We start from the raw sequence: 72,089 nt of genomic DNA, 5'->3' as shown, positions 1-72,089 counted from the left end.
TTTAAAAAATTTCCTCATTATTGGTTTTGTTTTATTTATTGTGAAATTTTTTTCTGAATGTTGACAGTTTTTTAATTTTTCTTTTTGCATATTTGCTACAATATATTTCATTGTTGTTGAACGATTGAAATCATTTTTATTGTTTCATCAAATATTTAATTGCATGATTTTCTTCTATTGTTAAAAGGCGAAGAAAGATTTTGTTTATTATCTCAGCAGGTTATATCTTTATTAATAATTAGTTGTCTTTGGCGACCAGCCGGAGCGCCAGTATTAATGCTCGCTAAAATTTTCAATTAAATATTTTATGTATCTTGGCTTCATAACAGCTTTTTCTGTAAAATATTTTTAAGCTTCTAATTTTAATAGTCATATAATTCATTTATCCTATTATTTAGGCCTTAAGCCGTTTTGCTCATTGCACGGTGTATCTCTTTCTAATTATCTGCCAGCGCCCGTAAAACTTCAACTTTAAATTAAAGTGGAAATGATTAAACTGCAATTAATATAAAGACACTTTTACTGAAACCAAGCATGTCTTTTTTAAAAATATTTTAACTGAAAACAGATTCATTTGATATTGAAATCTTATGTGTACTACAGAATAATTTTCATAATTTATGTAATATCTCAGTGAACAAATATTTTTCTGATTCATCGTAAAATTCAGTTCTTAGTTACTTAAAAAAAACTTAAATGGCGTCAAACATGAAATTTTATTTTGTTTCGGTCTATAAATATACTTGAACAAATTAAGAAGTTTTAATTTTTTTTTCTTTATTCCTAAGGAATCATATTCTGCAAAATATTTTTGACACTCCAACTTTTAAATAAATAAATAAACATTTCTATCTTATATGAGCAAATCTAACCAATTTATGAAATTTGAATATTACAATTTTAGAAAAATCAACAATCAACATTTTTATAATCTTAGCCTTGAGAAACTCTTACAAATGATCTTAAAGAAGATCGATAAAATGGTAAAATCGATAAAATGGTAAAATCGATAAAATGGTCTGAAATCGTACCCTTTTTTTTATAAAATAGTGATATTCATAAATCAGTCAGCTTTAGTGATTGATTCAGTTAATTGGAATGCAACTCTTTTTATTTAATTTATGTAAACCAAAAGTATTTAAACCAAATTATTACAAGATGCAATGGTAACGAGTAATATCTGTTCTTCCCTTCTTAAAATCATAAACCGTTCTGAAATTATTTGTTCTATTATTGATTCAAAAATGCTGCCATTTGATCAACTGTTCCATATAGATCATCCGTTTTCCATCAGTTCCATTTTAGATTTGTGTACTATCTCAATGTAGCCCCTATAGCATGAAGGAGGAATTTATGCGCGTAGATTTGCATAGAAACTTTGACTTGGGGTCTCATAGTCCAAAGAATGTAAGAAACAAAATTTTTATTATTTTATTTTAAAGCGATTGTGAGGATCTAATTCTAACGATACATTAATCCGTTAAGGTGACTCGATGGGACCGAAGAATATTGCCAGAAAAAGCACGTTGGATTTTTTTAATTCTTTACTTCCGAAATACCCAAAAAGAAAACGTAGACGAAAAAAGTTTCGACTTTGATGAATCTTCACATTTTAGTCCTCTCTAAGCCAAAAAGACACCTTTGGAATTATGTCTATGTGTGAACACGATACCTCAAAAACATACCAGCCAGCTAAAAAGACAGCACGGTAAAATTTAATACTTGGTCTTTGAGTAAATTTATAGATTACTTTTAAATTTTGGATAAAATCCTTTGAAGTGAAGTCTATCTGTTTCTATGTTTGTGAACACGATAGTTAAAAAATGCAAAAGGGAGAAGAAATTTGGTAGATAATTTCATCATCCAAAATGTTGATGTTTATTAAATTTTGGACCAAATTCGTCAAAGGGACGACCATATGTGTGCTGTTTGCTAACACGATAGTTCAAAACTGCAATGGCTTAAGTAAATGAAATTTATTATACATTTTGGCGACCAAAATTATAGATCTGTGTTCAAATCTAGATTCAATCATTTGAAAAGAAGAATTTGGAAATTTATGATCGGTTTTCTTCTATGTACTAGAAACACAACACTAGAAAGCTATGGAGAGGCGCTTTTAAATGTTTTGTGGTTCCTGTCATTATCCTTACGTTGCGTTCAGGAGATGCAGTCGTTTATAAAGAGATAATATTTTCCTTGAACGCATGAAAAATTTACATACGAAAAGGCTTCATCTTCTCGATTATCTTGTTCCTGATCTTCGCATTCATACGGCCATTCTCTTCGCCAGACTCATTGATTTCTCGACTTCTGTTTTTTACGATTTTCATCGAATAAACGTTACCTGCGACCCTATGTTTTATGGTAAATTTTCATCTCCTTAATGCCTATTTTCCCCGCCCTGACAACACACTCAGCAAACATTGATACCGATGTTGCAGTGATGTTTTCTGGTATTCATTTTAGTTTTTTTTTTCTTTAATATCGTAAAAAATCCTTAGTTTTCACACTATACGCTTATGTCAAATTAAAAATTCCTTACATTTTCAAGCTTTTATTTATCTTCAAATTTTAATATTTTTGCAGATAAGGATTCTAAGCTGCTTTTTCGTTTTCAGTAATTTACGACCCGCTGGAGCATCAAATAAGCATGTTACCTACTTGAAAAAAAAAAAAAAAAACTTTCAAGAATGTGCTTTCATTTAAAAAAATGCATAGTTGATGTATCATTTGTAATTGTTTTATTAGTTTTGAGCAGTGTCCAACAATTTTTGGGCTGCCTATATTTTTGTGATTTTCACCTACTAAACGTTGTTTGGGACCCTATGTTGTGCGGCGTTTTTTTGTGGCAATTTTAAATTTGACCTACTGGTTTATATTAATGCAATTTTAATCCGTCCGTTTTCTCAGCGTGGCTCGGATGAAATTTTCATTCTTTTATTGATGGAAAAATAGCGGCTTAACTATTTGCTGCAAATGTTTTATTAAAACCTTGCTCATATTTTTTATCTTTGTAAATAAAATGGTATTTATAATAAAATAAAATTCTATTTAATATTAAAATTTAATGAAATTCCAGAGCATCTATAAACTGAAACTTTTTAAATAACTTATTTCAATGTAAACGATTATTTTTTTTAAATATTATAATGCACAAAATTTTTCTATCGTTTGCAACTTTATTTTTAATTAAAATGAGGCAATATAGTCTCTAAAAAAATTATAGATTGTTCCACGCGATTTTTAAAAACCGCAGAAAGGTAATTTTCCATTTAAATTATTAATTACTTTAAAACAATTATTCAAAATTTAATGAAATATAATGAATGGCAACTAAAATATTTGTGAATGTGTTGATAACATAGAATATGAAGGCTATGACTTTTGACCATTCTTTTCAATCTCTGTCGACCGTTTGAAAGGAAGTTGCCAAATTTTGAATTAAATCAAAATAATATTCAGGCTAAAGAAACATTTTTGGATATCAATAATATAAAATAATTCTTATTTAAATCACTCTCTCTCTTATATTTTGGGTGTTTTAAATTCCATTTACTTAATAGATATTTTGCGTCACTATGCCGTTTTTTTTTTCTGACGCAATATTGCATATCAATAAAGAAAAATATTTAATAAAATTTAATTATTTTATTAATTGCCTTAAGTTTTCTTTGAAATCTTCTTTATGCTTTATAGTATATTCAAGAAAAATTTAAAGAAAATCTACTTTTAAGTCTGGATTTATATAGGCAGAAAAGTTTGCATTTCAACTTAATTTACATAAATTTTGAAACTTGACAGAAGGTTATCCGACATTTTTATCAAACTAGGTGCAGTTACGATTTCGGCTTCCTCGTATGACAGTAGAATGTAAGAATTAATTTTATTATTTAGTGAATATTAGCACGTATCTTCCTATAATTTATCAGAATATTAAAAACCATGGAAATAAATTTACTAACCTTATTTTTATATAGGTATTGCCAAAATTATTGACACAGTTATTCGACATTTGCATAATACTGATTTAATCTTAATTAATTATTCAATCATGAAGCGTTTTTTTTTTTATGGAACGACAGTTTTTAAAAATGATTCTTAATTAATATTCAAACATTTGATATTTGAACTGATCTTTAATTTTTGAACAAAATTAGTTAAAAAGAGAGATATGGTGCAAGATGGACAGATTCATTCACGCGAAAGAAATTTAAACACGTTCCCATTTTTTCTTCTTCTTCGCATTCCATGTTCAAAACGTGATCCTTGAAATCGGAAATATAACTGCAATTTCCATTCAAATCGAGGAATTACCTGCCATTTGGTTTTTTTGAGGAACACTGTTCTCAACGACCGCATTGCAGAAATCACGATTCTTTTTCACCAGTGGTAATTCCGACTGACACATGTAGCTTCAGTTTAGGCTCAAGGCTGCCTTCAATTCTCTGTGAACCCATTTTTTTCAACCGTAAAAATGCTTTTATTTCAAGAGGGCAAATGCACTCTTTCGGGGATGTTTACCTTCTTAGAAGCTAGTATGAGAAACATTTCTGCATAGGGAAGCGACATGCGATATTTAAGCCTTCACTTAATATTAGTAATCGGCTTTTTAGAATTTTTGATGCTTTTTGATCAACGACGGGCTTCATTTGTTGTAAGTATTTTTAATAAACTCGGAAGAATTCTTGATTTATAGCATAGTCATAATCAGAATTGCGTTTTCTCTGCAAGTCTTGCATCAAAGATGCAAGACTTTATAAATTTTTGGAGAAACTATCTTCATTGAGAAAATTACATTTATAATATTTTCTGCTGTGGATTTTCCATTTCAGATAGGTTTTGTTAACAATAACTTGTATTTTTCACTCTATTATCAATTTCTTTGATAGTCACACTGTGCTGAAATGGAAATGAGGGCCATGGAACCTACACGTATACGTTTCTTGTTAGTTGAATCATATATCCGTAATCTATTCCTTCCACTAAGTAGAATGTATAGAAACTCTAATGAAAAAACTGTTGTTTTCATCATTATTAATTCTTACTGTTATTATTTCTTAGTAGGTGGTTAGTAGTAATATATGAAAATTACAAATTTCAATTTATCACAGAGTTAATGTTTAGCCGATGGTATATTTTAGAGAACTTTCTCAGAATATACTTTTGCTAAAAAAAAGACTATTTGTTTTTATGTTTGTCAATTGTTTTCTTGTTTGGTCACTTTTATAAATTGTTTAATTTAGTTATATTACTTTAGAAGTAATATTGGGGTTATTTTGGAAAGGACGTCGCAATTTTGAAGCGTGGTCAAATGGCGAGGGTGACACTTAAGAATGGTACCTCTCTCTCTCTTAGACTTATCTCGCCACTTCAAAAAGAACAGTCACTTCTTCGAAAAAGACAAAATTTCAACATATTCTTACGCATTTTGGGATTAATCAGAACATGATAATAAATGAATGAAGCTTCTAAATATTATCTAAGTTTGTATATGAACTACTCTATTATATTAATGCTAATAACTTTTTACCTCTCAATTTGAATTGCTCAGATATGTTGTGAGATATCCTTGAGTCATTTCTATGCTATATTTCAACATATAATATCATCGGTCATCGAATATTATAGAGCATTGTTCAAGATCTCAAGGCATTCTAAAACGCTCTTCCCCCCAAATGTCTTTTATAATGAACGATTCATTGTAGATATTTGTGAGGATTAGATAAATTCATTCAGAAAAAAATCGCAAATTAAATTAAAAATATATTCTATATTTAAAATTTTATTATTTATATGAAGAAATAATATTGTACGGATTCTAATTTAGCTTAATTTTCTGATCTCTAATTGTTTATAAATTTCATAATATTGCAGAAAAGCATTTACAAAAATACAAAGAGCAGACATGAAATATGTAACGAAAAAAAATATCTTTCTTAATATCATCCGTGGATGTATGTAAGTTTATACTTCTATATCTGCTGTTCTTCGTTTCCTGGCAAACTCGCTACTTCCCCTAGCAGACTTTTATTTGTTCAATTCTCGCCCAATGGCGTCAATAAACTTACCCACACATAAAGCTGTTATTTCTTACTTTTGAACTGGTTGTTATCTGAACAAATATTTGTTGTTAAAACGTAAAACTTTTTAATGGAAGTGTTCGTTGCTTGATTTGATCTAGTTGCGAACTGTTCGCCCAATATGTTTTCCGTATATTTCCATACCGACCCATATCACTGGTTGATATACAGTCACTTATGAATAAATTTACACTTACGACTGAAAACTAATTACAGATAAGCCACGCGAATTCTTGAGAGATTTATGGATTACTTCTTTATTTAAATTATTCTTGTTTAATTTTTGAAACACATTTTCTTTTGCAGCTGGTCCGCCCATGTACGACCAACACGGATTGTACAGATGATGAATGTTGTCTGCAGAAACCATGGACGAATAGGTTCTTCTGCTCTAAAAGGGTTAGGAAAGGTAACAAGTTTCAAAAAGAAGATATGATTTATTTTATTTTTATATTTCGAAAACTGGAAGCAAAGAAATTATTATTTTTACATTTTGAAGAACAATATAATTATCAAATTTTACAAAAGACCATAAACATTTCTTTTTTTTTTCTCTTGTAAACTGCCTTGGAGTCAAATCTTTAAAATTTCTCTTCAAAAATTTAACAAAGAGAAAGAAATCTGTATAAGCACCACTTTTTTATTGCTCTAAGAATGATTTTATGAATACAATGTTTTAAAATGATTTAATGTTAGTTTTTGATCATAAAAAAATTTGTAAATTTGTGTATTGATTAAATTATTATATTATATTTTTTGTTCTATAAATATAAAATACAAAAAAAGCTAACATTCTGCTGTTAAATTAAGTTGAATTTTAATAGTTAATTTCATTAACTAAAGTTCTTGAAAACATAGTAGTTTCAATATGATTGACCATCAATTTCATTTTAATCGAAAAATAGACCTTTACCCCAAGTATATTATTTGATTTAACTATTTGAAACTATGCATAAGTATCGAATTTTTTTTCCTTCCTTCTTTTTTTTTCAAAGAATTTTATAAAGCGTGTTGCCATGATTAGATTTTTAAAAAGGAATTTTTGAAATAATGGTTAAAAGTCAGAGTTCTAATAATGTATATTAGACTCAATATCCAGAAAGAATTATTTTATCATATTAGCTTTATTTTTATTTTAGTTGTGCTTTTTAAAAAAATTTGTTCATTTTTTAGCTTGCTCTTCTATACTTTTTTTTTCTAAACAATGAAATTAATGAATTTTAATTAAAAAAATGTATAGAACCGTGTTGTGTTTTCAGGTAAGGTCTGCTGGGCTAAGCAGCATAATGCTACGGTAAACTGGGACAAATATCGCATTATGTGCCCCTGCCTTCACAAACACGAATGTGTGTTTAAAGAGCCAATTATAGTTTTAGTAAGTATAAATTTATTCTATTTCCTAAAAACCCTTATTATTATCAAGTATTGTATATAGCTATCAAATAAAATAACAGCTGATTAAAAATAATTGGAAAGCGCGACCTGAAACGGTTGGTAATTTAAGGGTTAAGTGCTTGTAGTTAAACTCACTGTTTTTTATGTTAGAATGCAGTCATTTTTTTTTTCCTGAAATCTAAAATGCTAGGTTTCAAATTAGTTAGTAATTTAGTGTTCCTCTCTCGAAAGATTCTTAAAAATTTTTACTTCAAGGTATTTAACTGTAATTTAGACATCTGCGTCTGTTGATGTCTTAAATACAGTGAGAAACTAATCGTTATCTGAGAAATTAATAGTGCTGTAAAAAAAATTTCTCCACTGAATATAAATGAAATAAAATTGAAAAAGAAATAAATATCCGTTGATTTTGATTTCTGCGTAGTTTAAAATTTTTAAATTTAGCCATTTGAATTATCAAAAGATTACAGAGGATTACTTTCCAAGGATTACAGATTATCTTCTTTTGATGGGAGAATTCTAACAATATATATATATATATATATATATATATATATATATATATATATATTAAACTGATGTGATTATATCTAGGAAATATGAAATCAGACCTGAAATCATAAAATAACAAACAAGAAATAGCGAAAGAAAAAAAAGAAAAATTAAGGAAGCGAATTTAAATTTGGCCTTGGATAAAAGGAACAGTTGGGGAAGCACCAAAACTAGACATGCAGAAATTTTTGTTGAGTCACTGTTAAATTCAGTGTGAGGAAAGCAGCGTTTTAGTTTCCGATCTGTCACTGAGTGATGCGTAGTGAGCGAGCGAATTTTTATGCTGTTGTAGGCAAATTGCAGTTCAACTCCAGTTTATGTGTCTCCCCATTTTGGTTCCTTTATTTTGTGTACTTTTTTTTTCTTTCTTTTTGTTATATTCGTTACTCATCGAACTTTCAGTACGGAACAATAACTTAATAAGATAAAAAAAATGAAAAAGTAAGATTTTTGATTAATATAAGGAGGCTCAGTTCAGCTCTGCAATCTTACTGAATGAGTTACCTCTGGATATCAGATTCTTCTCTAGATGAGCATGGATTCTGAGTTATATCTGATCTAACTACGGTTAACTTAATATAATTAAATATTTTATGCACAATAATTAATACAAAATCGATTTTCTCTTCATACAGAATTCTTAATTTGCTGTAACTAACCTAACCTAATTCTTAATTTGCTGTAACTAAAGAAGAGTAAAAGTAAACGTGACATAACGTCCCAACACTCGTTTAATCGATAATAATCACAAAAATATGTATTCAGGTTGTGAGTAAAGAAGAGAGGAGATAAAAATTAGTTGATTATTGATTAGTTGTTTCATGAGCTGTTCTATGAAATTTGACGCACCGAAATGAGATGCTAGACCTCTTTGATCAGACGAGATGATTTTCTTTCACGTTTGTCAGATCTTTTTGTCTTCGTGCTTTTTGAAATATTTTAATCACTTGTTTCTGAAATACATGTGAAAATACCATTGGAATCGTTGATAATGATGACAGTTGTCATTATTCACACAGATAGTATCCCTGAGTGTGCCAGGAAATATTTTTATGCCTTTCAGTACAATATATCCGCATACCTTTCAGTACAATATATCCTAGACAGTACAATATATCCGCATACCTTTCAGTACAATATATCCTAGACAGTACAATATATCCGCATACCTTTCAGTACAATATATCCTAGATAGTACAATATATCCGCATCTTTTGGTTGGAACAAAACCTGTTGTAAAGATAATTTCACATCATCGTTTCCTCCATTGCATTATGATGCACAAACAACGGTGTAGTAACCGTTTCGGCTAGAGAGTATAAATACCCTAGTGCCGAATCTTAAGGATCGCCATGATAACAAAACGTAAGGCAATTTATGTCACTTTTTAAAGTAAATTATCATGAAGTTCCGGGCGCTAAGTATATTTTCTAAGCGATTGATGATGATAGGAGAAACAAAATCATATTATGCCTGTCTAATAGCATTTTCTCTACGCCGCTGTCCGCTAGTTGTAAATGTGATGTAAATGCTTTGCCAATTTTTTTTGTAGTTATCATTATATTTCTGTCATCTCTACAATACTTTGTAATCTACTCTAAATAATTTTGATGTAATTTTCGACACCATTTTCGATCCTAGTTTTGATTTTCCCGAATGTCTACATACAAAACATAGAATTAGTCACAAAATTAGTTTAATACTCTATGTGCATCTTTATCCATATTAATGGTTTTTTTTTCAGTATCGCTTTTGGGAAAACTAACAACAAATATTTACTTTGAAATATTTACTAATATATAAGTTTATCAAATTTATCGTCTAAATTTTCTGCATTCAGTCTTCATAAAAATTAGTATAGTAAGTTGTGAGTATTTCTGTTATTTTCTATGAAATATTATTTGATATATTGACAGACACATGATATTTTGATGTAAGATTTTCCAAAATTTTTATGTCAACTTATTACGCATCATTTAAATTATATTAGATGATCTTTAATAGATTGGATGAAGAATTTAAGATATCTATGCAGAACACTGAGAAACAAGTGAAAGTTTTCTCCCCGAAACTTTCTCTCACAGATTACTCCAATATTTACATAAAAAATTAATACAAGTATTGCATATATGCGCAAATCCACCACGGCTAATGGACCCTGGAAAGTAGTGGAAGAAGAATGGAAATCAGAAATCCTGGTAATTTTACAAAAGACTCTTCTACCATATAAATAACGATGCAGATTTATAATCCAGAAAATAAGCTAAAAGATCGAATGTTTAAAAAGCATCCTTTTCATTTGAAGCAATAATGAAATTTCCATAGATTCGTTCTAAAAATTTGTAAATATATCCTGTACTATCTTATACGAACTATTTCGTGTTAATGCAGTGCAATCTGTGAATTACTTACGCTTTTATGCTTCCAATATGCGTGCGTGTGTGTGTATGTGTGTTGAAATAAAAATGAATTAAAATTTAATTTCTCTTTATATTCTGAATTTATTTAAAATTTTATAAAATAAAGATATTATAGCATTTGTATTCTACTTTTAACTCGATTATCCAATCTTCTTTAATGTGAAATATGCTTTTGCGCTTAATCTTGAATTACTGTGTAGTAAACTAGAAATGGACGCCAAAATTGTAGTTTAACAAACGCTTCTTTAATTTAGAAATAGTTTTCAAGTTAACTATTTGCAATATTTCAATGAATTTTTTTTTCAGATTAATCATTTTTAGTCTTTTTTCTTTTTGTGCTCAGAAATCCCCATAATACTTTCATCGAACTCCAAAATAAATAATTAAAAAAAAATCTAATTCTTTTTTTGGAAATTCTCACTTTTTTGTAATTTTATTCTTACTTCACTTCCTTTTTACAAACTTTCCCTGAACTTTATTTGGCCACTTGCTCATGTACTAGAGTACTAAAATGTTATGTAGCTACAGTAAAATATTTTAAAATTTCCGGAACTCAATAATTAACTTAATTTTACTAAATTTTGATTTGTTATCAGAGACGTGATTTGATAATGAATTTTAAAAAAATGATTGCATTTTTTTTATAATTATAGCTAGTAATTATGAAATATATTAAAAACTAGAAAGTAGAAAATTATAAAAAGTTAAAAAAATTGAAAATTCCCCTTATTATAAAAGGTAAAAATAATCTTTTTGTAAAAAAATCTGGAGGTTAAAAAATTACAAATGTTCTAGGTCCAGAAAACAATTCGATAAAAGTTTTAAACCACAACTGGATAAAATAAGTCATCAAAATAAAAATAAGAAGAGAAAATTCTTCAAAATGCGTTAAAAATTAAATTATATTATGAATGTGATAAGAGCCTTTATAACGGCTCTTCACATTTCCACGATTTTTACTTTGGTCTCCAGATTTTGGAAAAAAATATTATTAACATTTTAACTTAATTAAAAAATAATTACAAACTATTAATTTTCTACTTTTTAGCACCATAATAAAAGCTTTCTTTTTAAAGGTGTTTCTTATTTTTGTTATTTTTAATATAATATTTTACTAAAAATTTAATATTTGCTTCATTTTTAAATTTCTTTGACACTATTTTGCAAATTCCGTGCTACTCAAATATTTATCTGTTGTGTTTTTCATCTCCCATATTCTTTTATTTATATTTGTATTTTTCAACAACTATCTAACCGTGACTCTTGTTTCTGAAGAAACCACCACAAAAAAAATTTCACCATATCAACTTCATGATTTGAATATAATGGTATTTCAGAATCATTATAAATATCTTCGAAACAGAAACCGCAACTAGTTATCTGCTGAAATTGAATCTGTATTACGTCAACACTTGCTCATTTAAGACATTTGTATGCGCAGTCGTGTTAGAATTCGTCATTACGCAACGACTGGACATCAACCGTTTTCTATAATTTTCATGGAAATTGATTCTTTGCGTCTGGGGATTTGCTTATAATTTCTATAACTACCATTGTGTATATTGAATGTGTTTGTTTTTTCTTCAGAAACCGGTGCTTGCAGCTGCGACTTGCCAACCCAAAATGGATGATATGGATATGATGAAGATGTAACATATCCAATACGCAAGAAGAAATTGAAAGAACAAGTACCTGACCTGATGTGGACGAAATATTCTTCTTTCATATAAAAGAAAAAAAACTATGTATTTTCAATGCTGAGTGGAGAGATTTATGTTTTATTTTTTTAATTAATTTCTATGGAATTTGAATAGATTATTTTAAAGCTTCGAAAATAAAGAATATAATTTCATATTTTAGTAAACTGTTAATGATTTTCTCATTGATGGAAATGCTTCCTATAAATCAGAATTTTAATTGTATTTTAAATTTTGTAAAGAAGTTTCAAAACTAGTTCCGAAATTTCAAGAGTTAATTTATAATGAGGCTGTAATTGTGAGAAAATTCTTAAAAAAAGTATAGAATTCTTTCTCTTTCTCTAAAGAATAGTCACTAATATTTTTTTTTCTTTTTTCCCACAAAATTCAGCAAAAATAACTCATTTATCCTCATTCTCGAATACAAAGTTTTGAGCAATAACTGAGCAAAATAATTCCAAAATTTCCAATGATGCCATTAATAACTAAATAAATTTGCATATTTAAATCATTTTCAAATAAAATGTTGCACATTAAATCATTTGCAATATAAATGGTATAAATAAATCCTTTATAATAATTCATTCACTCCATTTTATGAATTTTAAATAAGTAAACTTGTTTATGATGCAAACGATAAATAATATTTAATATCTATCAGGCTTCTTAGAGTTAGGTAATGTATTTGAAATTAGGTAATGTATTAAAAAATTCATTATGCTTTAATAGCATTATCTATTTTTAAATTAATCTTTATTTCTACTCAATATAATGCTGTTTTTAAATATCTAATTGTTTAAGTACGTAATTCATTAATAAAAAAAAAATCGTATTTTTTTTCTGCATTTTTGCCCCGTTTATATTTGTTTTGTTTAAATTTTGCTATCTAGACAGGAAATAAAACTTTTATATATAACATATTTTACATATTACAAAAATCTCACAATTAAATGCAAATTCCGTTACATATGTAATATATTGAACGATCTTTTTCTTTTAAATATGTGATGTTTATATATGCCTCATAATAATTTATCTATTTAACTTGTCCCTACTTCTTTAACCACAATTGGGAAAAACACAATTCAGTGATTAAGTTAGTATTGAAATAAACGGGAAATAATGTTTAAAATTTACATAACATAACTTCGTCTTACATTAATGTGTTAGAAACTGTATATTTAATATACTATACTGGGTGCTGATAAAATACTGTACAAACAAGTTTTATTTCACAGTAAATTGTATTATGAACTTGTATACATACATATATATGTTTAGTCACAAATTCAGAATATGTCTTCTTTGCATATTTACGCTTTCTCTCCAATGTTTCACTGTAGACCGAAATTCTTTGTTAATGATGATGTAATACAAGCCTGCAACAATAATTATGTGTTTCTTAAAAATATTTAAAACTATCTGCCTCTGGCGACCACCTGGTTCGTCAGGATAAATGGTCGATAAACTTCTTAATTAAATATTTTATGCAATTTTGTCTTAAGGACTTCTTTAGTAAAATATTTTTAAGCTTCAAATTTTGATAGACATATAATTCATGTTATTTTTGAAGACCTCAGCCATTCTGTTCATTTTACTATACATTTCTCTTGTTTTCTTTGAATACTAAAATTAAAAAAAAAAAAAAAAACATTTTGTTATTTCTAACCTTTTACCAATATAACCTAATTTCTAAACTTAAATACTGTAAAGTTTGTCATTTCTCTTCATGTTAATAGTATTTTAAATATAAATATAATTTTTTTTTTCAGATTCTTCTCAGAACTAAATAAATATATTGCTTGCTTTCTTGAAATCTGTTTTGCTAATTATGATATACTGTAAATGACAAGATAATAATTCGCATAGTGAAACGAAAATGAAAAAATATCTGTAAATTTAAAATAAACTATAAAAATTCTATCAATAACTTTGATGTTCTTCCAGAATTCTTATTTTTCGTATTATCGTTCGTGCGGCTTTTAATATTTGCTCAGAATTCATACAATTCTTGTTGGAAAATGTGCTTAACATATTTTTTTAAAAAAAGAGTTTAATATAGAAAAATTATTTATACAACAAAAAATGCTATCCTTAAAAAGATAATTTTTTGCATATTCAGTTGATGCAAAGAAATTTTTACATAATAATAGTTTCAAAAATTATGTGTAAAAACTGTTTAATTTCTAATTAAAATTTTCAAAAAAAAAATCACATTTCCACTTTCTAAAGTATATATATTCCAAGGCTGATAGTTCTAAGTCAAACGAGCAGGCTTGTAGAGCGTCAACGAACAGATATACATACACACTAACAAGCTTTAATCTTTATTATTAGTAGAGATAGTCCGTGGCCAGCTGATTTCGGCGACCAGTGGTTTGCCGGGATTAGTGATTGATTAAGATTAATGATCAATTAAATGTTTTCTGTAACTTGGTCTTAATAGTTTTATCATCAAAATTTATCTTTTATATTTCAAATATGACAAGCATATAGTTAATATTATTTTAGAAGCCTGACACCTTTCACTTCAATGGAGTATGCATTCCTCTAATTTTCGGTCTATATTCTTATACTTAAAATCATATCCGTAGGGGGCGGCACTTCAAAAATGGGGATGAGAAGTTTCTGGCATGGTGGTTGACTCTCTTGGACGTGCCTAATACAGGAGGGGTTGGGTTTTATCGAGGCCGGTGATGATCCTTAGGATTTAAATATAGTTCTCGACAGTGCTGCCCTGGTGTTCCGTTCAATTAGATTATCCGAATCCCTTTGGATGGGAGGAGTAGCTTTCATAGTTATGAAACTGTATCACAGTAAAAATCAGCAGTATTTAAATAGACATGACACATTTTTTATTTAAAATTGATTGGTTATTTGATTTAAATTGATTAAATTTCCCCCAAAAAATACAGGGTGCAAATTTCCACTCTCCAAAGTATATATGGGAATCGGTGCAGGTAAAACCGCCTGGTGTATAAAGCATTAACACAACACACACGCTCATCTTTATTAGTAATAGAGATTAGTTACCTCAGGTGATCAATATAACTGATCGGGTATATTGGTTATATTTGATATCAGATATATTATTTAGATACAACTTAATATCCATGCTTCCATCAGTCTGACATTAACACATTCTTATTTTAATTATCTTATTTAGGTTATATTTATTATGAGTGTGAACCTTTCTAATGGTGAGAAATCCCATGTCATCATATCAATATTAAAAATGTAAATGTGTGGTTCATTTATCTGATAAATTTCGCGGTATTGTCATCGTTTAATCCCCGTCAACTACAGAGTCTACAAACACTTCTTTAACTTTCAACAACGAAAAAAAACTCACGCGATCAGGTAATTGATGAAAAAATATGATTTAATGACAGGGCAACAATGTAATCGATTGTTAAAAATTGGGTAAAAAAATATTTTTTAAAAATTGCCAAAATTCAACAAAAATTCCCATGATTATTAAATTGGTATCTTTAAAAAAATTTGTTTTTAAATTTTGAAACAGAGTAAAAAAATTTTGTACGGTAATATTTTCGGAAGTTATAGGGGAAAGAGAGCAGTAAGACTAAGAGTGATTGTTTATTCGAATATTATTCAAGATTATTTAATATTAATTAATTACCACCAAATTATTGTGGAGGGCTCTAAAATATCTTAATAAAGCATCTTTAGTAAAAGAATTCAAAAACTGTAAGAAGTAAAATTGTAAGTGTTTTGCTTTTTTAAACATACATACAGAGGGAGAAGGAGAAAAAATAAATCAAACAGAGTCGCAATTAAAGTGGCTAATCAGTTATAAAACATTATTATTAGAGGTACAATATCCTCTTGAATTTGAAATAACGAGTTTAGGAATTGGAATCCACAATGGCCGATATTTCCTATTTCCAAATAGAGTCACAGTTATAAAATGCCAAACAATTTCAGCCCATCACATTCCATCACTATACATTAATCTAATATACAGTTCATCTTCTAAGTACTTCCTGCCTAGATATGATTTAAGACTCATCGTTTAATCGACTGCTTTGGGTAATTCACTCACTACTTTAAAATGCGATTTCCTCTGCTATTACACATTATAAAATGCGATGTTTTGAGTGTTTCATCAATATATTATCTAACGTTACTTAGATAGTAAAAAGACTAAAAATACTGAAGATAACATTGAATTAAATCGTGTAGTATCGCGCATGGCATTTAGCAGATATATAAGAGAGATAATCATTTGAATATCATTTATATAATGGGTTGACTATTAAAGCATACGGTGGCACAATTATATGAAAGAAGGCATTTGCATGGATCGAAAAGAGACTATATATTTTTAGCTTTAATTCATTTAATCCAGCTGGTATAAAAGAATAAAACTAAAAAGTAATAAAAATGCATAACTTAAACTTTATTAAAAAAAAATTATCTTTTTATAATTAGTGATAATGAACTGCGAAAATAAATCTGAACATTTGTCAGTAATCGGTCACTTATGGCGGATAGAAATTACTAAAATACATGTCTCATTCTTCTCAAAATTTTTACATACGGAAAAAGAACAAATCGAAATGTACTAAATGAAATTTCCTTCTGAACACAAACTATTGGCTATGGTAGCTAAGATATTTGTCCCATAATTTTATCAACTCTCATAACTCGATAGTGAGAGTTTAGCGTTACGTATTATTGCAACAGTGGATGAAGATTGAAATTGCTTACAAACAGAGGCGGCGGCAGAGATTTGCCGACAGGGAGGCAAGACTAATCCGACAGGAGGGTAAGCATATCTCTCCATTGGTCCTTCAAAATAACTCATAATAATTAATTTTACATTTAATTGTAGAAAATAAAGTATTATTTAGCTTCTTTTTTATTCAGATACTGACCCTTTCTTTCATTGTTAACAATTTGCAAAGATATTTGTAAAAAAAAAAAAAAATGTTGTTCTCAGTTTCTTTTACTGATTGTCAAAATATCGCTAATATTTGAGCTTATTTTTTATGAGACTCTTGAGATTTAATTGCATTGAGATCTAATTTTAGATAAAAATATGATTATATTTTATTCTAGGTTGTAGTAGGAACATAGATAGGAACATAAATTGCGCCAGAATGGTATGTCATTCTAAATGAACAAATGCATGTTCTTATCGTGGAATCTATATAAAATGAATGTTGAAAGAAAAAGTTTTATAAAAGAAATTTTTTTAGAAATCTAGAATAATAAATAAAAAATATTCGATGTTTTTTCCAAAAATAGATTTTTCGGCGTAGTTCCCTACCTAAAATATTTGTTAATTAAGGATTGCAACAACGAGCAGAGGTGTTTTGAATCCGAAAAGAATAAGTGCGCGTGCTCAACAATAGACAATCAACAACGTGCTTACAATAGATCGAACACGAACAATATAGAATGCTGAAAAGATACAATGTTGTTGTTTCTTAAGAAGGCTGGAGAAAATATTTTCTAAATTTATGTATAAACTTACTATTTTATGTAAGATATGAAAAATATTCTTATGAAAAATAGACTGTTTAAACGTTAGATCTCCCATGTATTTATTTTTCAATATACATTTAGGTTAAAAAACCAATTCATTTTATTAAAAAACAATTAGATCTTCAATATGAATTCCCCTATCTTCATTTTTAGGCACGCGTTCTATGTTTAAGTACATTTTTAATTCGAAGTTATTGCAAACTAACATTCCACCCAAAAAACGTGAGTTTTATCCCCTCAGTTGCATGCATTGGGTTTTCTTAACCCCTTCATATACAATGGCGAATCTGACTCGCTTATGGGATTATTGAATTTTAAATCTGAAATTAAGTGAAATTATTAAGTAATTTAAAATGTAAAAATCCCTTGAAAATGCATCATTACCTCAAATTCCCTTACATTATTCTAGGGATAAAAATAGTATTTGTCCGAAATAAGATCTGCCATCCTATTAGGAAGTTAAGTAAGTTCGTATGTCAAGGGGTTAATGTGTTATTTATGAATATTCTAAAAATAACTATTTTAATCATATTTTTATAAAGACCTTTTTATTCAAAGTCTATTAAAAATTTAGAAGCATCTGAAATTATATAGTTTTTGCAGCGAATAGTAATTGAAAGAAAAAAATAATATATAAACGATACGTTCCCGATTATATAGTCATAATATTGAATGGAGAGCCTGAAGATAGATTGTAATTTATTTATTTAACAAATTGCATACTTGGGTAAACTCTTTTAGTGTAGCTAAAAAGCTATCAAACCATAAATATTTATTTATTTTTGTCGTCAACTGCAATCGAATTTTTATTTAGTGTAATAATTGTAACCTGATAAATTATACTGCAAAAGAAAACAGATATTTTACTGTTAAATAAATTTAATTTACAATTATACAATTTACTTACTTCAGTGATTTATAATGAATTCACATAATGTGGCTACAGCAAAATAACTCTTTTTAGCATGCATATTAACAAAAGTGTCAAAAGAAAAGAGTGTTTTATTAAATTTAGTTTAGCCATTAACTAGATTTTAGTCACACTATTCTCATAGTGAAATGAATAAAATAAATTTATCAATTCGTTACTGAGGAAGTAATAATTATATAAATAAGATGACGATAAGTTTTAGAACTTGAATTTGAATGATGAATTATGGAAAACCACTCTATCGTCTTATTCATGAATAATATAAAAGCATCAATTTCTCTAATAATTCCACTGGAGGTAATCGAAGTGATGAAAACAATTTTCTTCCGTAATCTATGATAAAATTTTATCCGAAGGACAAAGATTAGCCAGGAAAAATGTAACGTCGTATTCATTGGACAGCTTATTGATTATTCTACTAAATTTAGTATAAATTAAATGCTGAGTGAACATTATGGCATTTAAATAAAATAACTGAGAATTTGAACCCATCGACAACCATTCACATTGAATTCTTAGTCGACCGATAAAAATGTTTTGACAAAATGGGACATATCTTATGTCTTATTCACATGTCGTCTTGTCGGTTAAATTGCCAAAAGTAGTGCAAATTAAAAGCTTGATGAACGACATTTGAATCAAATGTCTGAAAATCTGTGGATATATTCTTCGACATTCATCACATTCAATTCATAGTCGTTCGCCTAAAAATTACCGGCAGAATGTGATATCTTATTTACTTGTCTGATATATTGCTAAATCTAGTGTAAATTATAAGCTAAATGAACGACATTTCAATCAAATGTCTGAACACCTGCAGATTTAAAGTCTTGGGCATTCACTGCATTGAGTTCATAGTCGATCGACCAAAAATTGGCAGCAAATTGAGAATATCACCTTGTCGATATCTTATTCACTTGTTACCTTGTCGATTGTATTACCGAAAGTAGTACAAATTATAAGCTTAATGAACAACATTTGAATCAGATGTCTGAAAATCTGCGAACTTAACATCTTCGACATCCATTGCATTCAGTTCTTAGTTCTGTCTATCAAAAATTATCCTCAAAATACGGTATATTATTGTCCTACCGCCGTATTGATTATTTTGCCGAATATAGTCAAATTACTTTAACCGTTACTTGAGATACTTCGACTGTTTACAATATACTAACTAAGGTGGATTTTAAATAATCATATTCGATAATGCGCTACTCTCTACAACGGTCCTAAAATGGTGCCGATGAAACTCTCAATCTCTCACAGACGAGGGGGGGGGGACAAAAGGCTGCCGACAGGTGGGCAATTGGCCCCTTTCTACCACCGCCTCTGCTTACAAAATATCCAAAATTTGTTGAATGAGAGGGCCAGAACTAACATCTTGGAGGTTCAATCAATAAAATACTATGCTAAAAAAATTCTTCACATTTCTAGTTTCTCAGATCTTATTTTTACAATTATTAAATGTGCAGAATTACTAATCAAATTTAGATTAAATTGAATTACTATAGAAATATATAAAAAAGTTCTTTAATCTTTCATTCCCATTTTTAAAAAATGCAAATTTTAATTCCTTAGAATCCACATTCTCTTTTATTAAAAAAATATCAAATGAATTTCTAATCGCAAAGAAGTATAAACCATCCAGAATCCAAAATATTCCTATATGAGAGAAAATCGAGTAAAAATCAGGACTCTATATTTTTATTTAAAAAATGAGTTAGACCTGAAAACATTCGAAAATATTTGTATGAAATTATTTTCAGGTGGGATTTACTTTTGGTTGGGAATAATTATTTACTCTTATTAGAATTTTTTTCTACAAATTAAATCACACTACCGCTTATATGAAAGATTTTTCATGCGACCTAAATATTCAAAGGGAAAGGAAATATATTACCGAAGCGGAACAATTTTTCATGCATTACGAAACAAGTGAAAAACAATAATGCTTAATTTACTCATTTTTTATATGAAAAACGACTTTCATTATAATAGTAAATTTTTCGTTATGATAGTAAATTTAAGAAGATGAAGGATGTAAAACTCTGTTGTAACAATGAAACTGTTTCTTAGTTAGCTTTATTTAAACCTCTATGACCTTTCTGAGTGGCAACTCTATTGTAAACTACTGATTTAGTTATAACTAACATGAAACCTTTCACCTGCGTCTTTCATCTGACACTTTCTATTATATTTATAAGAATTTGGAGGAATTTATGAAGGTTTTTTTCTAAAGAATAAGAAATTTAATTCTTTAATGTCATCTGAAGAAGAAATATTGAATGGAAAAAATAAGAACTCGACTGTACATTTGATAAGTATAAAAGGTTCTCATTCGAGTAACAGAGAATTACTTAGGATTATATTAAAATAATTCCCAACAGAGAAAAAATGGTGACAAAAATGTTACTCAGAGGTTTACTTTTGGTGATCTTAGCTGGATACGCAGTAAGTTTAAATTTCATATTTTCAAGATAGTCAGATTTAGCTATCATTTAAATATTTTTAATTTTTATCCGAAATCTGCCTATTTCGAGAAGCTTTTATTCAACTTAATATATTTAAATTTTGAATGAAATTTTGTAATTATTCTTTTGTTTATTTCTTGATGTATTAGAGTTTTGAAATTTTGTATAATAGGGTGCATATACCTGATGAAAATGCAATATTATAATATTTTTAGAACTTAATTATCAACTGATCCATCGATTTTAATCAAATTTTGATTCTTGATTGATTGGAAAGTACTTATGAGAATTTTTCGAGAATCCTGCTTTTTTCAGCAAAGCCGAAGTTTTTTTTTTTTTTTTTTTTTTAAATAAAAAAACGTATATATTGACCTGGAATTTTTACCAATTATTCTTTTCTATATAATACCTACTTAAATGGAGTTCCAGAAATTTAGCTCAAGTTAAACAAAGAAATTATTATTATTATTACTACAAATTTGTACTTTTTTAAAAAATTTACCCTTGATTTCAGTAAGCTATCAATACTTTCTATAGTTTATTTTATAGATCTTTTAATTCTTGCAACTCCTGAACTCAAAATTTTCCTCTCAGGTCAATAGTTTTTCATATATTGTCACTCCCTCACCACTTTAACATTTATGTATTGCCATCATTGCCACCCCACTCCCTTAGTTTTTATTTATTGCCATTGTGGGCTACACCTCACCCCCTTATCTGGTAACATATTCGGGTGCTAACTGAAACACTCGTTTTGCACAGTTAGCTCAATAGTTTAAGTCAATAAAATTACAGTTCGTATTTTTTCCAAAATAAATAAATAAATAAAAAATAAAAAGTATAATTCGACAGGACTGTAAATGTTTCAGTTATACAAAGCAGTGTTGAATTTAGGCATTTTGCTGCTCTAAGTCATGCACGTCATGAGGTGCTCTTTTAATGACTAATTAGTTTAGTTCCACATTTTTAATTTAATCAACACGCAAATAATTTTTATTTTAATAATTTTGGGAAAACATATGTGTAATATATATTTATTTACTTTTTAATATGTATATAAAGTAATTAATTATGCCTTAACTAAAGATTTTAAAAATTCAGTGTACACACACTTACTATAATCGTAGCATTTTATAATTCACAAAATTTTTATTTCTTACAAATTTAATTATTGTATAGCTAGGTTTATAACAGTTTTTTTTTTTTTTTTTTTTTAAACCAGAAATTGGCTTCTTTTAGTTCAGCAGCCCTAGGTAGCTGTCTAGTCTGTCAAATTGGAAAACCGCCATTCATATTTCGCAGATTTAATTTGTTTATCAATTAAAAACCTGTAAATCGTTTCATTGCTCCATATTTTTTTATTATTCTAAGTGTGGTGATTGTATTTAAAGTGCATATGAAAGCTTGCGACTACATCTGGAGTCAGAGAAAAATGAATTAACCTCATTTATTGTAATGAAATCAAAAATATGTAAAGTACTTGCATTGAAGAGAAACGCTTATATAAATAGCAATTACATTAATCATTTTAAAGAGTTTTGTAAAAAAATAATTGCAATTTTAACAATAGATCTAAAATTTTTTATTAGTATTTTTGAATTCATTTGAATCTGATAAACAAGTCATTTTGGAAACATGGCTATTTTTATTTTAATTTATATTCTGTTTATGATGTGAGATTTCAAAGCTGCATTCTTTCTTACAATTTTTAATTATCATAGATGGGCGGTTGCAACTCGCAAGCAGATTGCCCAAGACATTACTGCTGCGCGAAGAAGGCTTTTGTGGAAGGTGAATTCAATTGCGTGCCCAATCGGAAGAAAAGTAAGTTACTCGTCATGTGCGTACATTCTTTCATTCTGGCATAATGGTTTCATTAGCATAAGAACTGTTTCAAATTTATCGAATAGAGTCTTTTTTTCTCATGTGAAGTATTTGCTTAAACAAATACTCTTTTTTTACTTTCTCATATGCGATGTATAGAGAAAGTCTTGTAATCGTCAAAAAATTCGAACACGAGATTTTGACGAATCTCTTCGTTTCATACATCCTGAATTTGAAAAACATATTTTTGACATCTGTTAATGAGCACAGAAACAACTCAAAAACGCTTTGAGCTAGACGGATGCAATTTGGCTTCGAATCTTTAAATTTGTAGATTTCTCTCAAATATGTAGCGAAATTCATTAAGTGCAAGTTTATCTGTCCAACTGTTCGAATATAAGTTATCTAACTACAAAACGAACAGAGTCAGGTGAATTCCATTCGTTACAATGATTTAACATCTGAAGTATAAATATCTATTAAATGCAGAATAAAATCAGTCAAAGGAATGACCGCTTATCAGTTTATATTTTCACAAGTATGTAAATGGCATAAATTAAAAACGGAATGACATAAATATAAAAAAATTGGTATGGAGTTTTGTGACTACAATTATAGCTTAAATTTTGTTTGAATCGGTTGGAAAAACACGTCTAAAGCTAAAATTCGACTTTCAGCTATTAACCAAATGCTAGGAATTAATGCCCAAAAATTCGTATTCACACGATCGGCTCAATCAAAATACTAAATTCAAGTCAAAGATCAATATTTCTTAACCCTTATTCGCCAATGCCATGCAAAACATTCGCGGTCTTATTCAAGAATCCCAGCTTTATGCTTGGAAGGGGCTGTTATTAGAGAGTACGAGAGAAACTATTTTTGGGGCTAAGCTTTCCAGTTGAAATAATAAAATACAATTTTGATGGTAAAAAGTATTCTATTATTAGTGTCTTATTATTTTAATCGATTTAGACCATATCGAATATTGGCTTTTTTTTTACCATGATAATGTTTATAAGCTGGTATATATCTGTAATTGTGACAAGTACGGTAAAAATTTGCACAAAATGCTCCATAGTGTTGGTTGTTGGATCTAAAGTATCAAATATGGTAACTAGTTATTTCTTAGATAGTAGGCTTTCACTAAGAAAGGATTTCTCAAAATTTGAATTACTTAAAAATTAATTGACATTTTAGCCTTTTTCTTATATAATTTCGGAGCATATTATACCCAGAGCTCACTTTGGACCATATTACATTTAAAAAAATAATTTATCAGTAATATTAATTTTATTTTCATACTAGTTTTTCTTTAATTTTAATAAATTTTTTAAAATATGTATTAGCATCTTTACAACAATACTTTTTATTGGTTTAGTAATTGTATTTATGAAAACACGTGTTACAACGATATTAAATGCATTTGTTTATGCGTACGTTTTCGTACTTTGTAATATTTAAAAGTAATTTTTTTTAAAAAAATAATATAGATAAATCAAATTTAAATTGTACCACACTGCGATGTTCCGAATTAGAAATTTAAATCTTATTTATTTTTTTTCTAATTTAAACATTTTTAAAACTTTTTAAATATATCAAAATAGAGAGTGAAATTTTAATTGCATGAAGAAATAGAATAAAATGAAGCATGTTTTGTATAGGTATTTATTTTAAGAATCTTTTAATATACTGCAAATCGATTATCAGTGATTAAAATGATCAAGAAAAGGGTAAATTAGAGAAATAAGACTTATCAGATTCCATATCAGTAGAAAGTATATTTATGGCAATTCGAATACAGATTTAATTACGGAATCAACTGTTTCACATGCAGCAGAAAAAAAAAAGAAAAAAAAGGATAAAATGTCTCAACAATCGCAAGAATAATGTTCTCTTATATGACCAGAACATCACTTGCGTTGGCTCCATTAAATTATTGTATCAATTCGGAAAGATTCATATATTGATATGTGGAGCTCCGAGCTATTTAAACTCAAATAAACAAACGAAATAGTCTCTTCAAAACTTTCTTAATAATTCTTTAAAACAGTGTAATCTTTTCTCGTAAAATTTTGGAACATGATCGAAGTCTTAGACGCCAAGAATGTTTAGATTTTCATTTTCAGAGTCCCATATGTGAGTGTTTTGTGCTTCATAATATAGTGATAAAATCCAAATATATATTTTGGGTAACAATTATTTTTTTGAATTTTAAAGTAATACAAAAATGCTTTTTGCACAAAAATATGGTTTAAAATTATTGAGGAATTTTGATTAATTATTTAATTAAGTGTTTAATTCGAATTTTGAAAAATCCTTTCATAATAAACACTTACTACTCAAGGAGTAACCATGTGCTAAATTTGGAAACCTCTCAGTGTATCTATTTGTTTTGTAGAACGTGTTGCACGATTCTTGCTTAGTCGCAAAACGCAATTTATAGAAAGTAAGCAGATATGAATATAATCGATACAGATATAAATATTTTTATGTTAAAAATATTCTATAAGATTTGTGCATCTATAACTTGAAGTTTTCCCCTCATCGTTCTTTAATTATTGCACTCAAATATTCATATTTTTCATTGCAGACGAGTTGTGCTTGAATGGAGGAGAAGACGAAGTGTTGTATGATGGGAAGTTCGACATCACGTGTCCTTGTGACGAAGGGCTGCAATGCATTAAGTTCACCTATCCCGATGGTCAAGGAGTAAGTATTTGATAGTCTATTTGGAAAATACAATAAATAAAGAGTAGTAAAGGCACATGAATAGTTCATTAAAAGACTACCAATTACAATTAAAATTGAGATAAAACTGCTTTCTTAAATCATTACAGAAAGACCCCGAAATATTTTCACATACTTCTTAATAAAGGTGTAAACTCGCCCCGTCTTAATACCACCTGTATTTGGAATTTTATTTTCAGAGTTCAATACATGAGTGTTCTAGGCTTCTTAGTATTGCGAAGGAAATTGAATATGTAATTTGAAAGGTTTTTTTTTTTTTTCTACCGAATGAAATCCAAAATTTGATACACAGACACAATTGCAGTAACAATTTGGATCACATTCCAAATTTCATTTATCTAAATCATTCCTTATTACTTTTACTTTCATGCAAATATACTGACCAAGAAATGGTCAGTTTTTTGACAAATTTGGTTCAAAATTTGATATGTTCACAAAAGTCTTGACACTTTTTTGTGCATACGAAGGAAGGTCAGTAAAAAAGATGTGCGAAGAAACTAGCAGAAGATCAACCATTTGCCCAATTTGGTTCAAAATTTAACATGGAACTGTACTTTAAACATTAATTCTGTGTACCAAATTTATCTATGTATTTCTCTATATTTTCTTATTATCGTGTTCACCTCTTCTCAGATATATCAAATTCTTTTGAATAGAGTTGTTCAGAATTGGATTTCCATGAAATTTTTGAGCTAAAGGGATAAAATTTGGTGCAATTTTTATCCCTCTCGCTTTATCTTGTTCGCAAGCAGACTAACATAATTCCAAAAATGTGTTTTTATAATTCAGGAAAATCTAAAACATGGAGATTCATCAAAATTTTGAATTCGATTTTTATGATAATTACAATATTTTCTTTTTGTATACTTTATGTATAAGCAAGTAAAAAACGTAATTCCATATTTTTCTGAAATTTATTATTGCATAATGAATTATATGCTAATTAATTACGAATGTCTGAGAAAGTATGTATGTATATTATAAATGGTCTGTAATATAGCGATTTTCAGTTTATTCAACGTTATAAGAAGACACAGACGTTGTTACAACTGAAGGTAATTACATGTTCTGATACCAACCACAATTTCGAGCTTATTGCTTTCAGATCATCTTGATTATGTATAAATTCAGCAAATCAACTATTAATAATTGATTATATTATTCACTATAAAATTGGCAGAAACTCTATTGTAGTTTATAAGCCTTATGTAAGTATCCAAGTTGTGTGAGAAATTGCGTTTTTAAACATTTAATTACTATCCTTGATTTATAATCAAATTCAAGTATTTTATAACAAATAGTCCTTGTATAAATCTTTATATGGACTAAATAAGTATCACTGCAAATTTTATAATACTCATTAAATCACGCATGTGCTTTTCTTTTCTTTTTTATATAGGGATTTGTATCGAAGGGTGTACCAACATGTCGCAACTTGACTGAAGACCGTATATTAATGAGACGGAAGGTGCTCCAGAGACAACTTTCTAACTCTAAGGCAGATGCAGGTGCAAGCTCTTTCGGACAACGACGTAAATAACATGTACCTTATCCTGATCACACATACTTCACAAGTGACAGCAGCATGCCCCTTTAAAACAGTATTTTTAAAATTGTACTTGTAAAATTACCAATAAAAGTCTGTCTCTGTGAACTGTTTTGATTTTTAATCTAAAAACCTTATCCTGATCCCGGGATTAAAATCGTTTTTCGATGACTATAGAATTGCTTTTCAATACTGAGAACGATGTTTAGATGGTTATAGCCATCGTTCTTTTCAACACCAGTTTAAATCATGCTTTGCCAATAATGAACCAATATTATCCAATTCTAAATGTGGTAAATTTAATTCCAAAAGATGTTTAATATAAGGAAAATGCTATCAATTTTGATCGGAAATAACGCAAAAGGTAATTTATAATTTATAAAAATGGATTTATTTTTGTATTGTCTGAATATTCAATACCCTTTCACGATTGGCAAACTCCATTTGAATGATAAAATATAACAGTAATAATCTTCATAAATACATAGCTCAATGTACCGAAAGATTTCTAAAAACCCGTTTGAAAATTTTTAGAAATTTATTGCTAATTCCAAGTTAAAGCTTTAATAAATTATGTTACAAATTCTAAATTTTGGAGTATCGATATTTTCCTATTAAAAATCATTTTCCTTCATGAAGTAATTAAGTTTTAAAATTAGAGTCGAAATGTTAACTGTAACTGAAAAATAGAATAGTGGAATTTTCCAGTAGTATTTAAATATTATTCAATATTTTGGAAATGTTGAATATTATTATGAATAGCGAGAACATATACCGATGCACTGATACAGTAAATATCTGGCACAAAAAAGATTCGTTATAGTTTAACAATTCATTTAATTTGAGATTCTATTCCAAAAATATAACTGGAGCAATTTTTCATTAAAAGTCGAATATTGAATAATATAGGGAAAATAATATTTCAAAATCTACATTGAACAACGTTGAAAAATATTGTGAAAACCATATTGTAAATTCTACATTAATCAACGTTGTGATGACATTACAGTAAATTATGCATTAAAAAACACCGTATAACAATTTATTATTCAGTTTTACGTGCTTTACCTGAAGTGATAGGACAACCCGGATGCACTTTTTGAAATGTTAATTTTGAAAATTTGTTGATTTCTCAATTCTTTGTACTGATTTGACAATCGTTCCGATTTTCAATAAAGTGTCCTAGCTCGCCCTTCATTTGGTAAAAGTAAAACAAATTAATGTTAGAAAATGTAAGCAAAAATAAATAAAGGAAATCAATAAAGTAAAATAATAATAATAATAATAAATTACGCACAGGTATAAAAGCTTTTGCTTTTGTAATTTTTTTTATCCAATTTTTATTATAAGTTGAACATGTCAAAATTTTTATATTTAAGAATACTATCAAGAACTTCAGTGAGCAATCATTATTTTACAGTGAAATTCGCTTTCACTTTTTCTAATATTAAAGTTTTAATTTTCATTAACAAACTATAAGTTTCGGGAAATTAATAATTTTTTTCATTCCCTATATATTTAAAAGCAATTAGTTTTGAAATCAACTTCAGAGCCGAATTATTAAATAGGCAAGTACGCAGCCACTTAGGAACCCAATAACTTTGAATTCCTGTCCTTTAAGTAGTATTTAAACTGTATTATTAATATTATAATTATATATATACTAGCCGTCTTTGGCGACCAGCCGGTTCACCGATCTTAATGCTCCTTAAAATTTCAATTTACATATAAATATTTTGTGTTTTCAATTGCTTCTTCATCAAAATATTTTAAGCTTCAAATTTTGATAGTTATATAATTCACTCATACTTTTAAAACGACCTTGAGCCATAATGTACTCTCTCTCTCTCTAATTTTCAATCAGCGCCCGTAAAATTAAAGTGGCAATGATTAAACTGCAATCAATATAAAAAACATTTTTTACTGAAACCACGAATTTTTTAAAAAAATATGAGTACTGAAAACAAAATCGTTCAGTATTTAAGTCATACGTGCACTAAAAAATAATTTTCATAATTTATGTAGTATCTTAAGAATTATTCTACAAAGATTCATCATAAAATTCAGCTTTTAGTATTATTTTCAAAAGGATTTAAATATATATTTTTAATTTTGTTTTTGTCTATAAATATACTTTTAAAAGTTATGAAATCGAAATTTTATACAGTTCTTTGGTCCTAAGGGATCATATTCTCGAAATATTCTTGACACTGCAACTTTTAAATAAGTAGATGATCCATCTTTTGCTGTCAGATATGATCGATTTATGAAGTTTTGAATAGAACAATCAAAATTTTCATAATCCTAGGCCAATAAGTCTTGAGAAACCCTGGGAGCTGATTGAGATATCATCTTTGAGACGGTCGATGAAGTGGTGTAAAATCACCTATTTTTATTAAATAGTGATATTTAAATATTCATAAATAAGTCAGTTTTAGAGACTAATTTAGTTGATTGGAAAGCAACTGTTTTTATTTTAAATATTTGTATCTAAAGAATATTTTGTTAAATATTTTTGAGGATCACAGAGCAGTGGATCTAGATAAATATTCGTCATTATTAGAGTATTTATAGATTCAAGTTATATAAAATATAATTGTTTACTTCATATAGACAATTTTACTACATGCAATTATATTATGAAAGGTTTACAAATTAGCCGTTGGGCATTGAATTGAAAGGATATATATTAAATCATGTTTACCTTAAGTAAAACTGATTTATGGAATTCATAATGTAGGTATTGTAAAAGATCATAGAAATCTTTACTTTGCACTTACTTTTTATAAAATATCCCATTTCATTCCATGCAGACACATGCTGTAAATTACATTTTTGTATGTTTAATTTGTAATAACAATTTATTTATTTTTTTAAATTTAAGCTTTTGTCAATATGATAGCAAAATGTTGATAAAAGCTAATAATTAGATAATTTTTCCTATGCACGCGTAACGTGCTCGTGCAAGTTAAATTTTATTTTTATTTTGTGCAAAATATAGAGTTGAAAAATATGGTTAAAATATATCTTTCAAAATTCGTTAAAAATAAGAAATTAATTTATAGGTTAAAGCATTGGTATCATTAAAATGATGATTTTTTGAACTTTAACTTGATGCAAAAATCAATTTTGTGCTGTAATATTTTCCGAACTTATAGCGGAAAAACACCGAAATTTTGATTGATTTTTAATTAATTAAAATTAGAATAAAATTTTTTTTAAAATTACTCTGAGGTGCACATATTTGGTCTCCAAGAAATAAACATGCCAAATTTGGCAGCTGTAGGTAAAACGGTATGGTCGGTAGAGCGCCAACACAGACACACAAACACATTGAGCTTTATTAACAACGGGTTAATTATTTGGATATAGTTCATAAAAAAATACTAAAATCGCGATTAAAAAATGGGGGTGGGGTGGGGGCAGGAGGATGAAAATTTGGGGTTGCAGGTATTTTTTTAATGCCAAATAAAAATACAAAATTTTTTTTAAAAAATTCTGGATAGGGACACCCTAATTACCTAGCGTTATGAAATATATTTTACAACCTATTCTCATACCTACTAAATACACATAAACAAATTTCATAAAAATCGGTCGAGCCGTTTCGGAGGAGTATGAACACAAACACCGTGATACGATATATATATATATATATTTGCTATTTTGTTTATATTTTAAATTTTAATATACTTTTTTTTTCAATTACAAAAAAAAAAAATGTTTTTTTTTTTTTTTAATCAAGACATTGATATCACCACTATGTTAACTACCAGCAATTAAGTAATTTATTTTAATTTGTCAAGATTTACTACTTAAAATTTTGTAGAGATAAATTAAAGCTAAAATATATATAATTTTGAAAGTTGGAGGAAAAGGAAACACGAAACCAGAGCTATATTACCAAAAGCTCTTCAGGGAGCTTTATTCTGACCTGATCTACTTTCATAGTTTAATATCAAAGTAAATTTTATTTACTAGTAAAATCGCTTTCTTTAAATCATTAAAGAAAGCTTTAAATCACTTTCCTAATTCGATTTAATCTACGTGCATAGCATTCCCATCCTATCAAAGAAGCAATTACTTTAATTAGAAATCATAGTTTAAGATCTAGATTGCCCAAAGGATAAGATACTCTTAACAAACTGAAGGGTCACGATTTTGAATCTCAAGGTACGCGAAAAACAGAAATATTACAAATTTAGGTTAAAACATTTTAATATTTTTTTCTCCGTACTCTAATAAATAACTAGAATGAATTCTGAGAATATGTTTAGCATTGGAAACTAACTTGGTAAAGGCTGAAAAACCTATATTGTACCATTTTGGAATCCAGTATTGGTCAATATAGAAAACCCCCATATATAACAAAATAAAAATAATAATTAAAATTGTAAATAATAATTAATGTAAATATTTTTTTACATCTCTTTTCCTGTTTGAGTAATCTAAAACAACACTGAGACAGTTAATACTGTTTTTCCAAATTTTACAATATGCATAATCATGTGCATAAGAAATAGCAATCATATGTACCATACTTCAATTTATTATTGATTAATTTATTTTTCTTTCTTATTTATTTAGAAATAATGAGTTGCTTTCAACGCTTTATTAGCATTCGAAAATTTAAGGCATATAAATATTTTGGGCCATCAACATTGGAATTGCAATTTCCAAAATACAATTTTTTTAATAAATAAATAAACTATTCAATGAAGAAGAAGTACAAAATGTACAATTAAATATTTCAAATAACATCATTTTCTATTAAATGACAGGACAGGAAATAAACATTTCTTTCGCATATTGAAAACACATGTGCTGTGAAACACTGCCCACAACAAATAACTGCTCAGAATGAAAGGCTACTTATTGCATGCGAAATAGGTATATTTCAATGGAACCTCGCACAATACGTGCGAAGCGGTAAAAAACAATGGTAGTCGGCCTCTTCATTTCTCATAACAAATGACTCCTTAACTTCATTATTAAATCAAATTCTAGAAGAAGAGAATGATTCAAAATATTGTTGCACCAAAAGAAACTTTTTTACATTTGAGTACTTTAAACCCCAACGACTTATCTACCTGATGTCACGATTGACAACAGCAAATTTAATTTTAATAATAATTCAAGTCTTGCATCTATGTTGTCCAACTCATATATTGCATTATTTATGAAGATTTTTAAGGAATTTATGATGTTTTTTCCAACAAAATTTGAAATTTTATTCTTTTGTAGACACTCATAAAAAATATGTACATAAACAAGAAATTGCGCGATTTTTTTCCCCAGTTGGCAAGTATAAAAGGACCTGACTGGAGTAGCAGAATACAGTAAAAATTTTTTTTTTTGAGAGAATTTTTCTTGTTAAAAAATGTCAACAAAAATGGTGCTAGGATTTTTATTGTTGCTGTTCGTTATTGGATACGTGGTAAGTTCAGAGTTCAATTAAAATTTTGGAAATAGAGAAATCATATAAGCAAGTTATTAATTTCGAAATTTATATTTAAGATTTATAATTTTATGAAATTCGGGTTTTTGAGCACATTAAAAAATAAAATAGAAATAAGTAAAAAATATAGTTTTTCTTCCCCAATGAGTTAAAAAAATATATTCATACTTATATGAATACTTCATATATTTAACGAAATCTCCCAGGCATGTTTGGACTTTTTATGGAGTTTTATGGACCAAACTTTTGTTTTTATTAAAACATTTTTTCTCAAGAATTTGTCTTTTAAAGAGAACATTTCTTAGTATATTATAGCATGCTAGTGTAAAAAAATTCGAAAAATTTACAAGTTTTTCATTAAAATTTACTTTTATATTTTTTCTTTCATTATCAGTAGTTCATAATAATATTAATCAAAATTCAAAATGTTTATTTTGCATAATTATTATATACTAATCACTCAGGCGATCAGCTGGTTTGCTGGGAATATTGCTTATATTTGATTTCAGTTAAATCATTCAAATATAATTCCGACAACTTGTTTGGCATTAAAACCATGTTGTTTTAAATATCTTACTTAGTATCTATTTATTGTATAATGAACTTTTCTAATGGGGAGAATCCCATAACATCAGAGCACTATTGAGAACATAAATATTTGATTCGTCTATTTTCTAAATTTCGCGATATCGTAAACTTTCAATTTTTTATTTATCTTGTAAACAATACAGATATTAAACAAAATCCCTCCTTCTTAAAATTTTAAAGGTGAAAGAAAATCACGCGATTAAATATTTGATGAAACAATAAAAATGATTTGAATTCTAGGACAACAATGTAGTACCGTTGGAAAATTGGCAAATTTTTTTCTATAAAATTGTTAACAATCAGGAAAAATATTCGCTCAACTATTAAATCGGTAATATTAAAAAGATAATTTTTTAAATTCTGTTATTGCATATTTGTCCAAAAATATTTTCGTAAATTATTACTGGAAAACGATCGAATTCAGGTCAACTTTTAACTAATTAAAATTTCAAAAAAAAAAAAAAAAAAAAAAAAATCGCTCCGAAGTACACATTTTTATCTTCCAAGCTTTGCATGTGCCACATTTTATAACTCTAGATCAAACGGTCTGTAGAGCTCCAACAAGCAGGCACATTCCTTTTTATTAGTAGTAGAGATAGAGATAATTAAATGTAAAAATAGATACCTCTTATTCATTATTAGAAACATCGCGGCTATATTTTCCGTTCGAAGCATAAATTTCATTTCATACAAATAAAGAATTATAAATGTTAAATGAGAGCGATTAAAAATCTTCAAACGATTTTTTTGAAGAATTTAGGCACATTATTTACAAAAAAGTTGTGCTGTTCATTTACTGTTTAGATAACTTAAGTTAAAACATTTTAAAAAGTGTGTTCGTTAATTGAGATCAAATGCTTGACAGTTAAAAACCGATGTGAGAAAGATCCGATATGTAAGTAAGTTATTAAGAAAAGTATTAACAAAATCTAATATATTTAGCTTTGCTCAGAATAGAATTTTTACGCTTTTACTAACCATATATTTACATTTCACAAAAACTTTCAAAAGCTTTCTTAGATTAAACGACTGTTAAAGTCATTCTTAAGTTTCTTCATTCTAGAGTAAAATTTGAAGTATATGTAAAATAATAAAAATTTAGAGAAAAGATTGAAGATATAACATTAAATCAGTTATTGAAAACTATGTATAAAAATATCGTATGCAAAAAACAAAAATATATTAGCAATCGACCCAATCCGAATATGTCCACAAAAACACTCACAAATTTCTTTTATTTTCAATCAAAAAATTATCTATAAATATAAAATTGAATATCTGCTTGTTAGTTTGTTTATTTGTTAAAGAAATACCAAAATTAATGATTAAAACGTGAAAAGCCAAAAGAAAATGCTTATTAACATATTTTAAAAATTATGGCTTTAAAATTGATGTTAAATCTGCGTAAGGAATCTTATCGTTCTAGCTATCTTCATTTTGTAGTTGTGTTAATTTATATACGAACAGCCGGACTTCCTCTGAACAAATTTTACACAAAATCTGAAAGGAGTCTGTCAATTTGGTGAAAAGACCATATACCAAATTTCAACTGCCTAGATATGTATGATTAAACAATAAAACATGTTCAACATTTCGAAAGAAAAAAAGAACAAAAATGGAATTTATCAAGATTATGTTTAAATTAACTTTGAAAAATTGGTAAAGAAAAAAAAAAAAAATGAAAGGAAAACACTACGGCAGTGAAATTGATATCATTATAAAAATTTATTATTTTTTCACTATATTATTTATATATTATCACTATAAAATATATGATTTTTTAAATTTTACAAATGTGTAAAAATATATTTGTGTGAGACCGGAGCAAAATGACCTATCAGAGAGAATGAAATACGACGACTCTCTCGATTCGAAAATTAAAGAGATTCAACTATACTTGAAAGTTTAAGTGAAATGCTGCTTGTTTAATTCATTTTTATATTGTTTTAATAATTCTCTTTATTTTTATAGTCGGCCTGCAACTCGCAGGCAGATTGTCCAAACACTCATTGCTGTGCGAAGAAGGCTTTTGTAGAAGGTGAATTCAACTGTGTGCCCTATCGTCAGAAATGTGAGTTAATCACCCATAACTAAAGACTGCTATGATTCATGTTTATTTATACAAATTATATTAAAAACTGCAATAAAATTGAATGAATAGCCATAATTCTTTCTTATGTTTCTAAAAATAACCTTCATCCATTAACATAGAAATTAAATCATTTAACTGATTTTTAGATTTTAATGACTGCAAGTGATTTTAAGATACATCTATTATAGAATATATGGTTGATTCTTGTATTTTACATAACATAAATTTTTAAAAGTTTTTCCATTTTTTTAAAACACTTTCTTCCATAATTTGTATCGTATCTGTTATGACCTTTTTAATGACGTATTGTATTAGATCACTGATTCACAAAGGCTTTAAGAAAATGTGAAATATCAAAATAGAGAGATTAGAGAAGTTTTTAAAAAAACTAGAAAAATATAATTATTGAAATGAATATAAAAATATTCTAATAATGGAATACAAAAATAAATACTTTCTAATATGCATTCTTTTGATATGACAATGAAATATTCTTCTATAGAAATGAAGCATATTGCATATTAATTCTATTAATTATAAAATTAATGAAAATCCCTTAATTAATTTTTATAATTAATTAAGAGATTTTAGATTAATTAAAATATTTGAATTTAATACTTTGAAAGAGAAGAAACTTATAACTGGCGTGATAAGTCGAGTATCAGATTTAAAAGATTAAGAATTTGTGTATTAAAAAGAAATAATAAAATGTTTTTGGCAATAACATTTTCCCTGCAACGTATAATCGTCCGCATGTATAGCTACAAAAAAATCTCAAAATAAAACATAATTTCAGGTTGTATTCTTGCTTTTACTGAGTACACTAGATTATAAATCAAGCATTTCTTACATTATGTACAATAATTTTAAGTTCACAGATTGAAATTCTGAATTTTATGCACAACTTTTATAATTCGTTTAAATGAAGAATATTATCGAAATGAATGAATTTGTTATTTATTTGAATCAAAATTATATCGTAAAAAATATGCATCTAAATAGTCACTACGTCAGTCGGAACGGATATTGATTCTAAGTTGCGAAGGACCTGTAGTAAAATACTGAATATTTGAATTAATGCTTATACCTGATATATAATATGTGAGTTTTCCAAAATAACCATCAATGGCTAAACAAAGCTAATCTAAATCCAATCTAAGTAAGCCAAATATAGATAAAATTAAATAAGGTTATCTGTAACAATAGCTTAGGTAAAAATATGAAGTCGGAACGAATTGTATAAATAATAAAACCAAATTTACTTTAAGAGAAAGTTTATAACGAGTACTTGCTATTAGTGCCAGCATCATTATATCGCGAAGTTTCAATCCCCATTGTTGAAACACAAGAATATTCTTCGGTATCATTTGGTAAAAAGACTTTTTAAAATTATTGTTAAGATAAGCTTTTAAAGAAACTTTTTACAGTAATCCAGACCTTAGAATACGATACAAGGCACTGCAAAACCGGGAAAAGTAAAAAATTACCATTTGTGACGTCTGGACTGGGAAGCAGTTGTAAATACTGACAACACAATTCGAAAAATCTGGAGTGAATAATCAAAAGACATAATTTGCACAATTGTCCCGTCTGGACTAGTGGTTAGTTGGTTATGAGTTTTAGTGACGCGAGAGCCAACCTTGGCTAAACTGCGCCCTGGACTAGTGATTGAAACAAGTTTGACAATATAGACGCAAAACGAAAATGCCTGTCTTGATGCTGGTTCGGAAATTTAAGGGTCGCTGATATTTATTTGGCGCAGCATAATATGTATATAAACATTAAGATCGCTTATTCTCTTTCTCCCTTTATTACAGACGAACTATGTTTAGACGGAGGGTTAGATGAAATTTTGTATGATGGGAAATACGACATCACATGCCCCTGTAAACCCGGATTGATGTGTCTGAAGTTCGAACATGGTGATGGCAGAATGGTAAGTTATCAATAATTCTTTCCAAATTCAAGATACAAATTTCCTAATTATTGCAGAAGAACAACTTTTTTATAAACAATATATTAAATACATTAATATCAGGAAACGGATCGATATTATTCGCTAAAGACGCAATAGTGGAAAAAAAAAACTGCTTAAAAATTAACTTTAGCTTTTATAGTACCACAACATTATTCATGTTGTCCACTTTCAAAAATGTATTATATAAACAATATCTTGTATCTGTTCAATCAAATTTCAATAATAAATTAACTTCAGGAATTTACGGATATGGCCCTTACTCTATCTAATAATCAACGTGAATGAGATGCTGCAAATAGAATATTCAGATTCCTTTTTCGCTAGTGTGTTTACTATATTGTGGGGTCGAATTACTTCTATTCCAATGACGGAACGCTCGTCCTCCAATTCCCCCCCCCATTGCATTAGCCATTCAATCAAACCCTGAATGCCTAGGCAAGGCGAAAATACCTTTGCTGTAATGACATTCACTGAATCATTTTCTTCTTTTTTTTTTTCCAGGGATTTACAGCTTATGGAAATCCAACATGTCGTAATGTGACTGAAGATCGAATACTTCTGAGACAGCAAAATCAATACAGATATATGTATAACTCCATTACAAGTGGAAATGCATATGCCTATGCACGAAGTCGTAAATAACAGCAAAAGCCAGCAATGTTCATTTATCAGAAGAATATATTAAAAAAAATTTGTACTTGTTTAAAGCTATCATTAAAAATAAGTTTGCACTATAATTGTTTCGTACTAGTATTTATGGGATTGAAGTAGTACATTTCAGTACCAAACATTACATTAATTTAGATTCATCATTTCTACTAGATCTTTAAATATTTTCGTAGAAAATAAATTTCTTAAATATTACCATCGTTATTCCGTTTGCCTGTTACTTCCATATAAAAATACCAAGGAATATTCAGGTTCTTAAAAAAATTTAAAATTTTAGACTATATAATATGACTTCATAGTCATATATAAGCATTACTATGAATGTTATCTAAAAGACAAATATTACACTATACGGTACAGTGTTCATGCTGTTCTAGTTCATTCTCTTACGTTGGATTACGGCATTGATTCAGATTTTACGCAAATGCTTAATTCGGAAAAAAGCGTCATCATGCAACGTATTGTTTCTTATAAGGCAAAGAAAAAAAGGTAATCGCAAACTTATATTTTTAATAATTTTTTTTTTCATTCTCGCTCCTTTATTTTTTCCTATTTACATAGTTGAAATTGTAAGTTATCCAATTACTTGATCCCCATTATTAAGTGGGATTAATTAGTAATCTCATTTACTTAAACTAAAAAATGATATTTTTTATAGAATTTGAAACTTTAATCTGGTATTATCCAAATAATAAAACGCTAAAATTATAATGGCATTCATTTTTTAACAATAATACCGTCCAGTATCTAAGACACAGAATTCGATCAACCAAAAATTACTAAACAAGCATTACTTATTATTGCTAAGTAACTAAAACCACTTGTCATTCAGCTTTCTTAAAGCATGATAATGTTTGTAAGTTAGCATACTATCTGTAAATTTTGTTGCAGCAGGCATAATGGAGGGAAAAAAAAAAAAAAAAAAAAAAAAATCATTCAAAACACTTAGTAGGGAATATTATTGAATCTAGAGCTATCAAATTTGGGCATATAATTCATTTTTGGGTAGTAGGTTCACACTAAGAAATTTTTTTTTTCAAAATTTTTCAAACAACATTACCAAGCTACAATATTTAGAACAAGATGTTGGAATGGCCTTCCGTTTCTTAAAATTATAATATCTTTATTAATCTAACGCTATATACACATTAAAAGAATCATGAATTAGAATCATAAATCGAAGTAGAATAATAGGGTTGAATAAAAACCCTTTAGCATATCTATATAAAATAAAGCAAAAAACGGGCTACATTAATAAATTTGAGTGGCCTGGGCAAAAGTACCATACCCTATTTAAGAATTTGAGTGATTATGTCACAACGTAAATACCTACCAAATAAAATAATGGAGATAGAAAATAAAATTCGTTGTTTAATTCAGAATTTAAAATGTTGCAAATCCTTTTCTTTTTACTTTCTCTAATACGTAGTATAGATACAGTATAGCAAACATTAAAAAAAAAACAACGTACTTTAGATTTTGAAGAATCTCCACGTCTTAGACCTCCCTGTATTCGAAAAACACATTTTTGGAAAACGTCCGCTTGCCTTTGGCAAAGATAACTCAAAGATGCTTTCATCTAGACGGCTGAAATTTGGTATATAACCCTTACACAACTTTAGAACTCTTAAAATTTGCAGATTTCTATCAAATTTCGAGCAAAATCTATTCAAAGGAAGTCAGTCTGTCCGTCTGATTACACGATAACTACAAAACAAAGAGAGCTAGATGGATAAAATTCGGTACACGGATTTAGCATCTATAGTGTAGACGCCTATCACATTTGAGTTGGATCAAACAATTGGTTGACTGTTTCTCGGTCTGTAATTTCAGGAACCTGTAAGAGTAATAATTCAAAAACATAATGACTTAAAATGTATCAGATTTGGTAAAGGATTTTGTGAATACAACAGCAGTTTTATGTCAAATCTTTGATTTAATTGATTGAGAAAAATGTATAAAGCTCAAATTCCATTTTCGGATACAAATAACGGCATGCCAGGGATCAATCGCCAAGGATGACACGATTGATTCAGTAAAAATGCTTAATTCACGCCAAAAAATATTTCGCAACTATTGTATCACAAGGCATTCTCCGGCATGACAAGTTTATTACAGAGAATGCGGGAAACTTTTGGGGAAACAACCTTTGCTGGTTATTTTTAGTTTTAATACATAGAGTAAAAGTAAAAAGTTTAATATACAAGTGCTGTAATTTACCATTAAATACTATTTTTTTTATTAATTTTTGTAATTTCTTTAACTGATTGGCGTAATATTATCCGATATGTTGGCACTTCACTTTTATAATCACATGCATCCGAACCTTATCATATATAAATTGTTACGAATCCCACTACAAGCGAACCCGTAAATACCGGGTTCGCTTGTAGTGGGTGTATGGTTTGTAAATAATCAGTAGGTTTCAGTAGCAAACAACAACGACGTTTATTTAACACGAAGACACTAATATAAAGACGACAAATATGTACAGCCGATACAAACACACAGCAGCACACTACAACAGACAGTAGCCCACAAGTAGTAATTCGGCAGTAACAACGACCACAGCACACAAAGCGGCCAGACAGAATTCAGCAGGAGAGAGGATCCTCGGAGCCTCGCTCTACGGTCTCTCCAAACGGCTGAAATTCTTAGCACTGTATCCTCGCTTTAGCTGTATCCAACTGCCGACTTACTACCACACAACTGGCTACTCCACGAACGACACGACGCTGCTTTCCCAATAGACAACAAGACTCAGTACACAGCAGTTCAGGAACAGCTTCAGCTCCACACAACGCCGGCACTTCGCTATCCTCTCGAAGACTTGCTACTTGTCTACGCCTCCAACTACGCTTCAATTCACTGCAGCTTGAGATTGCCGTCCTTTAATAGTTCCCGGGTGGTGCCGAGAACCTTCTGGGCCAATCAGGCGTATCTCAGTTACTACTCAACGAATCTTTAAAATTCTCGAAGTTTGCAGCATTATCTATTTTGTCGCCAAGCTCTGGGATTACTGGCTCGGCACCCGAGCAGCATCCAATACAGATGATTGTAAATCGGTCTTTCCGGTGATAGAACTAACCGTGCTGGGAAGCAACATTACAGGTTTGTCACAATATATATTTTCTTTTTAGCTTGAGTTCATCGAATAAAATTTCGTTTTCTTTAGTAAATTTTTCAGCTTTTATTACGTTACTATATATTTAACACACCAATTTTAAAGTCATACTTCTTAAAATGTATTAATAAGCATTTTCCTTGAGCTTTTCATTTTTAATCATTGACTTTTTGCATTTCTTTCACAAATAAACAAACTAACAAGCAGATATTCAATTTTATATGTATAGATAATTTTTTTTTATTGAAAATAAATTGTTTTGTGAGTGTTTGTTTATGAACATATTTGGATTCGGTCGATAGATAATATATTTTGTTTTTTTGCATACGATATTTCAATACATAGTTTTCAACAACTGATTTGATGTTATATCTTCAATCTTTTCCCTAAATTTTTATTATTTTATATATACTTCAAATTTTACTCAAAAACTGAAAAAATTTAAGAATGCCTAACAGTTGTTTAATCTAAGCAAACTTTTAAAAGTTTTTGTGAAAAGTAAATAAATGGTAAGTTTCTCATTAGTTAAAAAGCATAAAAATTCTATTCTGAGCGATGCTAAGTATATTAGTTTTTATTAATACTTTTCTCTTTTTAAATATCAGATCTTTCTCACATCTATTTTTAACTATCAAGCATTTAATCTCAATTAAGGAACAACAGCTTTTTTTTTTACAACAGCTCAACTTTTTTTTATAAATAATGTGCCTAAATTCTTCAAAAAAAAAAAAAAAAAAAAAAAAAGACTCGTTTGGTGCTGTATAATTGGAAGGATTTTAAATTGCTTTCTTATAACCTTTATAATTCTTTATTTCTGTAAAATAAATTTTATTTTTTGAAAGGATAATGTAGCAACGATGTTTTTAATAATGAATTAAATGTATCCATTTTTACATTTAATTATTTCTATCTCTACTTTCTAATAAAAATGATTGTGTGTGCATGAACAAAAGGAAATATGCCATTTAATTTAAAGATTAAGAAAAGTATTAAAGTTATCAATTTTTATATATCTATATAATATAGAAATTAATTTAACAAAGGTTTTATTCCTTTCACTTTCTATAATTGATTTAACAGCATATAATGATATTACAATTATTTATGCACTTGATATAAGTTTGTTGTAACTGGTTTAATTATGGTTTGATCTAATATTCCAGTTTGTAATATTCTCCTTATAAAACAGTTGATTTAACTTAAATTGTATCAACATCAATTTCAAGTGTCCTAATATCAGTGAAATTTTTTGATTCAAAATAAAAATATAATAAATTTTTAGATGCCCTTGAATTAATGGCTGTTTTGGACTATGGCCCAACTAGCCTGTTGGATAAGATGCTTTTTGTATGATGTGAAAATATAAACAATTCAATAGATATCTTCAAATTTTGTCCACAAATACTAAATATTATAATTAAGCCCTCAGTGAAGCTTTATATGACAATTAAATAGCTATTTTTATTAATTAAAAACATGTTAGACTTAAAATTAACATTTCAGCTGAATGAATATAATAATGATATTTTAAATCGCTCCCATTAACTTTGCCTCCATGTTGCTATTTGCTATGTTTGATTAAATTTTAAATCATTCTTTAAAAATTATCAATATCCTACAGAAAAAAAATAGTTTTCGGTTAGATTTTAAAAATGGTTTTCACAGTCTAATTTTTGAAAAAGAACGAGATTTATACATTATTAAATGCAAATGATATTAACATTTAAATTAAAAATAAAGTTGTAGATTGTAAGAAAATATTATGTATTATAATAGTTTATAATTAAGAATTTCTGATAATATAAATATCATTATAATTTCTAAGATACGTATTTATTTACAATCTGACATATAAACAAGGACTAATATAAATAATTTTTTGATGCCTTGATTCAGTATCCATTTATGATTTAACATCATGCAACAAATGATTTTATATGCTTTTAAATATTGGAAGCATGAGGCAGATATTAAGGAAGATTTCATGACAATTAATTAAAAGAATTTTTTAAAAACAAATTTACTTTTTTGTTCTGAGTAGCCGCATTATATCAGCTAGAACATATAAACAGTTGTTTCAAGATCATCAGGACAAGCATACATAAAAGGAATCAAATATGTAGGACCAGATGGTGTGAAGAGGCAGAATCGATAAGTCAATATTTAATTGGAAGCATATGATGAACATGATTTTGCAAATGGGGTAATAGATGAATGCATTTCATGATAAAAGAAGTACAGCTCGAATGTTACTTCATTAGAAATGAATAGATAAAAAACATCAGCAAAGTATTTAATGTCACACGTAGTTGGAAACATTTAGAGTTTTTAGGACATTATAGCTTGCTCTTCTTAGCATAAGAACCATTATTAGAGGTCACTGCATTGCACTCATCCAATAAAAAAAATAGGTTAATGTAGTTCTATGTTCACACATAAATGTTTGCTTTTTTGCAGCAGAGTGAATGAAGAAATAAGAAAAGCTCTTTCATGAGCTCATGAAAAGTTTCAAGTCAAATTTCTGGTTGCTCATTGTAATTATAGTTATGTTTCAGTATAACCTATCTTGCCTAAGTGTTTGTTTGCACAATTTTAGGTGACCTAATGCTTGTAAATTTTGGCAAACTAAATTAATTCAATGTGCAAGATAAAATAAGTTATCATAAAAAAGTAACATCCAGCTATATCATACATTTAATAATAATTATATTTCTCTTGTGAATATATACAAACTTTACAGTTGATGCAAATTAGTCCCCCCCCCCGAATCAAACCTTAAAATGATTAGCTTAGCTAACGTTTTAAGTATACAATAGTAATTGGAGAACCAGAATTGGTAGACTTCTCACTCTTTAAAGAATTACTGGTATCATTTGATTCTAAGTTTGAACCTTTCACCCTTTTCTTCCTAAAAATAAGAAAAGACAAAAAGTAACATCAATGACAGAAAATCACTAATTAAATTAATAAATGATACTAAACTTGTCTTTTAAGCAACTTATTTTCAGTTGTGATTAAAATATTTAAATTTAGATTATTTATATAAGTAAAGAATACTTGGTGAAATAAATTTTAAGGAGCTGGTAAGTTACCACAAATTATTAACTTTAATAGAAACTTGCTAATTTTAATAAAAGCTAATAATACTATAAATGATATTTTAAAATCTAATTTAATCTTAATTTTTAACTCAATTTAGCACATAACTTCATTCTAAAATATTCTCTTATTTCCTGATCCCATTCCTTTTTTTCTACTTAATTAATACAACAGAAAGTTCTGTAAAAATGCTTTCGTCAACGGTTCTTACGCTCCGAGTGAAGGGATAAATATAGTTGACTTAAACAAATTCTTCTAGAAGATCCCTATGATTCCCTTGCCTGTACTGTAGGAAATCCCTAATAAAATCTCGCAGTATATATTCCCAGGCATAAAATTTTCATCATTTCGTGTTGTGTCGTTCAGCTTGTACAAAAAATCATGCCTCCGGGATGGAAATAAAACGAAGTTAAAAATTCAGTGCCTTTTTCAGTCTTTAGCCATGACTCTCCTTCAAAAATTATGTTCACATATATACATTTATATTGCAAAATTTCTGAATAAGCCTTGAATAGATTCTGATAAATGAAATACAAGTTTCAGAATGTTTTGAAGACAAAACATTATTAAAGGAATTTAAATGCCTTCACTTCCAACAGAACAACAATCTCCATTAAAATACAATAAAAAAGAATATCAATATTTTTTATTCTAATTTCTTAAAAACTAAGACACAGTTTTCTTTTTATAGCTTCTGCATTTCAGCTCAAAGCCACTATCATATGATGAAATGAAAGAATTCCATTCTATTTCCAGAAGCAAATAAAAACAAGAATAAAGAGTTATTGCTACATTACATTTAAAAATAAAATCCTAAAATTTGCTTTTAAAATGAGGACTGCTTTCTTTTATTTTTAAGCTTGTCATAGTATATAACCACCCCAACACCAAAGAAAATATATTTGTATAGTATCTGTAAAAACTGCAAAGGATATGGAGTTATTTTAATGCTTATAAATATTAGCATTCTTTCAAATGAGTTGAAATGTATGTATATCTAGTTAATTCAAACAACATTTTCAAGAAAATGTGGATTTTAATGAACTTTATGCATGAATTTATTAAATTGGAGAATTCCAAAAAACCCATCTTAAATTAAATAATTACAAAAAACACCTACCTTGATGATGAACATTGTTCTATGATACCTATTACTTCATCAGAATGAGTTTCTTCAGAATGTTTCTTTCGCCTGAAAAATAAAATTGAGCAAAATATTTATCTTATAATTTCCTTTAATGTAAATTTTATAATATCCGACTCTTATAATAATGTCACTTTCCTCCATTAGGTGCACCTTACATATATTTTTACACCTCCCCATAAATAAAAGAAAACAAATTCAAATATTCAGTCTTGTATTGAAACGTATCCATTCAAAGAAACAGACACTTAACTAATCTAAATGCAAAATTTTTTACAAGCAAATGACCAATGAAACACACCAAACAACCTTAACATGGCTTGGATTTTTAAGCTTTATTTTTTATTTGAGTTTCATTTAAGTAAAATAACAAATGAGGACTTGAAAGTGCAAGAAAACCCGGTATTGTTAAACTAGAAATATGCCTTTGTTTTCATTCAAATGTAAGGAATTTAAAAACATGATAGCTAATTTATATAAACATTTCAAAAATTCAATGAAAGCAGAAAATACCATTTGTCCTTGCTTGGTTCATATGACTGGTGATAATTCAGTTCTCGAGATAAGGAAGAGGATGAATCTTGATCAAATACGTCAGTAGATTCATCTGAAAAGATACAAAAATATTCAATGCACCAAAATTAAGTAAGCAATTTATTCCCTAAGAAATTTGTAGTGGGAAATTACGTATAAACCAAGTGTTTCTAATGTTGAAAAAGGATTAAAAAAAAAAAAAACTGATGGCCTAAATTTTTTATTGGATTATTTTATACTTTAAAACAAGTAATAAAAGGCTGTAATAAAAAAAAATATTTAAAAAAATTTAAATTCCAGACTTTTGAATATTTTTTTAAAAATTAGAAGTTCTTGAATCAATTAAGAACTCCACACATGCAAATGATGCTCTCAAATTTCAGAATCGTATCTCTTTAAACCAATAACAATGAGATTATTACTTAGTTTAGCTCTAAAACTTTATTAATTAGTTGAAATAAAATAATTTTAAGACACATTTTAATGTATTTATTTTCTATAAAAAAAAAAATCTCCAGCAAAAAACAAAAACAAAAAAACTGCTATATTTTATTACTTGTAATTCATTAGAAAAAGGTGTCACTAATTCCTCTCTCCAAGTTGTATCTTAAATTTATGTTATTAATTGCTTCCAAGATGGGAAACTTTAACTTAAATTTACCACATTTTTTTTGTTTTAATTAATAAGGTGCATATTCTCATGTTTAAATGAAATATTACATAATAAAATTAGAATAAAGTTTCTAAAATTGATGATTTTTTTTCCTTTTAAAATGTCCCAAAAATAATCATGTCAATGGATTTTGATAAGGCAAATAATTTTATTCAATTTGGTAACCTTCAGTGAAGCATATATGGTAAGAGTATTGAGTATCAGGAGACAAAAATCTAAAGCTTATGAAGTATCAATAGGTTTTATGAAAATTATCATCACAGATTTAAATTTAAAACACACACACAACAAATTCAAAAAGACTTCCATTCATGGGAGGGGGGGGAGGAGTGGAGAAGTGTTTATGCTGTGTAATTTTTTAAAAATTAATCTGTTAATAATTTCTATCACTGTTACACAGAATAATTTAAAAAGTTTAAAAATGACATAGCAAAATTTTGATCTTTTATGTATCTGATAACTTTAAAAGACCCATTATTTGTATAATTTGATCTCTAAATGATTCAATATCTAATATACTTATAAACCCTTTCAATGATAAGTTTTAGATATTTAAAAAAAAATAAAGAATTATTTTTGAATAAATGAATATTATCTGCATTTTAAACAATGTAAAATGGGATTTGCAAAAAAATTTAGATGACAAATAAAATCAATGTAATTTTTAAAATTAAGTAGAAAGAAAGCAATGAAAGTTTAATACCAGAATATATTGACTCTAAAATTTCACTTGCATCATCTGAAGTTGAAGGAATTGAACCAAAGCTATTTGACTTAGAATGCCTACTAGATGAATGGGATTGTATAATGCAGTGCTGATGGGCTTCACGGAGTTGATGTATTTCTTCTCGACAACTTGCAAGCTCATTGCACAACTGTTCTCTTTCCTCCTCCATATCCTTCAACTTATCCTGTAAAAATTGAACATAAAGTTATATTGCCTTTGTTTCCTTTTAAAGTCATGCAGATTTCCTCTTTTAAAATTAATTTTGAAATATCCTGACATCAGTTACAGTTCACACATAGATACCTAAATAGAGAGTATATTCCAGAAAGTTCTCTTGTTTTAAACTTTATGCATTCATAAATTTTAAAAAATATACGTACTACAAGGAAAACATTTTCCATTAAAAAAAATCAATTTATACTAAATGGAAGGTTTATAAACAAAGAATAAAAATATAAAATAAATTTAAGATTTTCAATATTCTCATAATTGAAACTTTTTCATTACAATGAAATATAAATATACTGCATTTTGAAGTATATAGCGGATAATAAAACATAATAATTAATATGATCTATCATTGGTGAAGAAAAATGCACCAATTGAGATGGCTTTATTTGACCAATTTCAATATGGAGAATTTTATATTTGTTAATTTCTAATGCAAATCATATTCAAGTAACAGTTGTGTTCTATATCCAATTTCAATTAATAGTAATGCTAAAAATCTATTTTCTCAAAACTACGACATAATGTAAGGTATTAATTTTATTACTTTGTTGAAATTATACTTTTTTTTCCATATCTACTTTTTAACAAGAAACTACATCAGCAATTTTCATGAACTCATTCATAAGATATGTCAGATGAAATATGATCTCTCCTTAAATTGAAATGATATTTAGCACATTCTAAGACACGACTGTCGTTAATACTACCATATCATAATAAACAACAAACAAAAGTAAAAATATATATGCACCCGAATAAAACTTAAAGCAAAAAACAAGATGTTAAAAAAGACACCAATTTACATTCATTTAGTTTTTTCTAGTAAAACTTCTACAGTAAAAAATAATGCAATGTTCTATTAATGGTAAATGTATGATAGACTGAGGACATCCGATATGTTTCACGTATAAATGAGTAGTTAAATTTTGTTGACAAGAAAAAGTATTTGTTATTTCAAATTATAAAAAATTAATACAGTTGTTTTAATTTGAATCAGCAACAAGATTTATATACAGTGCTTTTTGATATAGCACCAGCTGAATTAAAATTCTACGCTTTGGTTAATTAATTATACAAATTGCTATAATATATTTGCTGCTGATCATATGTGGATGTACTGGTAACTATAGCCACCAACACAATTGTATGTGATCTATTTAGTTTGTTAAGGAAGAGATATTTCATTATTCTTGCACAGAAGACTGCAATTAGAAGCATATCATAATTGATAGCAATCATTTGATAAAGTTAAATCAAAGCTCCATTTTGATGCTACACAACAGTTATTTCAGCATAGAATTTTTTAAAATGTCAAATGAAAAGAATGGCAATTTCACAAGCAGATGGATGTTTAATTTAAGATTGATTTGACTTATTCCAAAAAGGCTTTATAAGAATAATAATTATATCTCAACAGTTTTTTATTCTTTCTTTATTGCATTTATAGAATTTTTGTATATATGGATTGATTTGATATTTGAAATTTCGTAACCAGAGTGAATAGTTACCAGGCAAAATAGCATTATAATCAAGTTTCAATAGTTTGACAGTAATAACTAGAGAAGGGAGGACACAAACATACAATGTTTGTCAATATCTAATACAGACCAAATAATGAGATGCTAAATCATGTCATAATAAAATTAATCAGATCATAAACTATTGTAATGATTGATTCCATATAAATTTATCATAAATAATATTTAAATGAAATTCTTTTTATAATCTTTAAGAAAATACATGTTTAATTTTCATATTTTGCAACTTTTAGCATGATTATGACTTAATTTTGATAGGAAGTGTTTTTAATAAATGTAGCATACAGTAAAAGATTTAGGCACATTGTGAAAACAGGCAGTGTGTCTTATGAAGACACTATTTTTTTCAGAAAATTAAGTTTCTTATTTAAACAAATTTTTAACATGTTAATAATTTATTTTAGTATGATTTTTTATTTTAATAAGTTTGTGAAAGCATAGGCATTTATTTTTTATATGCATATCATAGAAAGCAATTACTAAAATAATTAAATTCTAAAAAATTCAACAAATATTATCTAATGATTTCCATCCTTACAAACAATAGTCTGTCATAGTAATTTAATGTTTTTAAGTAAAGAAAAAGTCAAAACAAAAATTATTATTTAAAAAAAAATCTGCTAAGGGAAAAACTAATGGAATTAAATAGTTAATATTTTAATAAATTATAACTAATTATGGTTTATTTAATAATGCCTTTTCTAATTCAATGAAATTTTTCATTATAGTAATTATCATATATTTTACTTTTTATGGAACTTTTATTTTCTTAAAAAATATATTAGCAACCAGGCTTATAACATTTTTTAATTAGCTTGCCTACAATATCTGAGCCCAGCAGTTCTAGATAGTCACCTAACGAGAAATTCGTAATTGCATATAGTAAGCGATCACCAGCCATCTTTATCAAGGGATTTTTTGATAAGGATAGGGGACAGTATTATAAGGTTATCAGAATAAAATCAATGTAACAAGACTCCTTTTTATGAATATCTTTAAGGATTTAAAATTTAAAAAAAACTATGGAAAACAAACAAAAACATCTATTTTATTTATCATATTATTAATAGATTTTACAGACACTTTTATCAGCTAAATTTTAACATATTTTTCATTAAAAACATTTTCTACAATATTTTATGATAATTTTTATTACAAAATAAGCATAAATGCATAGTTTTATGCATGTTTGCAGATACAGCATTATCTTTTTTTAAAACATAATTTATAGGACCATTGGAATAATGAAAAATTGCAGCAAACCATTTACATTGCTAAAAATGCGGAAATGAAGACCAACAAAACTGTTATGAAAAATAATAAAAAAAAAAGGGACAAGTATTAACAAACTGTGTGTGCACTTAATATCACAATCTATTTTTGAAATATTAAGTACATAGACTTTGTTTGCACTGAAATTACTATGAGATGTTATTTCACTAATCAGAAAATAGTTAATATCAATATTAAAAATAAGTATAAAAACAATCAAGTATATACCATCAGTTGTGTTAAAGTCTGATTCAGAGGTTCTAAACTCATGTTGATGGTTGAAGACATTGATTCAGTGGAACAGCAGTTAGTACAAAAAGTCTTCATCCCACAAGATGGACATGTTCCTACATGTGAAGATTTATTGTTATGACAAGTTATATTCTCGCATGATTCGATTCAAAACAGAACAAGATATAAAATATAAATTGCATTAAGAGGATAAGGAGTTTTTTTTAAAGATATTTTACAAATATAAAACTAAAATGATTACTTTTTTATAGCTAAAAGAAATACAAATCATGGAATAGATTTTATTCATATTTGGCTTGTATATATTCTGAAGAATATAAAACGTTCCAGGAAATACTTTGTGATAATTCAATTGAACAGTTATTTTTTTTATTAATCAAAAAATATCTTATGCACAAGCAAATAACACTGCAACGTACAAGATTAACTGACACAGCTGAATTTAAAATAGCCAAACATGAAAAAAGATATTTAAATAAGATTTCTTTAAATTTATTAAAAATACAAAATATCTAACTTGAAAATTATTTTAAAGTTTTTGGTTATTTAAAACTCAAACTACTTTCTTTTAATTGTAAATGAAGATTTGACTGCTAATCTTCATTGATAATTAAAAGAAAGTTAATTAATCTGCATTGTACAAAGTAGTATCTTTTATATTTTATGCACTAATTGCATTTAATAATTGAAATGTTTAATTAAATCTTCTATCATTCTTTGAAAAAATTTCATAACCTAAGAAAAAAAATGAGTTTTCTGTAGTTCTTAAAAATGTTATGGAATAGTGTGCAATGTTTCAAAAAGCTACAAAATTTTAAAATTCTTTGATACATAATTTTATGTTTTAATTAAAAATAAAACAAGAACCCCCCCCCCCCCCAAAAAAAAATCAAAGAAATTATTTCTTTGTTTCAAATGTTGTAATAAGCAAATTAACAAGCATATTGGATCATTTTGGTTTTGGGTGAAATGAAAACCATTAGATATTGTTTTTTATTTTATGGTGAGAAAGTAAAAACTTTAATGTAATATAATTTTTAAAATGTGTAATAAATTAATTAATACTATCTGTTTCCTCACACAGATGAATAATTACTTTTTAAAATCTTTCACAAAAAAACAAGGCTACAGTTATTTATTCTTGAGCACATAATTATTTACTTCTTTGCTGGTGAACTAAATGCATGAACTGGTTTAAAGTGCAATGGAACCGTTTCCAGTAAAATTAATGAAAAGCATCCAATTTTCGATAATTATTATCAACATATTTCAGAGAATCTAAATTCAAACCATTGAATCATTAGTGCATTATTTTAAATAGTATTTAAGAATCAGTATAGGGATAAGTCTATCTTCATTTTTTTAATTGTAACTACTTATCAATATGTAAATAAGCAATCACTCTTCATATAATATTTATTAAAATTAATTATTAACTCAAGAATCAAATTAAAATTGCATACTAATAAGAATTTTAAAAAGCAGACATTATTAAATAAAATACCATAAAAAATAATTAAAAGCATAGAAATTTTTCTGAAATTCTATTATGCTATATTTCTAAGGTTCCCTTTCAACCACAAAGAAAGAAAATTACTTTTGTTCATTAATTTAAGAAGATAACTACTCCCTTAAATCTAGTCACAAAACACTATTAAAATAGAAGAAAAAAATTACGTAAATGTAGATTTAATTATTACTTACCAGCCTCTGAATTATTAATTTTTCCATGGACTTTTAACTTTGTACTTTGGCTTGAACTTTTTGAATTCTGTATATTTTTATTGAAAACAAATATTGAAGGAACATAATCTGGATGTTTGGGATCTTTAGAAGGTTTTCCTGTAAAAAAAAAAAAAAAAAAAAAAATGTAGCATACATTTGATTATCATATAATTCACTCCTTTCAAAATATAATTATTCTAAGATTTACCATTAGAGTTTCATTAGCTGACAAAATAAGTTCTTTAAAATACTGAATCAGCAATTCTTTATCAAATGAATCCTGAATTTCTAGTATTTTACTTGTTTGAAATCATAAAATCCAGACTGCTCTTTTTTATATGCTTTTCGTATAATTTGATACTTGAGAGCAATATGTACTACCAATATATATAATATTTTAAGATGGCCATGAACTGGAATCATTCTTGAAAAAAACTATCTCAAAATATTATAAGATAGCTGTTCAAAGTATTGTTTATTAAATGGGTAAATTAAGTACTTATATTACATATCATATAAAAAACTAGTTCAATTATAATAATAGACTTTTTGAAAGTTAAATTTAATAGCAAATTTATTCTAAAATGTTTAAATACTAATATTACATTTATAATAAAATAAAAGTACAGTAGAGCTTTGGTACAGCAAATAAAAAAAAATCACAAAAATTAAGATTAAGAAATTTTAACATACTAATATTTACAAGTATTGAATAATATTACATGTAAATTCCAATATGTGTAATGCAATAAATGAGCCAGATTATAAACCATTATTTGTGAATCAGAATAGTAACTAAATTTGATATGGTTATAATCTGGGTAGTAGACAACATTTTTCAAAATTTTAAAAGGATTTTTTTTAAATTAATAAAGTATGTGAAGTTCTTTCTTCAGAACATACCATATAAAAAACATTTTTTTACATTAAAAAATCTTTTAATGATTTTAATTTCATTTTTAGATACTTAAAAAAAAATCTTTAAATATTTGAGAGCACTTTTCAGTGATTTTTTAAATTACATTTACATACTTTAATTTAAGTGTGCTCTTATATTATAAGGTGTTCACACAACAGTGTGTGTACTATAATATACACACTGTTGTGTTCACATTACATATCTTAAAATTTAGATATAGAATTAGATAAAAATTTAGATAAAATTTTCTTATTCAAAAATCAATTTTAAAACATTAAGAATATTTGCATCTCCTTTAATATTTTTTATTCACTAATGGTATAGTTTGCAAAATTTTGCACATAACTACAAAAATTAAACTATCAATTTTATTAAACTCTTCTTTTTCCTTTTCTTCCAATTATATGCAAATTAAATCAAATAATTTTAATTCTAATCAGTTTAATTCCTATTTTAAAATGATATTTGGAAATCGTAAATCAAGAAATTAATACACAATTATGTTTTCATATTTTCCAGTTTAAAGTAAGATATTAGTAACAAATTTTAGCCACATTTTTTTAAAGCTAAGAAGCTAATACTATTAAACATAAACATGCCTCTCAGAAGTTCCATTTTCATAGAGCTTTCTCTCATATAGAGTCAATTTATATTTAATATAACAAACTAGCACATTTCAGATAGATAGGATGTCTGTACGTTAATGGAAATGGAATATGAATCACATATCTTGGTTGCAATCAAATTAATAAAACACACTTCCCTATAATGATAACTTTCATTATTATTCCAATATTTCTAGATATAATTATTTGAATACTCAGACATATAAATATCCCCACAGTGTCAAATTTAACTTGTCTCTAAAATTCTACTTAGAATTAAGATATAGATTCATTTCTTTCCTAAATATACCTTACAATATCATCATTCAAAGTAAAATAATTTAGGTATAGATAAGGAATTAGCTTGAAAGCAATTTTGCTTCAAACTATTGGGAAAATTAAAATTTCATGCCATTTGATTCTATGCCTTCTGTAATAAACCTACACTGGGAAACCAATTTAATATTTTTACAAATATTTTGAGTGTAACATTTAGAAAAGATATTCACAACTATCAACAAACAGAATTAAAATTTGTAACAGGAGAAATAGTTCTATTAATACAGCAATTTCTTTTACGAGTTATTATAATATTCCTTAATACAACTGCATTACACCAATTAACCCTTAGCATGGCAATATTGCTTTTTTAAAGAAAAGCAAAAAAAAAAAAAAATGTATATAGGTATATTTATATACATATATATTATTTATTTTAATAAAGTTGTATTATAAAGTATATTTTTATCAAATTGTATGTATGGTATACTATACAAAATGAACATAAGGGTTAAAAACTTTCTCACTTGTTACCTGTTATGAAATGTTTACTACATAAACGCGATTTATTACTTGCTTTCCAATTAGCTCTGCGAGTAGCAAGTTCCCATCTTCGTCTACGCAACGGGTCTTTTGGAAAATGAAACATTTTAATTTCAGAAAGTGCATTTGTTCCACATCTCATATCGCATCCGTAAGCTGAACAAGTAATTCTGCAGTAAGAATTGGCATTAGTCATTAATTTATATCTGTTCTTCATTGAACTCCCCATTTTAAAATTATATATCAAAAGTAATATTTATAAGGTTAAAACACAAATTTGTATTTTTTTAAAAATCGACTTTTTAAAAATGCCAATTAATTTGCTTCAAGTTACAGACACTGCCGACAAGTAACAAACTGAACACAAATACATTAAGTAAAAATTTGAGATTGGAGCCAAAAATAATAGCCAAATGCTTTTGGCGACGTAATTTACCGGAATCTATTTTCCTTACAATTTTAAGGTTTTATGCATGGGCGTAAAATGTTGCCACCGGATGTGAACCTCCCGATCTACCAGATATGAACCAAAATTCACCGGATATGACGTAACTCATTGTTGATGGCATACTGGTCATTTAGCGCGGGCTTTATCTAGCAATTATTTAGAGACTAATCATTTTTCTCTTTGCTCTGCTTGTGCGACAGACGTGTGTATTGAATCTCTTAAACCTTTTATCTGCTTGTGGAGATAAGATTTTTTTTTGTTCTTTCTTATATTATTAATCTATATTGTGTGAATTCGCGCCAAGGGTTGTGGCTCTCCTAGGATCCTATCCAAACCATTATTTTAGACAAGAGATTTAAAGATTTTGGTTTAAAGATTAATCAGAAAGAATCTGACATACGTTATGCTTTTAGTTTTTTTTTTTTCAAATAATCTCATAGCATCATCACTCTGTGATCAAAATGGAGAGAAAATAATTCGTAATATTACATCAGGTCTACATAGCGTAACAAATAGCATTAGTAATCCATTAGAATAGCCTCAAAAATTTAATATATTTGAAAAGATTGAATATTTTTCGGATATTTAGGATAAATATAGGAACCGAACAATCCGAACCATCAACCATCCGAGACATGGTCAAAATTTATACACAGATATTCATGAAACAAACATGGCAACGGAAACTCATATGAGATGAATTGAAAAGTGAGCGAATTGAATAGAAAGGAAGAGGAATTAATAGAAAATATTGGTTTTCTATGTAAATAATGAAAGCTGTCTGCTATAGTTGAAATGAACGAGTGTACTGTTGACGTAGAAGTACTGAGCCAAATTTGAATTTCATCTTCCGTATCTTTTATTTTTTTTTTGCATTGTTGCGCAGGTAGTTTATTTTGTCTGTTTTCTTCTTTTTCTCTTGGATTTGCATTAGTCATTCTTCTTATAAATTAAAGAAAACAAATAAAAAAACCCTGTCTTGTGAAATAATAGGTCTTCCTCTATTTGCATCAAGTGCCCAACAACATTGTTGCAATATCTTCAATATTATCTGGCATTCAAAATATCAGACAGCATCGGAGAGATATCGTCAATGACGTGACGCAGGCGGAGGGGAGTAAGAGGGACTCCTCCCCCCTGATTTTTTTCCGGGGTGGCACAATTTGGTCATTAGTCGCTATGATTGAAAGGATGATCGAATGTGATAATTTATTCTGCGTCCTCCATGCCATGTGAATTGTGGGGGAAAAAGAGTGAAATTTTACTTTCAAGTCGGTATTTTTGTAAAAATGTGCTGCATTTTTTTTGGAAAGATTTAATAATTGAAAGAAAAAGTTGTGGTTTTTGCTGAAACAGCAAAACTATGTTTGTTGTTAGGAAAATGTGCTGATTCTGAAGCAATACCCATATGCATCAAAATCAACCTTTTAATAGTAGATTCAATACGTCGACGAGCAAATAGTTCATATTTCCATTTTAAATATCTATTGATTCTTAAGAGTATATCTGATATATTCTATAAATCTGATCATTTAAGTAATGAGATTTATTGATAAAGAGTGATGAAGTTAACGACAAATAAAAAAATATGCAATTATGTTTAATTATCTTAACGAATAAACAAATTTCAACTAAAGGGAAAGATCATCTGAGAACTTTTTGAAACATATCATGCATAATTTTTAGTAAAAAAAAAAAAAGAAAAAAAAAAAGGCATTTTTATTTTGTCATTAAAATTATACAATTTATAGATTCGCATATGTAGAAATTAATGCATAAAAATAGAGAAAGCCAGACAAATCTTCGGTTATTAAACTTCAGTTTGATAATATCAGATATAACTAGGCTACACAGATTCAATGCAGTTTAAGATCACAATGAAGGATTAATCCTGGATTTACGATAAAAGATGTCATTGCACTCTGAAAGCTAGTCTTGGAAGATGTCTTATGCCTGTCTAATGTTTCTAATGTCAAAAAATAAAATGTCTTCCATACTACCTTCCTCGGATTTCAAAAACTGCTCAGGTATTTTTCATTTTTTAAAGCTATTTAGAAGATTTTATTTACAGTGACATTTAATTAATTGGAAATTTTTTTAAATCAAATTCGTCAGTAATTTGATTTTTTTTTCTACAGAGTTCCTTGAATTTCTTATTAAAATAATGTCAAAATATTTACTATGATTTGAAAACATTTTAGTTATTTCAATATATAAACAAAAACTTGTATTCACGCCCTTATTGTTTCTATTATATAAATATATCATACCTTGAATCTTCAATGATCCTAAAGAAATAATTTATAAATTTCTTAATTAACTCAACCGTTCTCAAAGTAATTAGCAAGCACAAATCTTCAGTGATTCAAAATCAAGTTTCTGTCCAGATTTCAAAGTTTTTTTCTCTGACACCTTAAATTTTTCTATCCATAAAGTCCATTTTAAGAAAAAAATGAAATTTTATTTTTCGTACTCCATTTAGACATTATACCTAATGATACTATCCTACAAACTTTATTATTTCTATATGCTGATTGTATCTACATTAAATTCAAAAATAAAAGTATCATGAAAATATTGCTAGAATAATCGAAATATTTACTATAGTTTGAATAAATTTATTCTAGTTCTTCATTGTTTGAACCCTTTGATTTTTAAAAAAACAACATTTCCAACAAAAATAATTATTCAAATGAATAAAAAAAAAAAAAAATCGATGCAAAATATCATTTTGCAGTTTTTTTTTTAAAAAATAAGGTTTAATTGAACTAAAAATGCTCCTAAATTCAGTAAATCTATTCGAATGGCCTTACAGAAACTTTCCCACTTGCTCTTTAGTAAAGGTGTTATCTCATTCTCCTTTGCTTAAAAATTTTGAATTTGGGCAAGAGTGAGATCGCAATGAGTGCTCCGATTTTTATTTTTCTTATTCAAAAAATTAAATATTGCGCTTTGTAGTGAGCCGAATATTTATTTTGGATGTCTTTTCTACCGATTCAAGCCAAAATTTGTCAATTCTGCGTGAATTCTATAAATAGCGAGTTGATTGGCGCTTAAAGGAGGCTATTCATAAAGATAGGATTTTCTTGTTGAGTAGCAATAGCAAATGTTGGCTAATGCACTGTAGGCACCATTATTCTTTCAAAATTTTTTGAAAAGATCGACTCGAAGACGATTGACCAATAGGAATTAATCTTCGTTTGGTTTTGGATCTAGAATGATAAGCGACTGTTTACACTGATTGTGGGCACAATAATCCTTGAAAAATAAGGGTAATTTTTGAACTAATTTATTGAAATACCGTTTTATTTTTAATTTGATGATTTTTTTTTCTTGGTTAACTTTTCTAAATTCCCGAGGGTGAACTGGAAAGTTAAGGGTGGCATTTGAATCGTCAAAAAATCGGTTGGAATCAACTTATGCGCTGTATTATCGGCATTAAACTCGGGGAAAAAGTTACTTTGCTGAAGTATATTAGAAATGTATTGAGGGTTATAAAAGATGGGGTAAAAGAATTTATTACTTGTTTTGAATGATTATATGCATTATTAAACATTGCTAACAAATTATCATTTCAATAATTTCCCCGTATGTTTAAAGTGATGTCGAAGTTATGGGTGCTTGTTAAAGTTTGAAACTGGAATATAATGCATCGCTTTTTTATGAAACAACTACTTAAACTTTTGGAGATTCTGACATGAGGCGGCGTTATTATTAATTAATAATTGAAATATTGCGTATTTTGCATGATAGTTCCGAAATTTTGCTTTTCGATGAATTTAGATTTTGAATTTGTGTTTTATAGCACAAAAATCTATGAATTAAAATTCTTTTTTGTTGTTGCTAAAACGTTTGAAAAGTGTTTCGCATCGCTATTCCAAGTAACCGTTTTGGTCATTCTGGATATTCTCCCCAAATTTGATCATGTTGCTACGAGTGGATTATGATCAATTTCAAAGTTTGAAAACGTGACTTTGAACTTGAAGGAAACGGGTGTTATGCATAATGTAAATTCAGTAAAGAAGCCGTTGTGAAATAAATGGCATGAGTAAGAGATGATTTATAGAGAAGAATGAAACCGGAGTTTTGCTGGAAGTCAATGAAATCGTTGCGATTTAGAGTAGCTCTATTTGAATCTTGACTTGACAATCTCGGAAAGCGTGACACAGGTAAGTCACCAAAGATGAACATAGAAGTGGAAAAAGCATTTGAAAAATGATGTCGTATTTTCCATATTAAAGCCCTAAGAAGCATAGGAATTTATGATAATGAATAAATTTTGGATCACCGTAAACAAATTCAATCACTAACATTTCTATGTTAATGTTGTGATGCCTAACTTGAGGAAATAATATTACTAAATGCCATTTAGGGAATACATGTAAATAGAACCTTGACAGCTCAATCTAGTTTGTGTGATTAGAGGGTTTTTTTGAATTAAGAAGATGATCTTCAGGGTTAAGGAAAGTATCTAAAAGACCACGAATTATGTTTTGGAAGAAAAGGAGGAATGCTGCGTCATTTATTAGAGAACTTTTAAGCTCTCTACAATTTCATTGAATAAAGGTCATTCAGGAAAATGTCGCGCGAGCACACACACACAACCATGCTGCCCAAAATGGCAGAAGAAATTATAGATAAAAATAACCTTGAAGGGAAAAAATAACTTTCACTTAAAAAAACAAGGAAAAGTTTAAGAGGAGAATAAGAAATGAATCCTTTTCGATCGAAGATTAAATTTCAGATGCCCCATCGTAGATTTTTGCCTTCAGTTGCATTGGAACATTGTTCGAATTGACCAGATTTTTTAGCATTTCTTTCCTTCGCTTCGGTGAGTTGGCTGTTTCACCCTGATTAAATATGTTAGATAATCTTTGTATTAATCTCGATTATTTTTTCGAATATTTCATTTAGAGCCTTTTATTGCTAAGGCATTTTTTATGAATAATTTGAATAAGAATTTATTTGCTTTGACAGCTAGTGAATATTCTCTGGCAGTTGATTGATTGAAAATTTTATGTGCCCTATCTGATATATGATTTTGGGACATGAATTTTTATATCCGTTGTGCTGCAGAATATAAGTGACAAATTCTCATTATAGCTAAATACATGCTTGACACTTCAAATATTTTTGATGTCTCTGGTATTCTCCATTTTTAAAAATGCAGCACAAATGACACACTTTTGATTTATCGAATTTTTGTCTGGTGAACAAAACTGAAACGTTTTGAAAATTGTCTTGGACGGTTGATAAACGATCGTATTTTTTGATTTGTGAAATAGCTGTTCATTGGAAATGGCAAGGAAATTTCAAGAATGGTGATAAGAACCGGTGAAATTTCTTTCTTCTCATTTTATTTTAAAAATCGAGGTATTTCTGTGATTTCTACATCATAATGTTTAAATTTTCTGCTATTTCTTCATGTGATAATTTTGATTGAAAACAAAACAAAAGAAAGTGAGACGTTGTTTTCCCATATTGAGCCCGATATGACAGGTATATTTGAAACTTTTTCTAAGTTTAACAGATGTAATGCACTAACTGGATCCTGAGTCGTAAAGATTATTTTCACTTGTTGGGCAAATTTCGCATCCAAGATACTTGAATGTTGGTTAATGTTTCCATTAATACAGGCTTACGGCAAAAAAGATCCATTCTGAGAATTCTTAGATTTAATATAAAAATTAAATAATATTTATTTCCCCGTATTGTTCTTGGCCCAGTATTAGAACAAATTCGTTAGTGGATTTAATACCTTTAAAAAACTTTCCAGTAACTTGCGGATGCATATTCAATTTATTTTTGAATGAATTGTAAGAGAGTAAATAATTATCAAGATCTTTTAAAGTCGGTCGCAATTGTGTGTCTCTTTCAAAAAAAAAAAAAAAAAAAAAAAAAAAAACTTTGGAGGGGAGGAAATGGATAGATTTCAAATGTTCCCTTCAACTATTAAATAAGGAAAACATCTAGAAGCAAAAAGCAGCAATAACACCTTTCGAACAAGAATAAAATAATTTTAAATCTTCATTTTTAAGTAACATGAAAACGAAGCAAAAACAACTTTCAAATTTAATTCCTTTAATATTAATTTAACTTATTAATCAACACAATAATTTTTGGTTTTCTTTCAATTTCCTACAGTTTAATTAGTATTTACTTTTAAAATAAATGCATGAAAATATTTGATGTCGAAATTGCTTTTTAATAAGCATCCCTTTTACTTGCAAATAAATTATTCCATAAAATTTCTGTTCATTAATTGAAAGCGGTAGAAAAATTTATATAGAGCAACAAATAGTTCAAAAATAATTTCTTTAGAACAATTGTTTTTAATTATTCATTGTAATAAAAAAAATCATCAAAATCAACCAATCATCAAATCATCAATTGTCATCATCAAAATTAACTATCAATCCTAAAAGAACATCTCCATCATATTAAAATAACAATCACACACATTAATAAAGAAAAAAAATTCGTTTAATAAACATAAATATAAAATCTTTTATTATACAAATATAATACTCCATTGGCGTTTTGAAGGGTAAAAACAATAACCCTGGAACTCAGGGGTTCAGAGAATAAAAGATTCCGCAAAGATACAACAAATGTTAAAATTGAGCATAATGCTCAAAAATTGATTTTGTTTTTGTTGTACCATATAGAGATATAACATTTGACAACGAGAATATACGTTTATTGTACCATATTTATATTTAAAAAAATTATCTAACTACACATCTATATTCATTCAATTCGATTTTGACATTTGTAAAAGTAGTAGTCAGAAACTACTTTAAAATAGCTACAGCGGCAGTAAAAAATGTTGGCACACTGAATTTTGAATAATTTTGCGTTTATAGTACTTTATTTATTAATTCAAAAAATATAAATACTACGGCTCGTAATTATTATTTTTGAGCAATTTTATAAAAAAGTTTCTTTAAAACTATAACAGAAAAAAAAAAAAGAATCTTAACAAAATTTTTGCGTTAAAACTATTCGTACACTCTATATACGTTTAAAAGTAGATAAATTATCATTTTTAATTCTTTGTAGGATATCCTTTAACTTTAGTTATTGTTTTCATTCGATTTGGCTCTGAATCTACTGATTTCTTTATAATGTCCGCTGAAATCGATGCCCATTCTTTTAAGATAGCAATTTTCAGTCGATTTTTTTGATTTTCTCTTCTAAAATACGCCACAAAGGTTCAAAAAGATTCATATCGGGTGATTGTGGAGGTGTGTTCAGTCCTTCGGAAGAATACTCGGAGCTTAGCAGTATTACCTGTATTCTTGGAATCGTTATCTTATCGAAATATGTAGTTAATTTCTGGACCCATTTGTGCAGCACTAGAATAGTGCAATTTACCCACTTCATGTGGGCTCATACACCCCAAAACTAGAATTTTACCACCGCTATGCTTTACTGTTGCACTCAGATTTAACGGTTGTAGCTCTGCATTCTTTTTACGCTGCACCATTTGTCTGTTATCTAATCCAAATTTGTTGAGTTCACTCTCATCCGTAAATATAACTCTGTTCCAAAAATCAGGATTTTTATTAACATGTTATTTAGAGAATAACAAATGCTTTTTTTCTGTTAATTTCCGACACAAAAACTTTTTCCAGATACTCGACCATGGAAACTTGCATCATTAAAAGTGCGCATACAGTACTTTCTAAGATAGAAATTCTTTGGTTGAGGAGCTATGCTTTAACTGCTGAGGCACTCAATTTCAGATTTTTTAAAACCAATCTTAAGAGTCTGTGCTTACCAGTGAATACTTTTAGAGTGTCCGCTTGTAGCATATTTTCGAAAGTATTGTATCGACAAATCGAGTTATTTCTCTCTGCATTGTAGAACAAGGTTTTTCAATCTGCGAAATCTTTCGTTGAGAGTTAGTTGTTATGGAATCTCATTATGAGTTTTCTTTCAGCAAAATTTTCCTTTCGAGCCACTTCAACTTAAGACTGTACGATTAGCAACGAGTAATGCAAGCTACAATTAATAAACATTAGAATAAAATTAGTCCCGCAATAAAAGGAAGAATCAAACAACTAAGGTTAGTTCGGCAGACGATATTTGGAGCTCAATAAGCGAGATGTGGATGTATGACTACTTTTGAAGTACGAGATTAATGGTGAGTTTCAAACTATTCATTATGATCATATTTTAAGGTTTGTCTTTCAAAAATGCAAATAATTTTCACAACTTTTGGAATGACATTAACTAGTTTTATAAAGTTCCATTTCATGAAGTTGTTGGCGAAGCATTCCCTACTCTAATTTTTTTATAAAAAACTCCTCATAACGCGTCTTGAAATGCTTGTATCCTTCTTTCAATCCGTGTTGTAATGAAATGCTTTAACAAAAATTCTAATATAAACCAGCAATAAATTTAAAATTAGGATCATTAAAAAAGTTTCTCCCTTTTTTGAGATCTTTAAATTTCTATAATCTTCGATATTGAGTTTGAGATTATATTTGGACTTTACTTAAATTTCTTTAACAAATTTTTAATACTAAATCAGCAAGAGTAGATTCAACATAATTTTTTCGTATATTATCTAATAAATGTGTTATCTCCCTACTATAAAATTGTGGATTTTGGAAAGGGCTTTGCACGCTACGAGGGTTCAAATTTTTACTATCATAATCCTGTACATGAGCGTATTATGCATCGTAGTACAGTAAAGAAAACTGGACATGCATTTGGTACTTTTTTGTCCGACAGACTGAAGCCACAATTTGAGTCATAACTGCAATTTTAGTAAGAGATTCTCATACCAGGTTTCATTTGTGTTTTTGAGTCATCGTATTTAGATGCATGCGAAAGTGGTTACTGACAGACATTCAACTCATACACAGATTTGATGTAAAATTTGAAAAGTGTCTACACTTAGAATCATTAACCGTATACTAAATCTCATTTGCTGTAAAGCATACTGTTACGTCATTGCATGCAAGAGCGCCACCTTTAACAATTATGATCTTGTAAATTCGAATGCTGTAACCCGTTGGGAGCAGTTGCACAAAATAAAGCCTTAATAACTATAACGTCATCCGCATTTTCTACTACTATACATCTATTTATAATCGACAATAACATTGGTCAAAAGAGAGTCGGAGCAAATACCATGGATAAAAAAAGTTGAAAAAAGGATGACCAAGATGTGTTTTTAGAAAAGAAACTAAATAAACTGAAAGGCTCGATAAAAACTACTCTGAAAAGAATTGCAACGTTTAGTGTCGAAAAGTCAGCTTCCAAGGACATTAACGCAATGGAATTAGAAGTGAAATTAAGGAAACTTGGGCAATTGCAAGCACAGTTGGACAAGATATCCGAACAATATTGTGGTATTGAAACATTGGAAGATATAGAAACCATCCTGGAAGATATTGAGCAAATAAATATACGGATTGAAGAAACAGAGGTAGGTCTGAAAATACTATTCAAATTCAATTAAAAATGAAATGAAAATAAGCTCTGTTTCAAAGGATAATGCAGTAACTTAAATCCAACTTCCAGAAATTTCCCTACCAGAATTTTCTGGAAAAATAGCTAATTTTGCAGATTTTATAAACTTACATTTGTTAATTTAATTAGCAATAATAATCAATTAAATGATTCTCAAAAGCTTTATTATCTTCGTACATGTTTAAGAGGAGAAGCTAAATTATTAAAATCATCTAGTGATAATTTTCACTCATTCTTTAAAACATTATCAGACCGTTATGAAAATCGACGTCAATTCATAGACTCTCATATACTAGAAATAATAATTTTTGAGACAACTCGCAGCGAATCTGCTGAAGAACTGCGCGCTTTAATGGACTGTGTTAATAAAAACATCAGCGTTAAAGGTTCTTAAATTCAAATAAAATAAGCTATCTGATTTAATGCTAGTAAGCTTCATTCTACAGAAAGTAGATAAAGAGACAAGGAAGCAATTCGAGCTTTCTCTAAATAGGGCAGAAATTCAAACATTTAAAAATTTGAAATTTCTAGAAAAGCGAAGCTTTTTGTTAGAAAGTGTTAACCGTATTACGAGTAAATACGAATGTCCACAAAATAAGAGCGTATCTAAAAGAGCTAATAATAAAAATTCCAATAAAGCTTGTATTTTATGCAAAAACTATCATGCACTATTTAGATGCGTTACTTTTCAAAATGTGTCTATTGAGGACAGAAAGAATTTTGTTAGGAATAACAAATTATGAATTAACTGTTTTAAACCTCATCTGGGTATAGTATGTAAATCCAAATGTTCTTGCAACATTCCAAGTTGCAGTAAGACATAATTCGCTTTTACATGATGAACCAGCTGAAATTCACGCTATCACTTCAGATTCAAGGGCACGGGCGAGCGAAAGCGAAATAGATACTGAAACGAAACGAAACGAAACCGAAACTAAACATACATACCGAAGTATTTGTTTTGACTAGAGATGCATAATCCACGATTTTTTGAATAACAAATAATATTGCTATTGCTATTTTTAAATATGCGTTCCAAATATGTTATTTCAATCATATTATTAATTAAAAATTATTGCTTAATATTAAATATAAAACTTATTAATTGTATCTAATACTTAATTTACTAATTTAAGTAACGTGTGATTGAATTTATCTGTTTCAGCTTACTTCTTAAATTTTATTTTTTTTCTCAAAACTATTTATTTAATTTATTTATTAGAGTGAACCATTTTCTGGAAAATGTGAGTTAAAGATATGTCATTTCTTTAAAATGTTTACTTTAGTCCTATATTCTACCAATAGATGGCGCCAGCAGTAAACAGAATACATGTAATCAAAGTCAATCATGTCACGAGCAATTAAAAATGATCTGCATGGAATAGTGCATCATCAAATCCGAATATCCGTCACTCCCGTAAAGTGGAGCGGTGACTTCACACTTTCCAGTGAAGCCTCTCACTTTCCGATGAAATCACCGTTTCGATAAATTTCAGTGATATGCAATTCAATTATACGATACGATAATTCCAATAACCGATCCGTTCACTTTTCAATCCAATCACAGATTTCTTTGGAGAGCTTCCATTGGACAGATCGTATCGATTGTTACTTTCCAGTGAAGTCACCGCTCTGGCAAATTTCAGTGATATCGTATCGATTGTTACTTTCTATCGTGATCCAAAACCTGTAATCGAAATATCTCCAGTAAGATCGTATCAAGGATTTGAATCACACCCGTCTTTGCAAAGCATTGATCACTTGTATTTGTGACTTTTTGATATTGGTTACGTAATAACCGCTCTTAAAATATTCGTCATCCCTAATTTTGATATTGACCCGAGAGATACTAAACGGGCGATGGAAGCGAATAAATCGGATATATTAAACACTCTTCTTATTTATGTGAAAACTGAAGATGGTCACAGAGTTCAATTAAGAGGGCTCTTGGAGAATGCTTCGACTTTATGTATTCTTCGAGAAGATGTAGCTAGAAAATTGGGAATCAAATTAAAACCTATAAAGCAAGGTGTAACTGGTATAAATGGAATTACGCAGTTTATTAAACACGCTGCTAACATTGAAATATCAAATCGAGATTATTCATTTTCACATATGGTGAAATGTTCTATTCTTCCAAAAATAACCGATGAGATTCCTGTATTGAAATTAAATATATCTGAATTAAATATTCCCTCTTCAATTGAACTAGCTGATTTCAATTTCGACACACCAGGTCGAATTGATATACTTTTAGAAAGTGAGCTATTTTTTGATTTTTTTTGAAGCTATTCACCTAGAAACGGTAACAGATTTGACAACTGAAGCTTTCATTGCCTCTTTAAAGATACTCTGCACTCGTAGAGACCGTATTGCAACATTGATGTCGCATAATGCATCTAATTTCAAGGGTGCAGCTTCAGAATTAAATCACTTAAAAAAACTGGTTTGTCAGACTGAGACTTGAACCAATTACCTATCCGCAGAATCAATCCAATGGAAATTTATGTTCCCACAACTTCGGAGGTTTATAGAAGACAGCAGAAAAATCATTTAAACACCATCTTTATAGAACTTTAGATAATAGTAAAATAACTATTGAAGAATTTGAAACAATAGTAATTCAAATTGAAGGTATATTTAATTCCATTATCAAATAACATTAATGAATATGAAGTTTTAACTCTGGACACTTTAATATTGGACGCCCAATTCAATACCTGAACCGGAAATTATGGATATTTCTGATAATAGGTTGTCCCTCTGGCAATATACTACCAAATGTGTTCAATTTGGAAACGCTGGGCAAACACTTACAGCAAAGAAATAAGTGGCATTTTTTTAAAAAAAAGACGTTAAAGTCGGATGTTTAGTATTGTTCAAGGAAAATGAGTTACCTTCTTGCAAATGGGCAATGGCTAGAATTTGAGATAATTTATGGAAATGAGGGCAGAGTAAGAGTTGTTAAATTAAAAATTAACACAGGTATTTTTACACGCCCTATTTCAAAAATGTCTCTTACCAATAAAGGATAAAATTAAATTAGTTGGGAAAAATAATTGTATATATTGTATCTACTTAATTGTATTTATATGATGTTTAGTATACAATTTGTATATATTTTGCAATTTTGATGTTCATTTGTCAATATTTCATCTGAATAGTTTTATTTATTTGGTTTAAGCAAATGTAAGCAAATGTATAACTAAAAGTTGTTTTGAAATCTTGAATATTTCAATGTCGGGTGGAATTTTACATCATGGCATGCAAGAGCAGTTGCACAAAATAAAGCCTTAATAACTATAACGTCATCCGTATTTTCTACTACTATACTTCCCTTTATCATCGACGACAACACATTCTGTTTCTGACTTACCGCATTGACATGCATGCGAAAGTACAAATCGACAGACAATCAATCGCTTGATAGATTTGGATCAAATTTTAGTACATATGTACACTTTAGTTGTACACACATAATACGATACATTCAGGTAATCCACATTGTTTCAATGACGGGGAAACTTATACCAGCATGAATAAACTCAGTTTATGTACAAAATCTTTTCATTTATAGAATTATAAATAAGAAATCTACCATTTCATTAATTTTTTTTTCTAAATAGAGGGGTAAGACTTAAGAACATGGTACTATAGCTGTACCAGAGTATTTAAGGAAAAAATTTTAAATGTAACTATGAAGAAGCAATTAGACGATATAAAAAGATTGACTGCTGTCTTAACCACAAGAAAGGTGTTATAGTGCTTCAGGGTTATTTTGCGATTTTGAATCTTGTAACGAGGTTTATATTTGATTAAATTGCTTCATTTTCTTCATTTAATTATCATTTCATTCATTTTCATAATTCATTTTGATTAACCTAATCAATTAACGCACGTTAAAGGAATGAATGACTGAAAAGTTTTAACAATGGAAAACATTGTTGGAAAATGATTTAATTAAAACAAATAATGGCTTTGTTACCTACAGTTCATTTATTACTCTCTATTTTATTTAGATATGCCTTTAAACAATGTATTTAATATAATTTAAATAATACCCTAAACCATTACCATTAGGATTCATAATTGAAAGACGTCTCAACCTCGGCATTTTGAAGAGCTACGGATAGGAGAGTTTCAGCAGAGATTAATTCAGAAGGACATCTTCTTATGTATTTTGAAATATTTGAAACATTCTCTTCACTGGGGGTAAGTAAAGAATGTCTTCAGTGTATCTCAAAATTTCAGCAAAATTGAGTGGGAATTATTTTAATAGAAACTACTGAAATTTTCTTCTTTTTTCGGACTCAGCAATTGGAGTTTAGTTTTCGATGTTTAGAGAATGAATCTTAATTTTTGCTTCTTTATCTTCTTATCATAAAATGTTAGTTTTTATGAAACTAAAGTGGATGATAAGGGCTAAGTTAATTCAGATTTGTATTTGCTGGTTTGGCCAAATTATTCTTGATTTCAACTTGAGAAAAGAAAATACAAAAGTGGAATTACAACTTAGCATTTATGTAACTTTATCGTGTCTTAACATAGCATGAGATATTTACTATCATGTTTTAAAATCAAGAACTAAACATGCTTTTTTGTAAGATTGACAAAAAACGCTTAAAAAATATGTGGTATTATAATACAATTTACGATATTTTTTTTTATCTCGCACAGTTAATTTTATTATCTTAAAAATTATCTGCAGTTAATTCTGTGGTTTATGTCTCTTGATTTCTGTTAGATATTCATTACTCTATCACAATGTAAAATAAATAATCTGAAAACCTCTGAAATTTAAAATTAAAGCATTTGAAGTCCGGTTGCTGAGGTTATTTTGTATAACTGATTGATATGGCTGATCTCGAAACTGGATTCCATGCTGCTTTTTAGCAATGAAATTTCTTTCTATTCAATATTTTTGTAATGTTTTGAATAATTTCATTCAATATTCTCATTTTTTCCTAAACTGTCAATATTTTAACAATTTTTCAAAATATTGACGTTTTGCCAAAACTCAATATCGTAATTGGATTTATTAATATTATATTAGAAAAGTATTAATATTATATTACAAAAAGTCATTTCAGAGAAACTGAAAATAATCTTCAAATCTTTTAGTGTGAAATGCAACTTTAATTTAAAGTTGCTAAATAAAATTTTAGTTTTAGTTGATAGAATCGATATTAAAACTTAATTATGAATTCCTTAAATAAGAATTAAAACTCATTATTATTGTGCAAAACCAATGGGAGTAGTTCTCCTCAAAGCTTTCTAGCATACTCTCTAATAAACTTGTTATGCCAGAAAACGCCCGACATAGCATTGGCGTATAACAGTTACGAAATATTAACTTTTGGCGTGAAATTATTTTTACCGAATCTATCGTATCATCGTTGGCGCGTTATTTGACGATTCATCCCTGGCTTGCATTAATAGTATCCAAACATCGAATTTGTGTCTTAGAAACGTTTTTATCAACAGGTTGAAACAAAAATTTGACACGAAACTGCACTTGTTGTCACAAAATTCCATACCTAATTTGATATATTTAAGTCATAGCGTTTTCGAATTATCGTGTTTACATGTTTTGAAAGTACAGACGGATAGACAGTCAGCCCGAAGTTAGATTTGGCACAAATTTTAACAGGTGTCTACTCAACAGATGGTAAATTCTTGTATCTCTCTCTCTTTCTTCCGTTTTGAAATTATTGTGTTAGCTTATATTCGAGCAGCAGCACAGACAGATTTCCTCTGAACGGATTTTGCTCAAGATTTGATAGAAATCTACAAATCTAGTGTAAAGACCATATATCAAATTCCGTCTTTCTAGCTCAAAGCAGTTTTTAGTTATCTTTCTCACAGACAGACAGATGGACATTTTCCAAAAATGTATTTTTAGAACTGAAGGAGGTCTAAAATTCGGAGATTCATCAAAATATCAATTTCTTTTGGCGTTTAATATTCTCAATACTACGTATGCGAGAAAGAAGAAGAAGAAGAAGAAAAAAAAAAAGATTCACATTGGCAGCAATGTCAACTGGAAGGACCTATGCATTTGGTGAAATGGCGACACTGGGAACAAATTTTTTCGTTATATATTAAAATTTGTTTAAAAAGATTCCTGACATAATGACTGTGTATCGTAGATATCGTTCAAAATCAGCACAAAATATTGATGATATTTACCTTTAAATGCCATTGTTCCAAGTACTTATACTTCATCTAAATTCTGTTTTCCTGCAAACATTTTTAAGATAATCTTTATTTCGTCCTCAAATGTCATATTTATTGTAAACAATCGTCATATCTTTTGCAAGCAAATTTTATGTTTAATAATTTAATATGAAAGTCATGATGATCTCTAAAGGGAAATAAGTTAAACTCCGACCAACAATATTTGTGTGTTTTTAGACTAGCTTAAACAAAAGCTTGGAAACTTTCATGGTATTTTATTAAATATGAATAGCAGAACATTGAGATTAAATTTTCCAATCTTTTTATTCATAAATTGATACAAACAACTATTACTTCAATAACTGTACAGCAAGCTATAATTATAGCATTTAAAGCATTTTCTATTCGAGGTAACTACCTGCTTTCAATGGTTTAGAAATTTGCTATTGAGTCTATAGTGAGTAACGATAACAAAATGTGACGCATTAATTGTGAAGAGAGGTAATGAGAAATTACAATGTCCAAAGCCTGCTGTGCTGGCTAATAAATTTCATAAATACTATTTCATAACAAATTTTAGTTTCCCCTTAACATCTTGAAAACAAAAGTAGTGAAAATATTTTATTGAGAAAAATACGATTAAATAACAGAATTCTTTCAAAGTAAGAGCGATATTTGAATATGTACAGAAAAAAAATTAGTACAAAAAATTCTTATTTTTTCTTAAATATCGTCGGTAAATGTTCAAAATCGTGAATATTAATTAATTTATTGAAATTCCTTCTTGTGGTGTGGGAATAACTATATGTTGATTAAATACATCCGAAATATACATTTTATGGTGAATAAAATGAAAATTTTTCCTAAAGTGATGACAATATGCTCTTTAAGTTGTGTGGAAAAATTATAGAATTTAAGAATGTTATTCTATAAAATAGCACAAGGTGGCGAAAATTGTTTATTGACTAGCATATCCAAGCTGAAAGTTTTCGGAATTTTTGCACTTTATTTATCATAATAGGTTCAAAATTTTATTTCTTAAAAAAAATTGCATATATTTTGCTGTAGTTTTAGCTGTAATTCCATTGGTTACTTGCTGACCTAGTCAAGGAAAATTAGCAATTCTCTTTAAATATTAACTACAGTAAACTCCCGAGTATCCGATTCGCGACTATCCGGCCTCATTTTCTTTTATTATAATTAAATGAGGAAGGCAGTTCATTGCATTGGCAACATTGCCAAGACATTAGAAGCGGGCCTTTGCTATGATCCTCCTACGTGTCGTATGCAGGATACAAGTTATGACAGGAAAAGAGAAGCGTTCTGCTGGTTGTTCATATTTTCATCAGT

At 28.1% G+C, this 72,089-nt stretch overlaps 3 protein-coding genes across 3 annotated transcripts; 2 read left to right on the top strand and 1 right to left on the bottom strand.

Moving 5' to 3' along the window:
* The first annotated feature begins 20,912 nt into the window (after positions 1-20,912).
* On the top strand, positions 20,913-27,286 carry LOC129969571 (venom protein 164-like). The gene is made up of 4 exons (XM_056084202.1): positions 20,913-21,040; positions 22,782-22,884; positions 25,475-25,593; positions 27,032-27,286. The coding sequence occupies exons 1-4, from the start codon at positions 20,984-20,986 to the stop codon at positions 27,170-27,172; spliced, it is 420 nt and encodes a 139-aa protein (XP_055940177.1). The 5' UTR covers positions 20,913-20,983; the 3' UTR covers positions 27,173-27,286.
* A 5,228-nt stretch (positions 27,287-32,514) lies between these two features.
* LOC129969512 (U8-theraphotoxin-Hhn1c 3-like) lies at positions 32,515-38,020 on the top strand. The gene is made up of 4 exons (XM_056084117.1): positions 32,515-32,615; positions 35,196-35,295; positions 37,134-37,252; positions 37,796-38,020. Exons 1-4 carry the CDS (start codon positions 32,559-32,561, stop codon positions 37,934-37,936), a joined length of 417 nt encoding a protein of 138 aa, XP_055940092.1. The 5' UTR covers positions 32,515-32,558; the 3' UTR covers positions 37,937-38,020.
* Positions 38,021-43,205: 5,185 nt separating this feature from the next.
* On the bottom strand, positions 43,206-55,058 carry LOC129968874 (THAP domain-containing protein 1-like). The gene is made up of 7 exons (XM_056083186.1): positions 54,620-55,058; positions 52,262-52,399; positions 50,534-50,652; positions 47,241-47,448; positions 45,844-45,937; positions 45,307-45,378; positions 43,206-43,995 (listed from the first exon to the last, which is right to left on the bottom strand). The coding sequence occupies exons 1-7, from the start codon at positions 54,855-54,857 to the stop codon at positions 43,881-43,883; spliced, it is 984 nt and encodes a 327-aa protein (XP_055939161.1). The 5' UTR covers positions 54,858-55,058; the 3' UTR covers positions 43,206-43,880.
* Between the last annotated feature and the right edge of the window lie 17,031 nt (positions 55,059-72,089).

Source organism: Argiope bruennichi, chromosome 5 (genome assembly GCF_947563725.1).
Source record: "Argiope bruennichi chromosome 5, qqArgBrue1.1, whole genome shotgun sequence".
In the NCBI taxonomy this organism is placed as follows: domain Eukaryota; kingdom Metazoa; phylum Arthropoda; class Arachnida; order Araneae; family Araneidae; genus Argiope; species Argiope bruennichi.
The sequence above is the reverse complement of the archived record's forward strand: the minus strand, read 5'-3'. Positions and strand labels throughout refer to the sequence as shown.

What these genes read in the sequence shown, in the direction of transcription:
- LOC129969571 (XM_056084202.1), top strand. Translation starts at nt 20,984, where the DNA reads ATGGTGACAAAAATGTTACTCAGAGGTTTACTTTTGGTGATCTTAGCT. An exon ending in TGATCTTAGCTGGATACGCA is followed by an intron (nt 21,041 to 22,781) that starts GTAAGTTTAAAT and finishes TAATTATCATAG; the next exon opens with ATGGGCGGTTGCAACTCGCA. An exon ending in CCTATCCCGATGGTCAAGGA is followed by an intron (nt 25,594 to 27,031) that starts GTAAGTATTTGA and finishes TTTTTTATATAG; the next exon opens with GGATTTGTATCGAAGGGTGT.
- LOC129969512 (XM_056084117.1), top strand. Translation starts at nt 32,559, where the DNA reads ATGTCAACAAAAATGGTGCTAGGATTTTTATTGTTGCTGTTCGTTATT. An exon ending in TGTGCCCTATCGTCAGAAAT is followed by an intron (nt 35,296 to 37,133) that starts GTGAGTTAATCA and finishes CCTTTATTACAG; the next exon opens with ACGAACTATGTTTAGACGGA. An exon ending in AACATGGTGATGGCAGAATG is followed by an intron (nt 37,253 to 37,795) that starts GTAAGTTATCAA and finishes TTTTTTTTCCAG; the next exon opens with GGATTTACAGCTTATGGAAA.
- LOC129968874 (XM_056083186.1), bottom strand. Translation starts at nt 54,857, where the DNA reads ATGGGGAGTTCAATGAAGAACAGATATAAATTAATGACTAATGCCAAT. An exon ending in AATTAATAATTCAGAGGCTG is followed by an intron (nt 50,653 to 52,261) that starts GTAAGTAATAAT and finishes CTTCACATGTAG; the next exon opens with GAACATGTCCATCTTGTGGG. An exon ending in GAACAATGTTCATCATCAAG is followed by an intron (nt 43,996 to 45,306) that starts GTAGGTGTTTTT and finishes TCTTATTTTTAG; the next exon opens with GAAGAAAAGGGTGAAAGGTT.